Here is a 61762-nt window from a genome sequence, read left to right on the forward strand (position 1 = left end):
GGCTTTCAAAAGAGGTTCAGTGTTGTAGTTTCTTGTTCTTTTGTTTCTTTCCCTATATATCGAAAAAAATGATAAAGAGTAATTCAGTGGATAATAAAAAAAATGGTGTAACATAAAAGAATAGAAATAAAATTTAAAAAATATTAAATCAACATAGAATAAAGGAAATTCTAACCCACCAAAAAAATGAAATCCTAAGATAAATGCAATGTACCAACAATCTTTAAAATGGAAAATAATAAAATTAAGAAGTGTATTACTGGAATAAGAATAAAATGTGAATATTACTGGAACAGGATCATGTGAACACATTAGCTTTGACATATTAACAAAAAATCATTAGATCTTGCAAGAGCGTTGCTATCTAGTATGAAAGACTTCCACACGAATAGCACGAAGAATCACAATAAACCTCTGATTTTCTTTCAAAAACAAATATTAATTGGAAAATGAAAAAATGAAAAATGGAAGTTGACACAATATATATTATTCGTGTGCTTTTCATGAAAACTATTTCGTAACTTTCAGCATTTTCCATCTTAAAATACACCCAATATAATGCAAGAGATTTTTCTCTTTTCCTTGTAAAAAGCAAGTACAAAGAAAAAAAAAATAGAAACACATAAGTCTATAAATTAAATACACAAAGAAGGAGAAAAATATGTGTAAAAAAAACATATATTAGAAACTTACCCTAAAGAAAGAAGATAAAAAAATGAATTCAATAACAACAAAACAATAAAAGAAGAAAATAAGAAAGTCATAAAAACTCATAATATTGATGTTTAGAAAAGAGTAAAAGAAAAAACTCTTATAAGTTTTGACGTTAAGATGTTTAATGTTCACTCTATACATTATTTATAATGTATATTTAATGTTTTCAAAAATTAACAATTGAATCTTCAAATTATGATATTAATCACTTATTTTTTTGTCTTAGGTTAGAAATTATGGGTACTCTTCAACCTATCTGAGCATTATAAGTGACTACTGTTGGCCCAAGAAAATTTTACATAGGTGAAAATGAAACATGAATTCTCCCGTTAAATAGATTACTTACTTGAAAATTAATTACCTTAATAACCTATTTGAATATATTAATTACCTTAATTACTATTTTAATATATCAATTGCTTAAATTAATTAATATATCATTGTATATTTAAGCAAATAAATCATACCAACATTCTTTTTATTTATTTAATTATCAATTTAGTCCTTATAATTTCTAAACTTATCTATTTTAGTCCAAAGTTTACATTTTAATTCCCAAATATTCTTACTGCTAATTTTTTTTCACTAAAAAGGTTAAAAGAATTTAATAGCGGCAACATTTTAAAAATTAATATGTAAACTTCAGGGATTAAAAAATTCAATTATTAAACTTCAGAGACTAAAAAATTCACTTATTAATTATATGAATTAAAATGGATAAATTTGAAAACTATAGAGACTAAACGGGTAATTAAATCTTTTTTAAGTAAATGAGTTTTCCCTTAACACTATTTTTTAAAAAAAAATTAAATAAGATATATTGTTATGGGTTAATATAGATTTTTTTTAAAATCATACTTGAGTTTCTACTAAAAATTTTGGTATAAAAAGATTTTTTTTAAAAAAATATTAAATGAGTTTGTCCATGATTGAGTTTTACATTTTCAAGTTTTTAATCTTGCACTTCATACTAATTTAGGTGTGATTGATTTTAATAGGAAAAATTAAATTAAATGTGATTTCATTATGATTAATGATGATTTTTTTATGTAATTTTATTTGATTTGTTTTAATGGAAAAAGAGAAATTTATTACGCCACATATAATTTCATAATTACTTACCACGTGTGTAAACATATTTATATAATATATAGATATACTTCAATTCAATGGTTAGTTAGTTATGTGGGAGTAGCCATCAACGGAATTCAATGGTTAGTTAGTTATGTAAGAGTAGCCATCAACGGATACTCATATTTCATAAAATGATCCGTCAAATGGGTTTTAGGCAACTAGTACATTGCATGAGTCACATTAAATTTTTCTATATGTATTATGTATCAATGTTTCTCTCGTAAAATTGAGGGATATGGAGATTTTAGATTAATTTAATATATTTGATTTTAGTATTTTTATTAATAAATGTAAGTTGTTAATTTTTATAATATTTTTATTATTTGTTTGTTATTTGGGGTACAAGAATCATGATTTTCTGCTTTATAAGAGAAGATATAATTCCAAAATAATGATACTGTGTGTATGATCATTTGCTAAAATTTGGCATGGATCCGATCTAGGTCATTTGCTCCACCTTGTGGGTGGTGATGTCATTATTGTGTATTTTTTCTATTTCTTTTTATGAAAACTAGAATAGAAGTTCGGTTTAATTTTTTTATAAGACTAATTCTAAAATATTTTATGCATTAATTTTTTCTTCACAAAAATATTCTTAATTATGAATAATTTTTATTAGTTCAGTACTTCCTCTAATCCAAAACAACCAATGTTTTTAAAGTTTCTTTAACATATTAAAATCAACAATAAACGAGATATTTAGTGAAATAACTTTATTAAAATATTTTTACTTTTCATAAATGCATTACTTATAGTTATTGGTTGATTGGTGATGGTAGAGAATTGACTGGTAAATATTTAAAAAATCATTAGATTAATGTAATTTATTTGAGACAAATTTGAAATAAAAGTTATCTCATTAAATCTAAAAATATCAGTCAATATGAACATATTTTTTAGTGTTAAAACATTTGTCTTGTATAAAAGAATATTTTGGAATCTTTCTTTGACCATTCACCTGTATAACCAATAAATAAATAAATAAATATATTAACGGTGAGAGGGATTAAAAGATTAAAATTAAAAAATAAAATAAAAATATGTTTTATTAATATCAAAGAAAATATTTTTTATAAAAATATATAAATTTAAGATAAATTAATATTACTAATTAAATTAAGTAATTTTCATAATCTTAATAATAATTAATTAATTGTTTATTATAAAAAAAAGAAGACAGGAAGTACCTGAATTCACTTTCCATGTCAGATGTCCTCTGACCATAAAGAAACAAAGGGCTAGTGCGTGCAAATTAAAAATGAAAATTGAAACGTGACTATTGAAGTACTTAAAATGTTTGACTTGTAATGTAGCTAGGTAGAACGTTGTTATCATGAATTAGATCAATTTTTTTGCCATCGATTTTTACCAGGAAGGAACATGATTAATCGAGTCTAGCAATCAAGTCAATACAGATCCATAACGATAAGGAAAATACTTATTGTTATGAAAAGTTACGCACGAAATCACATACGAATTATAACCACTACAGTAATTTATGTTTCACTCATCTTTCTTTTTATCCAATCAAACTTGTTTGGGTCTTCTATACCTGTTAGCACTGCTCTAACTATAATTATACACACTCATAGTGTTTGTGGTGTAAGTATACATTGATGATATTGATGGGGGCTAATTTGCATGGTTTTTTCATCCAAAGACCAATTAAGAATTCAGTTATCTCATGCAATCACATTAAGACACGTGTCCACTTTATTCCTACGTCTCATCAAACGGTGGGGTCGTCTTTGAATCCCCTAGACCCGCGAGAGACCCTTGTGGTTGTGGCCATGTCACCATTAATGACGTCATAAACCGAACCCAATCCACAAAAATATTAAACCCTCCTGATGGTAAAAAACTAAAAAATAGTGTGTTGTGTAATAACAAAAAAACAGCGAGGGGCAGAAAAAAAGTAGTAGTAATTTGGTAAATTTATTTATCCAAAAACAGAAAAACGCCAAAACTGATTTAATTACAAAAAATGCTAGTGATACGGGGAAGAAAGAGAAAATGGCAGGTTAAGTAAATAATACCGAAAAGCAGTGGCATTTGCATTAAAGCAAGGCACACAATAAAAGCCTCCAACACACATCACTCACATGTTACTCTACTACTTAATTTTACTAACTCCTGCTCCTGTTCCTAGTGGCTAGTGCTGCTTCATTCCTCTGCCTCTGCCCCCAATTTTTTTATATTCACTCACCATTTTCTCTTTTCTCTTCCTCTGAGAACAAAAAAGGGGAAGAGACACAAAAGAAGAAAGTGTGAGTGAGGGAGGCAGAATCTGAATAATAATAATAATAATAAATAGCTGCGTGTTCAATGAGAGCCACAGAAAATCAATAATGGGAGTAGTTTCTGAAGGAAACGGCGACGTTTTACCATGGCTGAAATCGATGCCGGTGGCGCCGGAGTACCGGCCGAGCGCCGCGGAGTTTCAAGATCCTATAAGTTACATATTCAAGATCGAGAAGGAAGCTTCCAAGTACGGAATCTGCAAAATCATCCCTCCCTTCCCACCTTCTTCCAGGAAGACCGCAATCGCCAACCTCAACCGCTCACTCGCGGAGACCGGCTCCACATTCACCACGCGCCAGCAGCAGATCGGCTTCTGCCCCCGCAGGCCCAGGCCCGTCCAGAGGCCCGTCTGGCAGAGCGGTGATCGCTACACCTTCACCGAGTTCGAGTCCAAGGCCAAGTCCTTTGAGAAGACATACCTCAAACGCCACGCCAAGAAGGCCTCCGGCCTTGGCCCGGGCCCTCTGGAGACTGAAACGCTGTTCTGGAAGGCGACGCTGGACAAACCGTTCTCCGTGGAATACGCGAACGACATGCCGGGGTCAGCCTTTTCCCCGAAATGCAGGCGCGTAGGGGATCCAAGCTCACTGGCTGACACTCAGTGGAACATGAGAGCGGTTTCGAGGGCCAAAGGTTCGCTCTTACAGTTCATGAAAGAGGAGATTCCGGGCGTTACTTCTCCTATGGTCTACGTTGCCATGCTCTTCAGCTGGTTCGCGTGGCATGTTGAGGATCATGACTTGCACAGCCTCAATTACCTCCACATGGGCGCCGGCAAGACCTGGTACGGCGTCCCCCGTGACGCCGCCGTTGCTTTCGAGGAAGTCGTTAGGGTTCACGGCTACGGCGGAGAGATTAACCCGCTCGGTTAGATAGTAGCATGGCATTGTTGAATTTGAGTTGTTTGTGTCTTGGCTTGCTTTTACTTTTAATTTCTGAAATGTTTGACTTTGGGATTGGAAGGTTAGTTGACTGCTAGTGATCATGTGGTCCTGTTGTGTTGTGTGTGTTTAAGTTCTTTGATGCTTCTCTGTGTGAAGTTTCTGAGGTTCTGCTAGTTTATTTGGTGATTGATATGGACTGCTGTTAACTTTACAGAGGATTACAGAGGAAATTTGTATAACATTGTATCTTCTTGTGTGGTTTTTTTACTGAGGCTCTGCTTTGATACACTTTTGAATAGGCACTTATAGGAGAAATGAATAAGAAGGTAAAATGAATTAAACTTTTTCCAAGTTAAAATTAGCTTGTGCATAAGCTTAAGTTAGCTTTTGGAGAAGTCAAATGAGAGGGCTTCTATAAATTAACTTGTACAAATATAGGAAGAACTTAATTCATTTTACCTTCTTATTTTCTTCTCCTATAAGTGTTTATTGTGAAGTTTATCCAAACAGGGACTAAACTTGTAACAGTGTGTTATTGGCCAAAACAATGGACAAATGCTAGTTTGGTTGAAAGGGACAATGGCCAAAACATGCTCTGGGAAGTTTGTTTTCTGTTTGTTTCAGTTTTGAACTTTAAAATAAGCACATGTTAAAGTGTTGTTTGGAATCCATTCTGGAGGGAAAAAGTTGTTTGGAAAATCATTTAGTCCTGGCTCTGATATAGAATGTCTTGCTTTATGATGTTGTCAGCAAGATGGGGAGATATTCATGATCATGGCAATTGGGAACTGTTAACATATGTTCACGTTATCTCTCATTCTTTTACTAATAAATGGGCCATATAGTTTGTTTTGTTCATTTTCTGCATGATATGCATTTTTACCCATAAATTGAAGGATGTGTGCTTGTATTTTGTCCTGCTCTCACAATCATGACTTTCAGATCAAGTCATGATTGTTGAAAACAAGATTGACCACTGAAAACCTAGGAGTTTATGATTTAAGTTCTAGTCCTCTGTTTTAATCTCAGCCAATTAAAAGTGGGTGAAGTTCTGATTGTAACAATGAAAGATGACATTAGGGGGCAATGAATGCGTCTAACGATTGAACAACATTTTAACGCAATGTTCCCATTTGGAATTTAAAAATATACCCCAATTTGAGTAGGCACAGCTGTCTCTTTCTTTCACTTACAGTCTGTCAACACATCTCCTTGACATAACCTTTGTCTTTCTAGATTTCTTGTTTTGTGTAGGGAATGACCGAATGTATGTTGTTTTTTATTTTATCTTCGTTTCTTTCACCTTTGCTATATCATGTTTTATTTTTCAATTAATGAGGAATGATAGATATTGGATGGTCCCATCTGGGACAACTGGGGAATAACAGTGATTTGCATATGTTAAGAGGATGATACTTGATTTTTGTGTTTATATATGGATCCACTTGTTACAAACTTACACGGGTCATGTTTCCTTTCAACAGTTACTTTTGCTACTCTTGGTGAGAAAACCACAGTGATGTCTCCTGAAGTATTAATTAGCGCAGGTGTTCCATGCTGCAGGTACTAATATTTTTGAACGTCATACTATATATTGTATTGTTGTGATGTTAATTGAGGGCAAGCCCTGGCACAGCAGTAAAGTTGTGCCTTGGTGACTAGTGGTCATGGGTTCGAATCCAGAAACTGCCTCTTTCCATATGCAAGGGTAAGGCTGCGTGCAATGACCCTTCTCAATACCTTCGCTTAGCAAGGAGCCTTTGGGCATTGGGGTATGGTAGTTTAAATCTCAAATGTTGATATTACACCACCAGTTTTTCTGTGGCCTGTAAGTGGTACTATACTGCTATTTACTAGGGGATTACTGCTTGATTTTGTCCTACACATACAAATCAATTTGAACTTTAAAGCTGTTGAAGTTCAGTTGCAATTTCAAATACAACCTTGCTGAAATGTATCCCTGGTCAAAACACTAACTTTTAGTATTTTTTTTTCTTACTGTTATTGATTGGAATTCACCATTACAGCATCCATTTCCATTTGGAATAATTTGTTTCTATTTTTTCACTGTTGTATGGCTATTTCCTTTTAAATCATTTCTGTACAAAATGAATATTGAGTGCTCTTTCACTTGGGAGCTTGGAAGCAGTTATTGATGGTTAGTTTTCAAGGTTTTGGTAGAAACAAAGAAACCTCAATGGTGTGGCAGTATTTAGTTTATTTAGTTGTGTGGTGTATATGGTTGGAGTTGAATGCTGTCATCTTTAAGGGGTCTTTTCCTCTAGGCATAGGATTGTTTTCATGTCTTCTCTCTGGTGCTCTGCTATGGCTGTTTCAGGGGAGTCCTCATTTCTGATCATTTGAGAGACTGGAAAGTCTTGCTTCATGCTTGGTTCCCCCTGTTTTTTTTCCTGCTTAAAATAATATCATATCCTCTCCCTAGTTTCTGTTACCCTCTATTATCTCAAATATATATTTTTTTTAAAATTGAATGGATGTTAGTAATAGTCATTGCAATTATTAGATGTTTTTTTCTTTTTCAGTGACCCTGTATGGTCGTTTATGTGCATCTTTAACTTTCATTTTCTTGGAATCAGGTTAGTACAAAATGCTGGGGAATTTGTTGTGACGTTTCCCAGAGCCTATCACACAGGGTTTAGTCATGGTAAGACACCTAAAAGTCTAAGAATGTTACTCATAGGCTCAAGGACTTTTTCTTGGGGGGTTTGGTGGTGGTGGCGGCGGCGATACTTTGTTACTGTTTCAGCCAATAGTTGAATGCTTCTAATGCTTTGACTGTATGCTGTGTAGGTTTTAATTGCGGAGAGGCAGCGAACATTGCAACACCTGAATGGTTGAGGTTTGCTAAAGATGCTGCAATTCGGAGGGCTTCATTAAATTATCCTCCCATGGTTTCACACTTCCAGTTACTTTATGACCTTGCCTTAGCTTTGTGTTCTAGGTTTGCCTTTTTTCTATTTTTGCTTCTTATAATTGGTTATAAGAATGTGCTTCTGACATCTAACTAGAATTGTCTTTTGTTTTGTTTTTGTTAGTAGTTTGATTTAGTTATTAATGATTCAGTTATTAACTAGAAGTGTGGATGAATCATTCTGGTTCTAGATATAAATGTGTTTGTATTTATTTCATGTAATACAATGATTCTGATGACCATATAATCTGTTTTAAAATATACACCCTGTAAAATATCCTCTGTTTTCTCCATACAGAATTCCTGTGAGCATCAGTGCTGAACCTCGTAGTTCTCGTCTTAAAGATAAGAAGGGTGAAGGAGAGACTGTAACTAAAGAACTATTTGTCCAAGATGTGTTACAGAACAATGATCTGCTTCATATACTTGGGAAAGGATCTGATGTAGTACTTCTTCCTCGTAGCTCAGTTGACATTTCTGTTTGCTCAAAATTACGTGTTGGATCCCAACAATCCATCAATGTAAGAAATTCTGAGGGAATGCATTCCTCAAAAGGTTTTGTTTCAGATGATCTGGTATTCAACAGGAGTCCAGGAATCAAGCAAGAAAAAAGTTTCTATTTTGTGAAAGACAAGTTTACTACATTGTGTGAAAGGAACAGGATTTCCACTTTTAATGTAAATGGTAACATAAGCACTGCAAGCTCTAATCCACTTCAAAGAGACAATGATAGAGAAACTAGTCAAGGAGATGGGTTATCAGATCAGAGATTGTTTTCATGTGTAACATGTGGAATATTATGCTTTTCCTGTGTTGCAATTGTACAGCCCAGAGAACCAGCAGCTAGATATCTTATGTCAGCTGATTGCAGCTTCTTTAATGATTGGGTTGTTGGTTCTGGAGTATCTAGCAATAAGCTTACTATTGCCCATGAAGATGCAACTATTACCAAGCCAAATATGTATACAGGCAGGTTTTATAAGTTCTATTTCTAGTCTTTCATACTTTGTTTCATAGTATAAAAAATAGTTTCTTGTTTCTTCAGATCTTATCAATAATGACCTCACATCCTAGGTATTTTCTGGGCCCTGTCTTATGCTCATCAGGAAACATGTCTATTTATTTGGTCAGCGTCTTTTTGTATTTAAGAGCTGAGCTGCATGGCCAACCTATCATGACAATTTCCTACAGTAGAGGCGAACCACAAATGTTGTGCCTGTAGGTTATGATCTGTCTCTGAATTAGCACGGACTAGGGCGATCTTTTTTCTTTCTAAATCTTTCCTTTTGTAAAATATTGATTTTATATAAATTAGCTAATGGCTGTCTGAGCTTTAGCGTACTTTTTTTTTTTTTGATCGGCAAAAATAAATTATATTATATATATAATCAGTACCAGCGGTACTATCAGTACAAGTAGTTAGACTACCAGCCACATGGTTCCAACATCAGACTAAGGTCAGTCCCAAAGGGAACCAATAGCTGGGAACCGATAGCTTTAGCGTACTTATTTACATATATTCTGTTTTAATTTTCTCTTATTGCACTTTTGGTATTATTTGGGTTCCAGAATGCTGATTTGCATCTTGTAGTACTTACTTTAGTATACCAGGGAAATGGTTAAATTGTTTTTATTTGTAATATTCAAATCCTGAATTCAAGAAAACTAGAGTGTCTTGTCTTGTGTTATGGTTGAAGAAGCTTTGAGTTATCCTGCCATCAGTGCCATAAACTTGTCTTTAGTTGCACAATAGCAAATCTCATTATAATAAGTTTTTAGTTGAGGGATAATAGGAGAACAGGAACATGTACTAGTTCCCTATAGGAAGCTTTTATGTTGTGCATATGGTAGCACAACTTAGGTATATAAACAGCCAAATCCTTTTATTTCTCCTTTGCTTTATCCCTCAAAAGTTTGTCATATAATTTCATTTAGTCTTCTTGGCTAGGATTTAGGTAAACTTTAAAGTACTGATCCTTTTTGTCCTGTCATGCAGGATGGATGAAAAATAATGTCCAAGATGGTAAACATGATGTTACTGTTCAATCTTCTCGGGAGGCTTTAAATACTGAAAGTGAAAATGGCAATACAGCTCTTGCATTATTGGCTTCAGCATATGGAAATTCATCTGACTCTGAGGAAGATCATATTACAGATGACAGTCATGAATCAAATGTGATAAACTCTGCTTCAGAATGTTTACTTTCTCATACTCAAAATTCCCATGCTAGTCCCATGACTGCACTTGACAGGGATGACAATATTCCTTCAACAAGTGCCACTTGTGAGAATTTTATGCATCGTAGATTTGAATGTAATTTGAATCATCAGTCTGTAGACCACTCTTTAAAGAAACAGGATTATAATATTACATCAGAGGTTAAATTTGAAAATACAAAGATGGTGCCTAATTTCACCTCTAATTGTTCCCAACACACTCATGATGCTGACAGGTCATTGTCTAACAAGTCTATGGTTCCCTTTGATAATAAAAATACTTCGATGGTGCTACAATCTGATGAAGACTCATCCAGAATGCATGTTTTTTGTCTAGAGCATGCTGCAGAAGCAGAGCAGCAACTTCGCCCAATAGGTGGAGCCCACATGTTGCTCCTATGTCATCCAGGTTTGTGGGTTGATTGAGTAATTATTCATTTTATGCTCAATTGTTTATCTTGTGCCCAATTTCTAGCAAAACAATTCAATTTCACTGTTTGCAACTCTTGTTCTTTGAGAATGAAAACTTAATAGATTCAGAGTTTAAACTGGTTAAGAAACAAGGGAAACATGGTTATAACATGAGTCTTGTGATGGGAGTTATGCCAGTTTATGTTGTGAAGTAAGAAAAAATGTTTTTTTTATCCTCCCAAGAGTTTGAATTTTATTCAATGTCAGTATGAAGCTTTTTACACTCTTTGTAAATAAGATACCAAATCAGTGAAGCAGCCATTGATTTTCACTTCTGGCGAAAGCTTTTGCCTATTTTCTTAAATACAATATCAGACTAAGGTTAATTAATTTGTTTGCTCCTTCAACAAGTGCCACTTGTGAGAATTTTATGCATCGTAGATTTGAATGTAATTTGAATCATCAGTCTGTAGACCACTCTTTAAAGAAACAGGATTATAATATTACATCAGAGGTTAAATTTGAAAATACAAAGATGGTGCCTAATTTCACCTCTAATTGTTCCCAACACACTCATGATGCTGACAGGTCATTGTCTAACAAGTCTATGATTTTCACTTCTGGCATATATAAATCCCAAGGATTATAATATTGTATTTTTTTACATTATTTGTGAATCAAAATTAAATCTTATTTCGTTTTATTGTTTTTTTATGTTTGCTTGTTTTTTGAAGTAATAGATGAGCTATATGTTTGTCATAGAAGGGTTATGTTTGTCCATCTATGATTAGTTATAACAATATTCATTCGCAGGCCAGGATATCTAAAAAGATGTCTATTTCCGATTTGAAGTATTTTTCATATAGTTGTCATGGATCAACAATAGGGTGTATATTACCTCATTTTTACTAATTAATTTATCTTCATTTTCTGTGTCTTGCATGGGATTGTGATTACTCATTAACCTCGTTGTTACTGATTGAAAAAATGTATAGTTACTGTTACCAATTTCCCCCTTGCAAATCACTCATTTATTTTATATATTTCCATAGATTATCCCAAGATAGAGTCTGAAGCAAAAATGGTGGCAGAAGATTTGGGGATTGATTATATGTGGAAGAATATTGCATACAGGCATGCTTCCACGGAGGATGAGGAGAGGATCCAGTCAGCTCTGGACAATGAGGAAGCTATTCCTGGGAATGGTGACTGGGCTGTAAAGCTGGGAATCAATCTCTTTTATAGTGCAAATCTTAGCCGCTCTCCTCTTTATAGTAAGCAGATGCCTTACAATTCTGTTATATACTATTCATTTGGTTGTAGCTCTCTAGCAAGCTCACCCATAGAACCAAAGGTCTACCAAAGAAGGGTCAACAGGCAGAAAAAGGTTGTTGCTGGAAAATGGTGTGGTAAAGTTTGGATGTCCAATCAGGTCCATCCCCTTTTAGCAAAAAGAGACTCTGAAGATGTTGAGGATGAGAAACTCATACTTGGGTGGATATTACCTGATGAGAAATTTGAGAAATCAGGAAGTACCCCCAAAAGAGAAACTACTAGCAGAAAATCAGGTAAGAAAAGGAAAATGACAGCAGAGAATGGACGACCCAGGAAAGGAAGTTATGCTAAGAAAAATTTAGTTGCTGATAATTCCACTGAAGATAAACACAACTCACAGCCAAGGAGGATTCTTAGAAATAAGAAAGCTAGGTGTGTTGAAAGAGACCATGCTGCTTTGAAAGGGGATTATTCTCCTTCATATCATCGGAAACCTATAAGCAAGCAAGCAAACTGCTCTGAAAGTGATGCAGTTTCGGATGATTCGCTTGATGATGATGATCACATGCAGCAAAGCAGAAATGTTAAAGTTGAAAAGGCTAAATTTATGGACAATGATGTGGTTTCAAATGATACGATGGACTATGACTCTGATTGCCAGCAGAGGGAAGAACATAGCAGCAAGCAAGTTGAAGATATGGAGAGAGATGCAAATTCAGAAGATTTTTTGGATGTTGGTTCTCTTCAGCTGCAACGGAAGACTTCCAGAGCCATGCATGCCAAAAGCATCAATGAAGAAGATATAATTTCTGATGACCAAATGGAGAGTCCTTTTCGAAAGAGGCAAAAGAGAATTCCTAAAAACAGGCAGGGCAAATACCTTACTGGAAAAGATATAATATCTGACAACCAACTAGAGCTGAAAATGAAGAAGCAGCAACGGATGAATCCTAAAAGCAGGCAAGCCAAATACCTCAACGAAGAGGATATTGCATCAGATGACCAATTGGAGGACCATTATCGTAGATATCAAAGGAATCCTAAAGGCAGACAGGCCACATGTGTAGCAGGGGAAGATGAAATGTCTGATGACCAATTGGAGAATCATTGTCAGAAGCAGCAAACAAATTTCTCTAGGAAAAGGCAAAACAAAGGCAATGTTAGAGAGGTTAAAAACGAAATGTGTGATGACCAATTGGAGGACCATTTTCTGAAGCAGCATAGAAGATTTCCTAAGAGCAGGCAAAATAAACACACTGAGAAAGAAGTCATGAATGACTTAGCTGAGAATAATTCTCATCTGCTGCATAGAACTCCTAAAAGGAAGCAAGCTAAATGCATGGAAGATGATATGAATTCAGATGATGAAATGGAAGATGATCAGCCGCTGAGGAGAGCACTTCGAAGTAAACAAGCTAAACCAAAGACACTTCTGAAACAAGCTAATTCCTTCCAAGCAAAAAAGCAGGCATCTCGGCCCATCAAACAGGGCTCTCGGTTGCTTGTGAAATCAAAGGCTCCTCAGCAAATAAAACAGCCTGCTCATTTGTGGAATAAGCAATCTAATAACACTCAGGAATTTAGTTTATATATGGAAGAGGAGGAAGATGGTGGACCTAGCACACGCCTTAGGAAGAGAGCCACAAAAGCTCAGGAATCTGAAGGAAAATTGAAAGACAAGCAAACAAAAAGGAAGAAGGTGAAGAATGCTGCAGCTGCAAAGGTTTCGGTTGGCCATGCCAAAATGAAGGATGGGGAAGCAGAATATCGGTGTGATATTGATGGGTGCGCTATGAGTTTTGGGTCGAAACAGGAGCTGATGCATCATAAGAAAAACATCTGCCCTGTAAAAGGGTGTGGGAAGAAGTTTTTCTCACACAAGTATCTGGTGCAGCACCGTCGAGTTCATGAGGATGAGCGCCCGTTGAAGTGCCCTTGGAAGGGATGCAAGATGACTTTCAAGTGGGCATGGGCTCGTACCGAGCACATTCGGGTCCACACTGGTGCAAGACCTTATGTATGTGCCGAGCCAGATTGTGGACAAACATTCAGATTTGTGTCTGATTTCAGTCGTCATAAGCGAAAGACTGGTCATTCAGCAAAGAAGAATTGTCAATAGCAAGTGGAATAGATGTTTAATTGTTATTTAACATGACTTTTTTATGTATTTATGAATCCATTGCTCAATTGACCCTGCTAGGACTAGGGTTTCCTAACAGTTTAGGATGTCCCTGCAATTGCCATTTGTAGCTAACTGTTAATTCTGTTGCCTTACGGGTCTTCAACCCATTTGTTTATTACCATTAAAGCAATTGCTTTGCTTGGATCTAGAATCATGATTCTCATGGAGTTCATATCACTTTCAATTGTTGTTCAAGCCTTATGTCTCTTGAATCGTGATTGTTTTACTGCAATGCAATTCCCCCGATCCCCGCCTAGACTCAACTGCTTGATAATTCGTACGGAAATCATGCAATAAGAATTAAACATGCTTCAAGGTGGTTGGTAAAATAAGGTTATTGTATGGCTAGTTGCAGGAGGTAGCTCTTGTATCGAACTTGCAACTAAAGTCATATTCTTCCATCTTACTATCATCAACATGTTGAGTTTGGGTTTTCAATATTCATAGATGTAAAATTATTTTTAAATGTTGGAATCAATATTCAAGAATATCGATTTACATTATTGTGAAATCATCAAATTTAAGAGAATCAGGGCCTCAAGAACGGAGATAGCTGATGTGAGACTTTAATCCGTCCTCCTCTACATATGTTTGTTAGGACAAACGAGTGTAGAGTAGGCGAATGATTAAGATGAGCTATAAATTTTGATATCATGTTATATTTTAAATTTAAATTAATTAACATTAAGTGAAGTTATCTAATAGATAAGATACATAAATCACATTCTATGGAACTTAGTAGCATAGAAGACTTTAACAAAAAAAACTTGTTTGTTAAATTTATGAGATTTAAATTTAAAAGAGATTTGAATTATTTTAAAAAATGTCTAATGAATTTTTAGAATGAATATTTTCCTTTACAAGTTTGTCACTGCAAAAACAAACACTATTTGATAATGATTTTTTTCCTTGAGAGGAAGCCCATAGTAAGTCATACAAGAAAAAAAGAGGGGAAATTTTGTGGTATGGTAATTCTATGGGACTCACATATACTATATGGGGCATGGAAATAGCTTAGTTATTAACTTGTTATCAAGAAAGAAAGAAAAATAGTTCTTAGAATTATGCTCATTTTTTTTGGTAATAATTATTCTCATTTACGATTGTTAGTAGATGGACCCAAAATCCTTCGGCTTGTGTAAGTCTAGGAGGAAGCACGGATAAAACAGGAATTTGATACGATGTGGAAATGAGCATGACAATTTTTAAAAATAAAGGAAACAATATAAGTATAATCCCGATATAAAAAAATAATCTAAAATTAAAATCTTAAATCGTGAGACTTTTGATTTTAAAATATGCACGAGTCATTGTAGATATAATAAAATTAGTATAAATATTTATCTTAAGTATTATGGTATTTTAATTTGTATTGGAATAAAAGTATAAAAAAAAAGTAAAAATAAATAAAATGTAATTAAATTCATTGTAATAAAATCTAACAAATCGATTCGACTAGTCCGACCAAGAACGGGAATTGATCTATTAACTCAAAAAAAAAAAAATCATGGCATTTCAGAACTGTCAAAGAATCAATCAAACTGGTTTGAAATCGGTATAAAATTTATGCAGAAAAATCAGTTGAACGGATATTTTTCAATCATTTCTTCAGTTTTTAATTTATCCAAAATATTTTTAAGATAAATTTATATTTAATGATTTTGCATAAAAAAATTATTTTGTAAATTATTATTAATTTTTTAATTTTTAAAAAATTAATTATGACTAGTTTGACCATGGTTTTACCACGACTAAACCAATAAATTATGAATTAGTACTCTCACAAGTTCAATTGCTGGATCGACTTTTAAAACATTAATTGAAATTATTTGTAGTGTTTGAGATGGATACATATTTAATAAAACTACAAGACCATGCAAATATTATTTAGAAGTGTTGTTCTCAAGTTATATTAGGAAAAACCATGGCTAGCTGAAAAAAATATTAAGTAAATTATTTAATTAAAATTATTTGGTAAATTAGTTTTGAACAAGCTAATAGATTTAAAATACTGGAAAAGGGGTATTTTTTTATTAGATAAAATATATTTTTGGATAACAATATATAAAGTAAATATTTTATCAAAAATAACATCACAATTAAAATAAATAACATAATATTAAAGAAGAGATTTCACTAAATTAGTGTAACATTAAATAAGATGATAAATAAAAATTTACGTCAAGATATTGAGAGTAAAAATGAATAATTTAATATCTATATACTATTAATATAAAAATCTTTACACTGTCAACCAATAAGAAATCATGATAGATATGATTTTTAAAGTAATTGTGATAAAAATTAATAAACTTAGTTAATTTGTGATGAAATGAAAATGTAAAAACACTTTATACTTTAAATGCATAGACTATTTAGTAAAAAAATTATAATGCAATAACAATGTTGTTCCCTACTAACCCAAAGCTAAGGAACACCTGCATAAGCTTTGAACTAATCTAAACCAAACTAGGTCAAGTTTGGAATAATTGTAAAGATTTGTTAATCGTTTAAGGCAAACTTGTTCAAATCGGGTATGACTACCATGAGTCAGGTAAGAACTGAGTATTTTATTGCAACTGCACGCCCAAGACTCAAACTCGAAATCGCTAGTTAAGTTAGAATAATCTCGTGCCAGTTGATCTATGCACTTTGTATAAAATTGAAACTCAATGAAAATAATATGTTACAAGTTGAGAAATTGTATTCATGTACTACTTTAGTGTAAATGATACAGTCACACATTCATAAATCAGAATTGTTGAATGAATATCAGAAAATTTATATCTTAGATATGTATTTTTAAGAATTACATTTGATGACATAGAATATGAGTAGTCTAGCTTCAAACTAGTTGTTTGTGGAAGTTAGTGACAAGTTCAAACTCAACCAAATGGTCATTAAAAGTTTTATGTGTTGTCCCTTTCATATAGTTGTACTTTGATTATTTTTCTTGTCTTTTGTTCTACTTATTCTTGAATCTTTCCTATGTGACTTTCTTCCTCCCTTCCTCGAAATCAACAGCTACATTTGAATTTAAATACTTAGCAGTTGGTGTGAGTTAGATTTCTAGTGATTCATTCACTATAACTTCTGAAGTCTGATAGGAATGCTGCTTCGGAAGATTGGTTTTTGTAGGATTCTTTTTATAGATGCTTATGGTAATTGCAGTACTTGTATAACAATCTTATCTTTTGATCTCTTTGTTTGCATCAGTACTTGATGGTTCATGAAAGTTCTTGCTTTTGATTGTAGCTTCATATCAGTGTCCCATTCTTTGTTTTATTAAACATCTTCTAATGAATCTTTTGATCATGTGTAGTTTTTGATATTGCTACCCTCGACCAGAATCATCTTCTGATCATGCTTAAGATCATACAGAACATCTAATCTTGCTACACTTTTATCTTCTGAAAGCATGTTCAGTCTAGTATGCTTTTAATCAACTTTCTTTCTGATAAAGCTGCTTCTGATAAAAAATTGTTTCTAGAGGTTGACGTACTTCTGATTGATATTTCTCAAGCTTGATTCATGCTTCTTGTGATATTTTCACCAAGTCCAGATCTCTTATAATCACATCTCAAGGCAAAACATTGGTAACTTAAAGTTTAAAAGACTTAGAATTTGCTTTTTAGTAGTTTATTATCATTAAAATTTCATCACACGAGGGACTTGACCTCAACAAATACTTCATCATTATGGAATAGAAAATGAGGACAAACTGATGTGATTTGAGTTTAGTAAATCCTACAAGAAGGATGTGACAGTAAAAATCAAACATTTTTTTTTTATAATTTTTTAAATTTATTATAGTAAAATACTCTTATTTTACTAACTTTCGTGAGAAGTATGCTTGTTTCTTAATGGACTAAAATTTAATTTTTGTCCTCTTATTTTTACTAATTAGCACTTTTAGTTTTTTAATTTTTTAATTGAGAAATTCTATCCACTTTCTTTTCTTAAAAAAAGTGATCATAGTCTTCCATCTTTTATTTAAGATATTTTATCTTTCACTTTAAAAATTTTGTAATTTTAGTTTCAATAACTATGTTCAAATGTTACTTGTATATTCCATTAACATTGACTTACATGTGTTTATTTCTTAGTCACATGACATTTTTTAATGCTTTAATTGCCAATAAACTTAATTTGTAAAAAAAAAATTAAAAGTACATCATCAATGTTTGAAATTGATTACGAGAACAACAATCACAATTTTTTTAAAAAATAAAGGATGAAATATCTCAATTAAAAAAATTAAAATTATAAATTTTTTAAGAGTAAAACACAAAATGTCTCCATTAAAAATAAAAACTAAAATCATGAACATAAAAAAATATAATAAGGAAAATTATATTTTAGCGTTCCTAATGCATAACTTCCATAATCAATAACTTCCGTAACCAACTATCAAGCAGATGGGGAAGGAATTTGGGGAATTGCATTGCAATAAAATAATCACGATCCACGGACAAACGTTGGAACAACATTTGGAATTTTGCATGTGATATGAACTCGATGAGAATCATGATTCTAGATCCAAGCAAAGCAATTGCTTTAATCGTAATAAACAAACGGGTTGAAGACCCGAAAGGCAACAGAATCAACAGTTAGCTACAAATGGTAATTGCAGGGACATCCTAAACTGTTACAAAACCCTAGTCCTAGCCGGGTCAATTGAGCAATGGATTCATAAATACATCAAATGTCATGTTAAATAACAATTAAACATCTATTCCACTTGCTATTGACAATTCTTCTTTGCTGAATGACCAGTCTTTCGCTTATGACGACTGAAATCAGACACAAATCTGAATGTTTGTCCACAATCTGGCTCGGCACATACATAAGGTCTTGCGCCAGTGTGGACTCGAATGTGCTCGGTACGAGCCCATGCCCACTTGAAAGTCATCTTGCATCCCTTCCAAGGGCACTTCAACGGGCGCTCATCCTCATGAACTCGACGATGCTGCACCAGATACTTGTGTGAGAAAAACTTCTTCCCACACCCTTTTACAGGGCAGATGTTTTTCTTATGATGCATCAGCTCCTGTTTCGACCCAAAACTCATAGTGCACCCATCAATATCACACTGATATTCTGCTTCCCCATCCTTCATTTTGGCATGGCCAACCGAAACCTTTGCAGCCGCAGCATTCTTCACCTTCTTCCTTTTTGTTTGCTTGTCTTTCAATTTTCCTTCAGATTCCTGAGCTTTTGTGGCTCTCTTCCTAAGGCGTGTGCTAGGTCCACCATCTTCCTCCTCTTCCATATATAAACTAAATTCCTGGGTGTTATTAGATTGCTTATTCCGCAAATGAGCAGGCTGTTTTATTTGCTGAGGAGCCTTTGATTTCACAAGCAACCGAGAGCCCTGTTTTATGGGCCGAGATGCCTGCTTTTTCGCTTGGAAGGAATTAGCTTGTTTCAGAAGTGTCTTTGGTTTAGCTTGTTTACTTCGAAGTGCTCTCCTCAGCGGCTGATCATCTTCCATTTCATCATCTGAATTCATATCATCTTCTTCCATGCATTTAGCTTGCTTCCTTTTAGGAGTTCTATGCAGCAGATGAGAATTATTCTCAGCTAAGTCATCCATGATTTCTTTCTCAGTGTGTTTATTTTGCCTGCTCTTAGGAAATCTTCTATGCTGCTTCAGAAAATGGTCCTCCAATTGGTCATCACACATTTCGTTTTTAACCTCTCTAACAACATCTTTGTTTTGCCTTTTCCTAGAGAAATTTGTTTGCTGCTTCTGACAATGATTCTCCAAATGGTCATCAGACATTTCATCTTCCCCTGCTACACATGTGGCCTGTCTGCCTTTAGGATTCCTTTGATATCTACGATAATGGTCCTCCAATTGGTCATCTGATGCAATATCCTCTTTGTTGAGGTATTTGGCTTGCCTGCTTTTAGGATTCGTCTGTTGCCGCTTCTGCATTTTCAGCTCTAGTTGGTCGTCAGATATTATATCTTTTCCAGTAAGGTATTTTCCCTGCCTGCTTTTAGGAATTCTCTTTTGCCTCTTTTGAAAAGGACTCTCCATTTGGTCATCAGAAATTATATCTTCTTCTCTGATGCTTTTAACATGCATGGCTCTGGAAATCTTCCGTTGCAGCTGAAGAGAACCAACATCCAAAAAATCTTCTGAATTTGCATCTCTCTCCATATCTTCAACTTGCTTGCTGCTATGTTCTTCCCTCTGCAGGCAATCAGAGTCATAGTCCATCGTATCATTTGAAACCACATCATTGTCCATAAATTTAGCCTTTTCAACTTTAACATTCCTCCTTTGCCGCATGTGATCATCATCATCAAGTGAATCATCAGAAACTGCATCACTTTCAGTGAAGTTTGTTTGGTGGCTTGTTGGTTTTCTATGATGATATGGAGGAGAATAATCCCGTTTCAAAGCAGCACAGTCTCTCTCAACATGCCTGGCTTTCTTACTTCGAAGAATCCTCCTTGGCTGTGAGTTGGGTTTATCTTCAGTGGAATCATCTGAAAGTATATTTTTCTTAGCATAACTTCCTTTCCTGAATCGTCCATTCTCTGCTGTCTTTTTCCTTTTCTTACCTGATTTTCTGCTAATAGCTTCCCTTTTGGGGGTACTTTCTGATCTTTCGATTTTCTCATCAGGTAATGTCAACCCTTGTAAGAGTTTCTCATCCTCAATATCTTCAGAATCTCTTTTTGCTAAAAGGGGATGGACCTGATTGGACATCCAAACTTTACCACACCATTTCCCAGCAACAATCTTTTTCTGCTTGTTGACCCTTCTTTGGTAGACCTTTGGCTCTACAAGTGAGCTTGCTGGAGAGCTACAACCAAATGCAGAGTATATAACAGAATTGTAAGGCATCTGCTTACTATAAAGAGGAGAGCGGCTAAGATTTGCACTATAAAAGAGATTGATTCCTAGCTTTACAGCCCAGTCACCATTCCCAGGAATAGCTTCCTCATTGTCCAGAGCCGACTGGATCCTCTCCTCATCCTCCGTGGAAGCGTGCCTGTATACAATATTCTTCAATACGTAATCAATCCCCAAATCTTCCGCCACCATTTTTGCTTCAGCCTCTATCTTGGGATAATCTATAGAAATATGTAAAAAAAAACAATGAATGATTTGCAAAGAGGAAAATTAGTAAGAGTAACTATACAATATTTTTCAATCAGTAATCATAATCCCATGCAAGATGAAGATAAACATTAGAAATCATAATCCTATACAAGATGCAGAAAATGAAGATCAAGTTAATTAGTAAAAATGAGTTAATATACACCAACTATTATCGATCCGTGACAACTTATGAAAAATACTTCTTCAAATCAGATAGAAACCATCTTTTAAGATATCCTGGCTTGTGAATGAATTATTGTTATAGCTCATCATAGATGGCAAATATAACCCATCTATGACAAACATATAGCTCATCTACAACTTCAAAAAATAAGAAAACATAAAAAACAGTAAAACAAAACAAAAGTCAGATCCATGATTTTTTATAGAGTGATTTACATTGACACCCCCTGAAGAACGTGTATAGCCTTTCCATTATGGAGGAAAAGAAGAATTTTCTTTGAAACATAAACTGACAACTTCCATCACAAGAAATTCTATATACTCAATCAGTCCACAAACCTGGATGACATAGGAGCAATATGTCGGCTCCACCAATTGAGCGAAGTTGCTGCTCTGCTTCTGCAGCATGCTCTAGACAAAAAACATGCATTCTGGATGAGTCTTCATCAGATTGTAGCACCATCAAAGCTTTTTTATAATCAAAGGGAACCATAGACTTGCTAGACAACGACCTTTTAGCATCATAAGCATCTTGGGAACAATTAGAGGTGGAATTAGGCACCGTCCTTGTATTTTCAAAACACTCTAATCTACGATGTATAAAATCCTCATAACTGGAACTCTTTGAAGGAATATAATCTCCCCTATCAAGTGCAGTCCGACTAGCATGGGAATCTCGAGTATCAGAAAGTAAACTTTCTGAAGCAGAGTTTATCACATTTGATTCATGACTGTCAACCGCAATCTGATCTTCCTCAGAGTCAGAAGAATTTCCATATGCTGAAGCCAATAATGCAAGAGCTGTATTTCCATTTTCACTTACAGTATTTAAAGCCACCTGAGAAGATTGAAAAGGAACATCATGTATACCATCTTGGACATTCTTTTTCATCCATCCTGCATGAAGGAACAAAAAGGATCAGTACTATTAAATTTTACCTAAATCCTAGCCAAGACAGAAACAATGAAATTAGATATTATATTATGCAGGGAAAACATTTAAAAGATAAAGCAAAGGAGATATAATAGGATTTAGCTGCTTAGTTACCAAAGTTGTGCTTTCATATGCACATCATAAAAACATTGTATACTAGTGAATGTTCTTGTTCTCTTGTCCCCCAACTAAAAACTTATCATAAAGAGATTCACTATTATGTAACTAAAAACAAGTTTAAGGTACTGATGGAAGGACAACTAAAAGCTTCTTCAACCATCACATGAGACAAGACACTCTGGTCTTCTGGAGTTCAGGATTTGAATTTTACAACTAAAAACAATTTAACCATTTCCCTGGTATACTAAAGTACTACAGGATCCAAACTGACCTTCTGGGTCCCAAATAAATACAAAAAGGACAATAAGAAAATTAGAACAGAATATAAATAAATATGCTAAAGGTCAGACTCATTAGCTAATTTACAAAACACCAATATTTCACAAAAGAAAAGATTTAGAAAGAAAAAAAGATGCCCTAGTCCATGCCAATGCAGAGGCGGGACATAACCTACAGGCACAACATTCATGGTTCTGCTCTACTGTAGGAAATTGTCATGATTCCAGCCATGCAGCTCAGCTCATACATACAGACAGACACTGAACAAATAAATAGGCATGTTTCCTGATGAGCACAAGATATAGCAAGGAAGATACCTAGGATGCAAAGTCATTATTGATAAGATCTGAAGAAACAGTTAACAGAAACTATTTTTTATACAATATGAAACAAAGTATGGAAGACTAGAAACAGAACTTATAAAACCTGCCTGTATACATATTTGACTCAGGAATAGTTGCTTCTTCACGGGCAATAGTAAATTTATTGTTAGATACTCCAGAACCAACAACCCAATCATTAAAGAAGCTGCAATCAGCTGACATAAGATATCTAGCTGCTGGTTCTCTAGGCTGTACAATAGCAACACAGGAAAAGCATAATATTCCACATGTGACACATGAAAACAGTCTCTGATCTGACAACCCATCTCCTTGACAAGTTTCTCTTTCAGTGTCTCTTTGAAGCGGATTAAAACTTGAAATGCTTATGTTACCATTTACATCAAAAGAGGAAATCATGTTCCTTTCACACAATGTAGTAAACTTGTCTTTCACAAAATAGAAACTTTTTCCTTGCTTGATTCCATGACTTCTGTTGAATGCCAGATCATCAGAAACAAAACCTTTTGAAGAATGCATTCCCTCAGAATTGCTTAAATTAATGGATTGCTGGGATCCAACACGTAATTTTGAGCAGACAGAAATGTCAACTGAGCTATGAGGAAGAAGTACTACAGCAGATCCTTGCCCAAGAAAATGAAGCAGATCATTGTTCTGTAGCACATCCTGGACAAATAGTTCTTTAATTACAGTTTCTCCTTCACCCTTCTTCTTGTCTTTAAGACGAGAACTACGAGGTTCAGCACTGATGCCCGCAGGAATTCTGTATGGAGAAAACAAAGGATATTTACAGGCAGTATATTTTTAAGAGTAGATCATATGGTCATCAGAATCATTGTCTTGGTACCATGATCAAATTGTATTACATGAAATTCTGAATAAGGAAAACCTAAAATGCCAAACATTTATATCTAAAACAGAATGATTCATCCACACTTTCTAAAATTGGAGAATAGAATTTAATCTTGAAACTCCCTGAAGTCAATAAGGTATCATTAATAATCGCATCAACCTACTAACAAAATGAAAACAAAAGATAAATCCAGTAAAATACCGGCAGCACACTCTTATAGCCAATTATAAGAAGCTAAAATAGAAAAGGACAAACCTAGAACACAAAGCTAAGGCAAGGTCATAAAGTAACTGGAAATGTGAAACCATGGGAGGATAATTTAGTGAAGCCCTCCGAATAGCAGCATCTTTAGCAAACCTCAACCACTCAGGTGTTGCAATGTTCGCCGCCTCTCCACAATTAAAACCTACACAGCATGCATTTAAAAGCATTTAGAAATATTCGACTATTGGTTGAAACAATTATCACCACCACCACTCCACCCCATTCCAAGAAGAAGAAAAAAAAGGGAATCCTTGAGCCTATGATTAACATTCTTAGACTTTTAGGTGTCTTACCATGACTAAACCCTGTGTGATAGGCTCTTGGAAAAGTCACAACAAATTCCCCAGCATTTTGTACTAACCTGATTCCAAGAAATTAAAAGTTAAACTTCAAGATGCACATGAATCACCATACATGGTCACTGAAAAAGAAAATTACACATTCGAGATAAACAAGGGTAACAGCAACTAGGGATAGGATATTAAAAGTTAAAGTTCAAGATGCACATAAACCACCATACATGGTCACTGAAAAGGAAAATTACACATTAGAGATAAACAAGGGTAACAGCAACTAGGGATAGGATATTAAAAGTCAAAGTTCAAGATGCACATAAACCACCATACATGGTCACTGAAAAAAAAAATTACACATTTGAGATAAAAAAGGGTAACAGCAACTAGGGATAGGATATGATATTCTTTTAAGTTGAAAAAGAAATTAAAAATTACAAACAAAAAAAAAACAGAGAGAACCAAGCATGGAGCTATTGTGTCTCTCTGCATATCAGAAATGGGTACTCCCCTGAAACAGCCATAGCAGAGCACCAAAGAGAAGGTAAGAAAACAATCCTATAGCAATCAAATATGAGAAAAAAGAAAAGCCTTTAAAGATGAGGGCATTTCACTCCAACCATATATACCACACAACTAATTAAACTAAATACTGCCACACCATTGAGGTTTCATTGTTTCTACCAAAACCTTCAAAACTAACCATCAATAACTGCTTCCAAGCTCCAAGTGAAAGAGCACTCAATGTTCATTTAGTACAGAAATGATTTCAAAAAGAAATAGACACACAACAGTGGAAAAAAAAAAAACAAATTATTCCAAATGGAAATGGATGCTGTAATGACAAACTCCAATTAATGACAGTAAAAATAATAGTTAGTGTTTTGACTAGGGATACATTTCCAGCAAGATTGTATTTGAGATTTAAACTGAACTTCAACAGCTTTAAAGTGCAAATTGTTTTGCGTGTGTAGGACAAAATAAAGCAGTAATTCAAAGTAAATAGCAGTATAGCATCTCCTACGGGCCACAGCAAGTAGGCCTGAAGCATGGAACACCATAAAAATATATAGTATGATGTTCATAAATATTAGTACCTGCAGCATGGAACACCTGCACTAATAAATACTTCAGGCGACATCACTGTGGTTTTCTCACCTAGAATAGCAAAAGTAACTGTTGAAAGGAAACAAGACCCATGTAAGTTTGTAACATGTGGATCAATATATAAACACAAAAATCAAGTATCATCCTATTCACATATGGAAATCACTGTTATTCCCCAGTTGTCCCAGATGGGACCAACCAATTTCTTTCATTCCTCATTAATTGAAAAATAAAACATGATATTTCAAAGGTAAAAGTAATGAAGAAGATGGAAAAAAAAAATATTCCCAACACAAAACAAGAAATCTAGACAGCTGTGCCTACTCAAATTGGGGTAGATTTTTAAATTCCAAATGGGAACATTGCGTTAAAACTTAAAATGTGGTTCAATCATTAGACACATCCATTTCCCCCTAAAGCAATGAATTGGCATCCTAAAATCAACTATGTAATGTCATCTGTCTGAGATTAAAACAGAGGACTAGAACTTAAATCATAAACTACTAGGATTTCAGTGGTGAATCTTGTTTTCAACAATCATGCCTTGATCTGAAAGTTTTGTGAGAGCAGAACACAATACAAGCACACATCCTTCAATTTATGGGTAAAAATGCACATCATGCGGAAAATGAACAAAACAAACTATATGGCACATTTACTGGTAAAAGAGTGAGAGATTACGTGAACATATGTTAACAGTTCCCATGATCATGAATATCTCTCAATCTTGCTGACACAACATCACATAGCAGGACATTCTATACCAGAGCCAGGACTAAATGATTTTTTCCAAAACAACTTTTTCTATCCGGAATGGATTCCAAACAATGGTTTAATGTGTGTTTATTTTAAGATCAAAACTATCACAAGCAGAAAACAAACTTTCCAGTGCATGTTTTATGGAAAGAAAATATTGTTCCCTTTCAACCAAAACTATCATTTGACCAGTGTTTTAGCCTATAAAACACATTGTTACAAGTTTAGGCCTGGCTTGGATAAACTTCTCCATAACACTTATAGGTGAAGAACATATGTGAAATGAATTAAGCTCTTGCTATATATGCATAAGTTAATTTATAGAGGCTCTTTCATTTGACTTCTCCAAAAGCTAACTTAAACTTATGCACAAGCTAATTTTAACTTGGAAAAAGTTTCATTCATTTTCCATTCTTACTCATTTCTCCTATAAGTATCTATTCAAAAGTTTATCCAAACAGAGCCTAAGTTAAAAACCACAAAAGAGACAATGTTATAAAAATTTGCTCTGTAATCCTCTGTAAAGTTAACAGCCGTTCTAATCAATCCCCAAATGGTCCCCAAAAGCTAACTTAAGCTTATGCACAAGCTAATTTAACTTGGAAAAAGTTTAATTCATTTTACCTTCTTATTCATTTCTCCTATAAGTGCCTATTCAAAAGTGTATCAAAGCAGAGCCTCAGTAAAAAAACCACACAAGAAGATACAATGTTATACAAATTTCCTCTGTAATCCTCTGTAAAGTTAACAGCAGTCCATATCAATCACCAAATAAACTAGCAGAACCTCAGAAACTTCACACAGAGAAGCATCAAAGAACTTAAACACACACAACACAACAGGACCACATGATCACTAGCAGTCAACTAACCTTCCAATCCCAAAGTCAAACATTTCAGAAATTAAAAGTAAAAGCAAGCCAAGACACAAACAACTCAAATTCAACAATGCCATGCTACTATCTAACCGAGCGGGTTAATCTCTCCGCCGTAGCCGTGAACCCTAACGACTTCCTCGAAAGCAACGGCGGCGTCACGGGGGACGCCGTACCAGGTCTTGCCGGCGCCCATGTGGAGGTAATTGAGGCTGTGCAAGTCATGATCCTCAACATGCCACGCGAACCAGCTGAAGAGCATGGCAACGTAGACCATAGGAGAAGTAACGCCCGGAATCTCCTCTTTCATGAACTGTAAGAGCGAACCTTTGGCCCTCGAAACCGCTCTCATGTTCCACTGAGTGTCAGCCAGTGAGCTTGGATCCCCTACGCGCCTGCATTTCGGGGAAAAGGCTGACCCCGGCATGTCGTTCGCGTATTCCACGGAGAACGGTTTGTCCAGCGTCGCCTTCCAGAACAGCGTTTCAGTCTCCAGAGGGCCCGGGCCAAGGCCGGAGGCCTTCTTGGCGTGGCGTTTGAGGTATGTCTTCTCAAAGGACTTGGCCTTGGACTCGAACTCGGTGAAGGTGTAGCGATCACCGCTCTGCCAGACGGGCCTCTGGACGGGCCTGGGCCTGCGGGGGCAGAAGCCGATCTGCTGCTGGCGCGTGGTGAATGTGGAGCCGGTCTCCGCGAGTGAGCGGTTGAGGTTGGCGATTGCGGTCTTCCTGGAAGAAGGTGGGAAGGGAGGGATGATTTTGCAGATTCCGTACTTGGAAGCTTCCTTCTCGATCTTGAATATGTAACTTATAGGATCTTGAAACTCCGCGGCGCTCGGCCGGTACTCCGGCGCCACCGGCATCGATTTCAGCCATGGTAAAACGTCGCCGTTTCCTTCAGAAACTACTCCCATTATTGATTTTCTGTGGCTCTCATTGAACACGCAGCTATTTATTATTATTATTATTATTCAGATTCTGCCTCCCTCACTCACACTTTCTTCTTTTGTGTCTCTTCCCCTTTTTTGTTCTCAGAGGAAGAGAAAAGAGAAAATGGTGAGTGAATATAAAAAAATTGGGGGCAGAGGCAGAGGAATGAAGCAGCACTAGCCACTAGGAACAGGAGCAGGAGTTAGTAAAATTAAGTAGTAGAGTAACATGTGAGTGATGTGTGTTGGAGGCTTTTATTGTGTGCCTTGCTTTAATGCAAATGCCACTGCTTTTCGGTATTATTTACTTAACCTGCCATTTTCTCTTTCTTCCCCGTATCACTAGCATTTTTTGTAATTAAATCAGTTTTGGCGTTTTTCTGTTTTTGGATAAATAAATTTACCAAATTACTACTACTTTTGCAGATGTGCCCCTTTTCTGCCCCTCGCTGTTTTTTTGTTATTCTACTTTTACTCCCTCAAAGGTTTAGTATTTTTGGATCGGTTCGGCCGTGAATGGTGATGTCGGGTTAGGCATGATAACGGGTGGGTCAGGTCGTGTTTTGTTTATTTCATCTCCGTTTCTGACTCCTCTTTTTCCTCTCCATACCCATCTATGTCTTCAAGATTCACCGGTGTATATTTATCTCCTATTTCTATCTCTGACAAAGTCAAGTTTTTCCTGTCCCACTCCTGACATGTTTATAAAATTTTATAAAATAATATAATTTTTTACAAAATAAAAAATATAATTTTAAATAGTATTTATAACATATTTTTAGATTATACATGACAATAAAAAATTCAATTCAATACTAATATAAAATTTAATCGAATAATTTCATATTTTAATATATTATATATATATAATGATATAATTCTTAGTGAAATAGGTTTAAAAAGAATATTAATAATCACCCCTAACCCGACTTTAATTATGGGAGAAAATCGAATCTGGCCCGGACCGCCCCGAACCCATCAACTTAGATTTTTGCCCCTGACATGCCTAGTCACGGTTGATGATGGGTCTCTTGCGGCTCAAGTGGAGTCAAAGACGATCCCACCGATTGATGACACGTCAAATGCTGAAGTGGGACACATGTCTTGACGTGATTGGCGGTGTGTGGAGCTACTAGTAGCATGAGATAACTAAATTCTGAATTTGGTCTTTTGATGAAAAAATCATGAAAATTAGCCCCATTATAAGATGCATAATAGTATCACACCAGGGTCAGCAAGACTATTATGAGTGTTTGTATAATTTTAGTTATTGATCTGTTTTGATTTGATTGCTAGACTCGATTAATCATGTTTCTTTATGGTAAAAATCAATAGCAAAAACTTTGAGTCATGACAAGATAACAACTTTCTTGCTAAATTACAAGTCAAACATTTAAGTGTTTCCCTTTTCTTTTTTAATTTGCAGGTACTGGAATCTTCGTTTTTTAATGGTGAGAGCCTGTGACATGGAAAGTGGGTCCAATTTAATAGTTACATTACGTGCACTGAATTTAACTTATTTTGATCTACCTAATATTATATGGGAGGATGATATTTTTTACGGAACATTTATTTCATTTTTATTTTCTTCAATGAAGATTTCCTAAGTACTGCTCAGCTAGTGGTATATTTTCTCATACCCTAACAAGATCTTTAAAAATAAAAAGTAACATCACCCGTACACATTGATGTATATGGATCCTAAACTTCATAGCCATCCTTTTGCAACCATTTCACGTACACCATGATTTTCTTTTTCGTAGGATAAAAAAGGCGAATTTTTTTTATTATTTTGCGTGGCTAAAATCTGTTTAAATAGAATCGTGTTCCTTTTTGTCGGAAGCTTGAACGTAGGCCTCTTATCATCATTTTATAAAGTACATATATTATTCTCTACCATTTGGTCTCACGTGCAATAGTTTAAAAAGGGAATTATCTTGCCATCAGCATTTTGGTTTTTGTCTATTTTCTGTTTTGGGGGCTTAATTATTTTGATGGATTGTTTGTTTGTTTCTTTTTTATCATATATATTTTGATGGTTTGTTAACAAGGAAATCCCTTATTCCGAAAAACTATGTATCTTGCAAGAATCATGCATGTTAGTACTTAATATATTTTTTAGTGAACACAAACGGAAAAGAAAAAAAAAATATTGATGCACTTTTAAAGAAAGCACATCTTTGCTAGTGGTCCAACATCTATTGGAGATTTTAATGTTGTAACCACTATAAATTGTCTAAGTCAGTTATTTATAGTTTTTTTTATGAATCTCACCATGATACATAATTTTTTTTATATAAATATATTTTACAACTTAGCAACTTCCAATGATATAACTCACTATGTGAAACACGGTACCTAAATAAAAAAAAAAATTATAGCATATTTTTCATAAAATTTTGCTTCCCCAAAATTACACCTTGCCTTAAAAGTTCTTTCTAGTTGAAATAATTTATCTTCTTTTGTAAGAAAATTATATTTTCTGAACAAATGCTTATTAGAGTAGGGTTCGATTTTATTTAACTAGTCTAACAATCATTCTAAAACTATGCTGTTATACTTTGATTTAAAAAAACAATTATGTTCCTTTCTTTAAGAAAAAAGAACACTTAAATATATTTGTGATCCCTAACAAATATTTAAATTTTGTATTTGTTCCCTAATAAAATTTAGATAAAATAATAATTTAACTTTTTTTTTGTGTTTGGAACATTTTTTAGTCCCTATAAATTATAAATTTATATTTGCTTCCGGATAAAAAAAATTTAATTTGTTATTAGTCTATTTTAAAAAGACTAATAACAAATGAAAAAAAATACCAAAAACAAATTCAAAATTTGTTAATTTATCAGGGATTAAAAAAACATACAAAGAATAAATAAAATTATTATTTTATTAGAAACTCAATGTAAAACAAAAATTTATCAAAAAATAAATACAAAATTTAAAATTCAGATATTTATTAAAGATTAAAAACATATTTTAACTTTTTTTTATGTGCCCACCAAGAAATTCCTTCTAACGGAAAACAAATCTCTTTCTTGACATAAACATTATCAAAATAGTTTGTCTCTTCCTAACAATTTATGCTTCAGTAATACAATATTAACTCAGCACAATTAAAAAAAAGTTGACTTATGAATCTTTACAATCAATTTGATTATAACTTTGCATACACAAACGTCTCATTAAACACTATTCAAAAATTAGATTGATGAAATAACATTCTATATAAAAATTCATATCAAGATCTCATGCTTTATACTGAGAAAAAGAGAGGTCTCCTTACAAAATAAAAGTAAGTTTGAAAACTCATTTGAAGTCTTGTAAATTAAATTTCTCACTTTTTACACATTCGGACATAATTTACATTTTTTCAACAAAATTATCACTAATTTACACATTTAATAACCAAAATGGTCATTTACAAAAAAAATATTATTTTCACTATTTTCTGTACAAATATTTAAAAGCAGGAAAAAAATTGAAAACAAAAAAGTTTAATTTTATAACTTCTACAAAGTTGTATGTTTAAGTTTAATTTTAATAACATTTTTGTTGGTTACTATTGCATTTCATTGCAGGTTTAATTTTTCTACTCCCCATCAATGCATTTTCATAAATTTGGCTAAAATAGTTATTTAATTCATATAAGTTTTATTTATTAATTTTGGTCCTCTTAAATTTGTCTCTAATTTTTTTAGTTTTGATTCCTGTAATTAGACAAATCGAACAGCATGTATCAAAATAAAAAAAATAGGAAAAAATTATAAAAGATAAAAAGTAAAAACACTTCTATATTATAAGGACTAAAAAATTATTAAACAAAAATAAATATAGATTATATATTAGGACTCATTAAAAAATCCACAAAAGCGAAGAAAAAAAGATTTCTGGATGAAAATTGCCTAAATCCACATGATTTTGGTGTAAAAACATGGATGATATAGAAAGCTACACTTGGCTCAGCATCAAGAGAGTTATAATTTTTTGCAGCCGCCCCCACACATCATTTTAATTTCGATATGACAGCCGAATTGATGAGCCCAACTACTTTATTTTCTTTCTAATGCCAGAGTGGGCACCATTTGCTGCAATGCTACATAGTATTGTTAGTGTTAGTGTTGGAGGTAAGTAAACAGCCAGTTCATGCCAGAGAAACATGGTGAAAAATAACCTTCTCATTAAGGAAACATTCAGCATCCAGACAATAGAGAAAAAAAGTATGACAGTGGCTTTGTAACAAATGGATCCTCATTTTGAGAGTTAGAACTAGGAGAGAGCTCCAAGGTAACTGGACAATGATCACTTCCATAGAAACCTGAGGAGACAAGAACAAGATCATGCTTGTTACAATATATGAAGTTTACGAGTTAGCGCCAATTACCAAAATCTGCAGTTTGGTTTCCCATAGGTTATAGGATGAGTTAGTAATAAGAGACCATATTTATGTCATGAGTTTCACATTTTCTTAAAAGGCTTAAATATGTTTTTTATACCTGTAATATATCTTTTTTTCAGTTTATTACCTAAAAAATAATTTTTTTATTTTACTATTTGACATTTTTAAACTTTTGTTTTTGATATCTGTCGTCAGTATCAGTCCAAGTAATGACGTGACAAGCTAACAAAGTGTCATATTATCGATTAAGTGATGATGTGACATGTTAATAGAATATTTTGTCATTACTTAACGGATTTAGACTAACAGCAATTATCTAAAATAAAAGTTTGAAAATGTGAGATTTTTATGTAGTAAACTGAAAATGAGTATATTACAGGTATCAAAAACAAATTTAAATCTTTCTTTGAATAAGCAATTGAAAAGGAGTATATCAATCGCATGAGTAGAAACTTACCTTCTAACTCTATCCCGTGTCCATGCATTTCACATGCAACAATCCTTTCTTTTAGTGTCTCTGAAACTAAAAAGTAGTCTATTCTCATCCGTTTTCCGCGATACCTTCAAAGAAAACACTCGTGAGAACTAACAGGACAAAATGTAATTAGTCTAGACAATTAGTATAGCTTTAATAGTTAAAAAAAAAAAAAAATCCTTATCACATCACACATTTTAACAGCTATTACCTATGAAGCACGGACACTTCAGCCCTTTGCCGTATCCGGTGTCCGACACGCGTCCGTGTCAGTGTCCGACACCGACACAACACCCGTATTACGTTCTATATTTTGGATATTACAGGTGTCCACGTGTCCGTATTCGTGTCGTGTCCCGTATCCGTGTCGGTGTTTGTTGCCTTCCTTCTGGCACTCACATCATATATTATTAATTATATTTCAAAAATGCAAAAACTATTAAATTAATATAGTTAATACTGAATAACTGATATACTGATATTTGAAATAATGCAGGTAAAATTAAAAAATATTTTTAGGGGTGGTATGGTATGCGAAATGAAGTCAAACTGTCAAACATACATGTTAAAAGTGTTTTTTTTTTAAGTTAGATTGAAAAATACATATACAGTTAATTAAAAAAAATTAAATTTATGATTTAAAATAGATTTGTTTTGAAGAAGTCGTTGATTTATGATTTAAATTCTTCTTTCTTCAAAAAGATTTGTAAAATAGATAATAATTACATGATTCAGTCTCTAAATCAGCAAATTGTTGGCATGAGTATTGAGTAAAATAATTTTTTTTTTGAGTAATATATTTTTTTATTTAAAATAGATAATACTTACATGTATTTATTTTTTAAGGAAAAAGTTAGTTAACAAGTTATAATTACAAATTTCTTAAAATATACTAAAGGCCTAATTTGTTAACTTATTTCTTCTAAAGATCAACTAGATGAAGGTTAGCAAATGCATGTTGGATTAACTTACACTCACTTATTAGGAGTAAGATAGCAAATCATAAAGGCAAATTTCTTAAAATACACCCAATGTTTAACTTGCTACTATAAAAAAAATTGGTATTAAATTAATCAATTTTCATGTTAATTTATTTTTCTCACAATTTTTATAATATTTATGACCTTTTTGGATCGAACTTCAATTAGGAGTTTATAATTTTCATGTACATAAATTTAATGTGACAATTTTGACTCACTTTAAAAATATAAAAGAATAAATTGAAGTTTTAAAAAAATGGAGCAAACTAAATAAATAAAAATAAAGTGTTAACCCTCCAAGTCATGACCTCATTTCATAATGTGAAATCGAATTGATATTGAAATTTGGTCTCAGAATCTAACAACCGTACCCTGAATGTTTTTTAGTTTACAAGAGATTGAAGCTTCGATGTTTCCAGAGTTAATTTAAAATTTTAAGCCTCATTCATTCTATTCTATTTATACGAATACTAAAAAAAAGTACTTGAAAAGAAATTAAGCTTAACAACAAATGAAGATTCTTTATTCAACTCATGGTGATATTTTCATCATTGACTTGAAAGGGTGGGCTTGTACACATAAGTCGAATTGGACACTCATAGGAAATATTGAAGGAGACTTGCATCAAACAAAATCTTAAGAGTGTCACTTAACAAAGAGCTAGCTCACGTATTGCTTCTCAAGAAGGCTTCCGCAGAAAGCCAAATCAAATCTCTCCTCAGGAGGATCACCAATGCAGTCAAAGACTGCATCTGCATTTAAGAAATCTTCATCTGCTGTATAGCTGCATTTGGATGAAAATGTCAGCAGAAAGCTACCTCATGTTCACAATACCAATTTGCATTTAAGAATGTTACTGAGAAAGTAAAGATCATTGCTAGCAAGCTTTAAAGTTTGCACACCTAAAAGGTAAAACAGAAGCCAAAAAAATATTTAAGAAAATATTAAAAACAAATTACACTCATATCCCCTGAGTTTTTCTATAATTTGAAAACACCCTCACGTGTTAATGTAATTTGCTCAAATATTAAAATACACAAACTTTTTCTTTTATCTGATTTTCTTTTTATTTCTCTTTTTTTCCCATCATATATTTGCATCACTTATCACATTTATTACTTTCTCTCTCTTCCTAGTTTTTTCCTATCTCTCTTTTCCTTCCAGCCATACACCTTAAAATTATGGGCTTTAAATATATCCGGGTTCAAAAGTTTATTAGAATTGACATGGTAAGCACCTACGTACTATGGAAAGCAGCCTCACTTGAAAAAGGTGATGCATTATATTATACTGCAGATGTTCAAGCATAGACAAGTTAACCATAAAATTGAAGTAAAGAAACCTGGGGAAGCTCCTATGGTTTGCAGGAAAATTCTACTAAAAATTACCCTAAACCTTATCAGTTAAAAATAAATGTCATCTAGTTATGTTAGGCCCAGATATTAATCATTGTGGAGCAGAAAAGCAAGATGAGACAACCTGTCCCCTGAATCCTGATGCATTTAAACCCAGTCCAAATTCATAGAACTGCCTTGTTGTTAATCTTAATGCTATATTTATCAAAGTATTTAACAATGTTTGTTACATATAGCATCATATACTGTGTCACTGTGTCAATCGGTTGTATTCATTTACTTTGCCAGTATCTGTATCACACTTCAATAATGAAAATTGAGTCCATTTTAAACTTTATGGTGGATAACTACTTCCCAAGAAGGCATATAAGAGCTGTAACATCACATTGCAGCCTTTACATAACAGACAATGATAGTTCCACAAAGATTTTCAGTACAGTCTGGTCAGCTCAGATAATTTTCAAATTATGTGTAGAAGTAATCACCTTGTAAGGTAGGCTAAACATTTTCATGGTATCCCTAAAATAATGTTATTTACTAATGGATAAAAAATGTAAGTATTAGGATTGCTTTTGCCATTATAGCATTTGTCTCATGGAAATTGAATTGTTACTTTGTTAGTATAGACACCATGGATTTGCATTAACTATACAATATGTTATACTAACATTTGATGTTCTGATAATTTATATTAATTTTGCATACCAACAGAATTGTCGTAACATATGATGTTACTATAATGTTACTATAGAGTTTTTGTGTCTACATCATCAATTTAATTTCAATTGGAGAAAGGCTATATCAATGGAGGCTAATCCAAAAATAAGTGTAATCATATTGGCTATTAATTAAGTAGAAATTTATAAAACACAAAGCTGCATAGTAAGTAGAAACATACCCGCTCTTTGTTACTATACACGTCATTCCAGCTGCTTTAGCAGCTGCTAGGCCTATGGCACTGTCCTCCACCACAACACATCTGTAGAAAACAAATAATGACATTTCACATTCAAATGTGACATGTCAATGAATAAAAAGTGAATGTAAAAGCACTTGAGCTAAGCCAAAATACACCTACTGTGTCAAACCTAACCAGCAACTGTAGAATTGTATGACATCTTATTTGAATAATAATTTTAGCACAAGTTATTATCACTTAGGCACTACTATAGTGAGATACCTTGAAGGTTCAACACCCAGAGTGCTGGCTGCTAATAGGTAGATAGCCTGTCAGGAAGAGCAAAATCAATTAGCTGCTTAGATCATGCCATGTTGTGAATTCAATCATTTAGAAAGAAATACCACATAATTCAATTTGATCATAGTATCAAGTAGCTATACCACAGCAAAAGTTTGTAAAGTTAGAGTCACTGGAGATTCCAGGACACTAAAACGGATATACTTGACTTCATACTCGGGCATAAAAGAACTTCTAATCATTGAGTTTCATTTTCAAATTGATTTTTATTGAACGGAATGTTAATATGCAGGGCCGTAAAATAGGACTAACAAATATTTTGATTGTGTGCTGGAAAACTACCAAATTAACATTAGAAGGATGAAATTCTTACTGGATCAGGCTTTTTACGGGGAACCACGTCTCCGGCAAATATCTTGATTTTTTCTGCTCTCTCAGGTCCCAGCAAGAATGATACTATTGCAGAGACCTAAAATGAACTCATAACTTAGGTCTGAATGAAATAACAAATAAATGTTGATCAAATCACCAGTGCAATATGATTCATTAAGTGATAATTAATCTAATAAGTAATAACGATTTGAAGTTTGATCCATTAACAACTCAAATTGCCCAGATTGTATTCATGAAAAATCATACTGCAATGTCAATACATAACTATGAGACTATAACTATTAGGAATTGAAACTCTAAACTATCATGAAACAAGGATCAGTGAGCCAATTTTCCCTTAAGTCAGAAAAGATTCATTTAAGGAATTGGATAGCTGATTATGCATACCGCCTTCTCATTGGAAGTGCTGCAAACTGCAACTTGGACTCCTTGAGCAAAAGCCTGGTCGATAATCCTATATGTTTGATAAAAACGAAACATGCAATAAGATAAAGGCACAGAATTTATCTTTCTTGATAATAAACCATACAGTTTTTAATCTTGAAACACATAACATGAAAACTATGAAAGTTAGATCAAAATTGAAGAGGATGGCATGAACAAAATTAGGTTAAAGTTTAAGGAAGAAACAAGATCATGAATTCCTGATATAGGATGTTTAACATGTTCTAAATAAACTGTTTCACAGGTAATTAACTTCTCAAGTTTCAAGTTTGAACAAAGTTGTGGAGAACTAACTACCCCAATTCCCAAGTTATTCTATACTTAATTCAACGATGAAGAATGGAAACTGAAAAGGTGGAACTCCAGCCAAATCACTTGGTCAACAAGTTTCAATATCAAGTCAAGAAACAAACCAATCCAACGCACAAGCCATCATTAGGTGGAGGCTAAGGAATGTTTTATTCATATGATATGGAGCAAAGCTGAAGGATCCACGTGTCCTGCAGTGAAGGACACGTGTCTTTGAAGGAGCCTTGGATTAGTTAGTTAGTTAGTACCGTTTTCTGTTGAGAAAAAGCTGTTAGGATTGGTTGTTAGTAACAGCTTTGTATAGCCCATTTGTTTTCCATTCATTCCATTACTTGTAAAATATTCTTCCCTGTATCTTTGATCTATTCAATAAAACTTCTCGAAACCTTTTCTCTTTCAAGGTTTCCTGTTCCTCTTAGTTCTTTGGTTAATCTTCTTCCCCTAGAACTATTTTTTCTCTTATCATCATCATACGCCTAACAAAAACCATTATAGATAAACAAATTGGATAAAAGATAAAGAACAGATAGTAACCAACTTTGCAACACCTGGACGAAGAGGCAACAGTTTTTTCTCAATAAGGGCCATAAATAGTTCTGTCTTTTGTTTGTGGAGTGAAGCTATGAATTCTTTTCTTTCTTGTTCATCTGTTGGGGCATTCGCAGGCCAACCGACCTTGTTAAAGTACGCTGTCATCCTAGTCATAAAAAAAAGGTACATCAAGTGTAACTTCAAAGTCATTCAAATGATGAATTCAACAATAGCATTAGCACCAAGGTATGTTCAGAAGAGAGTAATCCAAGTCCATTTTCTTTTTTCTTTTTAGGATAAGTTTTTAATATGGCTTTAAATTACAGTCATGATTTAAATTGCAGCCATGATTGCAATTGTCATTTTTTCACAATCCTTGATATTGCAACAAACTATGTTATGAGGCTGATGCAGACACAATTGCGGCTGTCACGAGACTCAAAAACCTTGATGTTGTCATTGCAACTGTTGTCATGGACTGTTCATTAATACTTTGGTTTTGGAAGGAGAGAAAAAAGTGGCAAACCTTTCTTTTCCGCCTCCAATTTTGAGCAATTCCCCGTACAAGTCCACATCCCATGTAACGCCTAGTTCTCTCTGCATGGTAAAAACCAAGACAAAGCAACAACACAATCGTTAAAGTCAAACGTGAACCAAAAAGAAAGGCTTAAGAACTAGTTCAGCATCTCCAAATGAGAGTTGTTTATAGGATTCTTAAGCTTAAGAACCAGTTCTTAAGTAGTTCTATTATTAAGAGTAATTGACGTGACAGTTCTTAAGAATAGTTTAAGGTTTTAAATATCAGTCGTGATCGCGTTTGTTGATATCGCGGACAAATGCAACAGATGTCATCCCAATTGCGGTCATGGACAATTAAAAAATCTTGATGTTGTGGCCCAAATCAAATCACAGTTGCGGACCATTTTTTAAAGCCTTTACTTAAATTTATAAGTATTGTAAAACCCATATTAAGTTCTTAAGTTCCATATAGCATTGTAATTTGTAAAGTCTACAAAATGAGTTAAGAAACTTCAACAAGGTTATGAGTGTAGGTAGGTACATATTTACCTCTTGGAAGGTTTGGTTGAAAGATATGCGGTGACCATCTTTCTCAGTATCCACAAGGACTCCATCACAGTCAAATAGAAGAGCTGAGGGAAGAGTGGAAGAGGAAGAAGATGACGATGCTGAACAACTAAACCTACGAGGAGGAACATTATTAACCCTGGTGGTTGTTGTGGTGATTCCAAACGTTGTTGTTGTTGGTCTTGATATCTTGAGAGCAGCGTGTGTTGTGAAGTATGATGATGATGATGATGGAACATGAACATGATCATGGTCCTTGTAATTGTGTTTGAGGAGGCATTGGGTTGTTGTTGGAGTAAAGAGTGAAGCAGAGGAGATGGAGATGATGCTACTTGCAGCTGCCATTAATTACAACACTTCTCCTTTCTTTCTTTCTTTCTTCTTCTTCAACTTATATATTATCTGCTTCTGTGGGACCGTTGAGTCCAATGGTGTGTGGTTCCAACTTCCAACGTCCTACACAGGTTTCGATTAGGCTCAGCCTTCTCTACACTCTCCACGTGGAAAAGTGATCTTTCTATTTTTATTTTAGTTTTTTTACTAAAGAAAGAATTTAACATGCAAAATAATTTTAGGCCCTATCAATGAATTATTATAAAGTGAATATACTTATCATATATATAAATTATTACTAAATAATAATATAAAATTATTTTACATTGTGTATAATTTATTTTTTTCTAATAAATAACATACTATTTTTTTTGTCCATAGAAAAAAGTGACTCTTCAAACATTAATTTTTTTTTCCTTTTCATAAATTTGTGTACCTCAAAATTAAAACAACAATAATCGAGGCTGTAGATTGAATTGCACTTGCACCCCAGCCAGAACCTAATCTCTGGTTGAGAGAGCTCGTAAGATATGAGTTTCGTGAGCATTGTTTGATCTTAAAAGTCTCACAACCCCTGCTTCTGCTGCATTCAAAATTTTGGACTATTCATTACATTCTCACTCTTCCTACTATACACTAATCAATCAATAGGTTGAGGTTTCGCTGCATACACTGTGAAGAAGAAAAAATAACTCTTATGAGGTAAAATTAAAAGAGAAATAATTACAAAATGTTCTCAATAGTTATTTGTATGATATGTGATACTCATATCCATCGAATATATCATTCTCTTATCACATCACATTTCACATTATTTATCATATTTATATATTTTTTTTCTCTAGATATCAATTAATTTTTAAGTGACCATAGATTATTATTCTATTTTTCTAATGCCATGTCACTGTCGTAGATAACTTTACATTTGTACAGGTGAGTCAGGTGACATGACAGGTGTGGTAGTTTTACATTTGCACAAACTCAAAAATTGTCCACTGGTATCGGTATTATTAAAACAGGATTGATCAAGTATTCGATTCAAAATACTAGATCAATATGTCATTGATTTTGGTTGAACAACTAAGTCATTTATTAATTGCATAAACTGATATATTAAATTTATGATTTTTTTGTCTTAAAGATATACATATATAATATATTATGTACATATATACTATAGAAATGTTCGTTTAGTGAGACATTCTCTTGAAAAAGTTTTGGAACTTGGGTTCTAGTCTTGCAAACTATGTAAATAGAAGAGCTTTGAAGTTAACTACTAAGTTGAACAACCAAGTCAACATGAGGTCTTACCAGTTCAAAACCAAGTTCATCAATTCTTTCTTGGTAAACTAAAAAGTAATCCAAATGTTTAACAAGACTATGACTCTGGCTTTTTATCGAATTAGTTGACTCAATCCGATTAAGATAACACTAATCATGCTACGATAAGTTAATGTATTTATTTAGTAGATTTACATAATTACATTATTCTTAGTGGCAGTAGTAGACCCATGTAGAGTTGAGAGGGTGCAGATGCACCCCCTCCTCAATTTTATCATATGGAATTAAGGAGGACCCATGTATAATTGTCATCTTTTTACCCTCCTACATTCATAATTTGAACCCTCTATTTTTCACCCGTTGTCCCCACTAATTCAAGGTCCTGGATACGCCAGCCTAATGTACCATATAATCATATATAGCTTGAAGAAAATGAACTTGAAATGAAAAAGAAAAATCTATATACTCAATTGCTCATTTTGAAAGCACGTAATGATACAAGTACATTCCTCTTTTATCCATTTTTATAAATGAAATTGGATGTACAACAAAAGATAAAGGTAAAAGAAAAATAAAAAAACTACCTATCCTTGACGAACTCCGATATCATTCTTTAAGACCGCATGAGGAGAGGCCTTTGCATAACTTAGACATGGCAACAACCTTAATCAAATTAGACTTAGCTGCATCCAACAATGGATCTGATTGGAGGGCTTTGTCAAAACAATACTTGGCCTCCTCCAAAAGACCCTCAGCAACAAACACAAGACCCAGATTGTTGAATGCTGGAGCATACCCAGGCTGTAGTTCAAGTGACTTTGTAAACATAGCCTTCGCACGTTGATATTGTTTCTGATGCCGATAGAGAATTCCCAAGTTGGATAATATAACATGCGCTTGTTTAGTTGTTGCCAACGACAATGCTTGCTTGTATACTTCTTCAGCTTGTGATGGTTCTTCTGATAGTTGAAGTGAGACACCTATACATGCATTATCAACCCATATGAACATCTATATTATCAAAAAATCCTTCTATGGGAAAGGGATCGACTGAGGGAGCTAAAGTGCCAGACCACAGTATGCAATACCAAAGGCAATATTGAATTTGAAGATGATAACATGCACATTCCTATTACAGTCGAGGGAGAGAGAGAGCATACCAAGGGTAGCCCATGCATAGCTGCAATCCTTGTCACAGGCAACAGCAGCTTTAAGGTACTTTTGTGATGTTTTGAATTGCCGAGCACAGAGACTATGAATACCGAGTTGGTGCCACTGCACAGCATCATTTGGATCTTCTGCTATAGCCTAGTAGAAAAAGAATGACATGCCAAACATGTCACAAACTATATCCATTGTAGAAACACCAAAAGACATTTTGAGTTGTGACATTTAAGCTGAAATAATTAAGCAGATAAAGACCTAACCAGCATAAACAACACAATCTGCAAGATATAACCTAATTTAGCAAGTGGATAATTAAGATAAAGCTAGGTCATCCTAGGATGATAACTAAAAGAAAGCAATAAATTACCTGCTTTAAACTGCAAACAGCACGCTCTTCAACTTCTCTTAGCCCATTCTGTTCACTTTCATATGCTGCCGCTATCTCATGCTGAGCCTTATGAACCATGGCAAGCCCAGACCAAGCTATTGGAATCTCAACCAGGGATGAATCACCGTCTCTTATTATAGAAGCCATCTCATTTCCAGCACACGAAAGCAGTTCACTAGGATCTTGAGATCTTTCTGCCTCCTTTATTCGATGGAAAGCAACAGCATATCGAGTAGACATGCAATTGGGTTCCAGTTTGGCTGCCTACAAAGAAATGGCAACAGAAGGGAAAATTTAGCAAATGTCAATGCAGAGCACAGAATTTCCACATGCTGATTTTCATTTGGTGGGGTGGAAACTTTAAAAGTGCCACTATCAATATGCAATACATACACGCATTATTGATGAGAGTAATTCCTGCCATTTTAATTATGAAAAAAAATACATGTAAAAGGATCCACACAAATATTTCCACCAATAACAAGAACCAGGAAACCAATGAACAACCTCAATAAATACGCTATAAATGACTGTAGCAAGGAGCCATGAGCACCTTCTCCAAGCACTTGCTGGAACTTCGATGATCACCACTAATAGAAAATGCACAGGCAAGATTTGCCCAGACATGGGCTGATTTGCTATCTGCTTTAACTGCAGCCAGCAAACATTCCTTAGCAACATTAGCAGACATGATCTGATCAGTCATGGCACCTTCAGCAGCACTTGCACCAGGACCTGGAATTAATGAAGAATCATACAATAAAGAGTAAGAACCATACTACCAAAAATTCTTCATCCATTTAAGCATAAACGACAAATAAAGGTAATATCCCACAAAAATAGAGTGCAGAGTCAAAGAGCAATAAAGTACCTGCTACAACCGAAGCATATTTACACAAAAGAAGAGCAGCATAATTGACCAAGGCTGCAGGATGGTTTTGATCTTTTAAAATCAATTCTTGAAAACACTTTGCAGATAATTCCAAATTCCCACTGCAAGGCAAGATAGTAACAATATTGAGTATTGACCATTGAGGAAAACTATGAATGGAATAAAAATTCATTCCCTTTCCTTTTAAATTAAAGCCACAAAAGTATTAGTATTTCCCAAATAATTCAATGTAATATTCCATACAGAAGTTAGAGTACAATCCGAAAAAGGATAGCAGCAGTTTTATGTTCTAATAGCAACAGCCACTATTGCATCGACGAGCAAGCTAAAAAGCAGACACTTCTAAATAGTGGTTGTCATGTCATAACCGTGACAAATATGTATCCATGATGGATACTGCAGGGACACTTCAAATACTTTTAATAGCATTTTTATATAGTTTTCAAAAAACTTTTATACTAATACAGATTAGAATACAACAATAATTAGATAATCTAGCATTTGTTAAAAGGCACTACTTCATATAGAAAAATAAAAAATAACACCCCAAACTATAAAGAGACAATTACCATTCATACTTACATTTTAAGATAAGCTATCCCAAGATTTCCTAGGCAATCATAGTTCTCTGGAGCAATGGACAACAATGATGACAAAACTGAGACAGCACTCTACACCAGCATTGGAAGTCACATTGGTTCAAGCAAAGGGAAAAAGGTAGTCACATCAAATACTGACGCTGAAGCATATGCCTTAAGAACATTAAAGCATAAGAAAAAGAGCAAACAAGATAATTGTACCTTCACACGACCAGTTTTAAGAAGGATAAAACCCAGTGTGTTCCATACAGCTGTCTGTCTGATATCTGACTTCACTGACTCTTTCAGCTTAGAAAGAATCTCTTCAAGTTCATCAGGTTCAAGTTCTTTATCTGAACTATTTTCAGATGAACTTTCTAGTATCAGGCACTAAAAGGATTATAAAATATGTTAATGAACCGAGAGATTAGAATCATTAATCTATCAAATTAAGATCATCGCACCTGTGCATGGTGAATCTGAACTAAAGAAAGCAATTCAGGCCTGTCAATCTCAGCCTCAGGCCTCAGCAAGATCTCTTCTGCCTTCTCATATGCTAACACAGCCTGAAAATATTTCAATGAACAATGAGCAGACTATATGTATCAAACATAACAGGTAAATTTAAAAGCAGTGATTATTAATAGTACCTTTTGAGGTTGGCTTAATCTTTGGTACATCAAGCCGAGTATAAAATGAGCGTGAGCATTTTTGGGCATCTTCCTTGCAACATGAACCAAGCCCTATAACATATTAGCATGGACTTATTTTGTTGGTAATACCAATAAAGCCAATAATAGTAACAGTAACACCAACAATGACCATGACCATAACAAATTACTACAGTGTCAACATTACAGTTTTGGCTTTTCAATGTTCCACTTTGCTATAAAAACAAGTGAGGATGGAAAGACAGTAATCAGAAGAAAGCAATCTAAAATCAATCATGGTAAGTTAACTGATGAGTGAACAGCTTGCATTAAACATGATTCACGGTAAAAAGTCCATATAAAATAAACCCCATTATAAGCTACAAATAAGCAAAACAAAAAACAACCAATTAAGAGACATTAGTTAATCATAAATCATCTGAATTGAGGAGATATTTAAATCATGTGGCTATTCTGCAAATAGAAAGGAAGGACGGGAAAATAATGTTAGAATACTGGTGTATCACCAGGTCACCTTGTCCCAAGAAATACAGCATGTTAAACTCAGTACAATTCATAACAGCTACAGCATTTTCACAACTTGAAAGAAACATATTGAGAATTTTTTTCCTCCGTGATAACATAGGAACAAGAAAAATGTCTCCATCTTCAACAAGTATCCCGTATCTATCACAATCTCAAATTGGATGGCCAGAAATATTTCAATGAATCAAGAAAAAAAATGAGATTAAAAAAATCTCCATCTGCATGCCTAGACATGGGATGATTTGAATAAAATAAAAAAATGTTTAATGACTTTAAAGTAAACTCACAGTCTTCACACTGCTAACTTTTTCCTCCCGAGATGAAGGAGGCCCTTGAACATGTTGATCACCATCCACATCAGCTACAAAATCAAGAGAAGAATCTGTCTTTCTTGAGCGGGATTTGCTCAGTTTGTTCAACTTTTTACTTTCAGCTTCAATGCTATCAGTGTCTTTGGACAACGAACTTTTATCTTGACTGTTTTCGTCATTTGCCAAACTATACATTAATTAAAAAATAAATAAATTAAATGACAAGAAGAAAAAAAATGATAATAAGTAATACTCTAAAATATTCATTTTGTAGTTATAGGTCCCACCATCAAATCAATTCTTTTAGAAAATATCAGTCACAATTGAATGAATAATAATCAAGAAAACAGATTTTCTTCTATAAAACAAAATAGAAAACTGCTGATAAAACCTCTTCAGACTACAATCCTGCATAATTTTTTTCAAATTGAATAAAATGTCATATTATAACACATTTGCAAAGAAGCAATTCAGCTTTTTATACTTTTTTTTGAGTAAATGCCGAACCTGAAGTTTGTTCTCAAAAGTTACACATTTCACTACATTAATCCTCCAAAACTTTTGGTAATTAAACTAATCCCTCAAAGACATAAAACGCCACCATATTTTAGCCCTCCAAAGAACCTGTCACCAAATTAGCCTCTCAAAAATCTAAATTATCACCATATATATAGTTTTCCCAGCAATTATACAATATCTCTTGGCTGTTATGAAAGCCATTAGCTTCAATAAAATTACAATTTACAAATCAAAGGCCCTTTCTTCATCCTCCTAGACTTTCTAGATACACACACATCCTAACCACAAACAAAAAGGCATTGTGACAGTCTCAAAACACACTTGAATTATACAGCCAAAAACCAGATAACTGTTTGAGTAAACCATAAATTTAGTTCCTCAAGTATTACCCTCTCTCCTAAACAGCCTTTAAAGTAATGAAATTATACAAGCAGCCTTACAGTAATAAATTTAATCCCTCGGTTTATATATTTTACTAATTTGAAGGATTTTTCAATACTCGGGGGACTATTCAGTATGATTTCTAATACTTAAGTTAACGAAACCTCAAACATAGGGTTCAGTAAGTTCGAGATTTCAATTGGTTCTCTAATAGTGAAGAATTAGAAACGAAAAAGGAAAATTGAAGTGAATGTGAGAAAGTGGAAGAAAGTCTCACATGGTAATTAGTGGAGGAGGGACGAGAGAAGAATCGTCTTCTTCGGCTTCGGCTTCGGCTTCGACGTTAAGGTCTGCCAAAACGACAAGCTTCGTCGTCGTATGGTGAAAAGCCATCGGATTAGAGCTCTCTTCTGCTGCTCCCGACTTCTCCGCCATTTCTTCTGTTTTAGTTAGGTTTCGCACTCCGCATTTTGCTCTACGTAGTTTTTGGTCAAGGTTTAGGGTTTTCTTTTTCTTTCTTTGGATTTTTTAGATTAGGATTTCATTTTGATTAGATATAATATTTTTTTCTTTAAAATAAAATACTATTACTCTTGGCGAATTCTAGAGTGGACTTGCAAATAAGTGGTTCACAGGAGAACCAATTATCTTTGTTTTTTATTGTCAAAAGTCAGTTTTACCCTCATCCTTAAAGCAAGACATTAACGAGATTCGTAATCACCACCTCGTTTCTCGTGCCCGCTGTGTCCTTGAAGAATCGAAACCAAAATCCAACAATTACGCCAATAAAAGTAATTTAATAATAAATCCAAGAGCTAATAAAAATGCTCTGCCCATGTGTACCATTTGTTGTACTTTTTCACCTTAGAATTTGCCTATTACTTAAAGTAGGGGAAGTTTTTATAAATTTCATTCAAAAGTTGTACAACTTGCAAAAATATTAAAAAAAAATGAAGTTAAAAGTATTTTGACATGAAGTGTGATGAAATTATATTTAAAATTATTTAACTTCTTAAAAAGTTATAATTATTAATATTTTTTTTCTGAAAACATGGTATTCTTATAATTAAAAGTCATGTAACTAATCTTTCAAGGTATAAAAATTACTAAAGTGGATTTTTATCTTTCATAACAAAATTCTCTACGTATGCACAATTAGATAATTGATTAATTGTGTTACATTTTATTGGTTTTTAGTTTCAGGTTATTGACATTTATATGTTTTTATTTAGACCACAAGTATCCTCCTCCACAATAGAAAAACTTGTTTGAGGCTTTCATGGTATATTGGATTTTCAATCCTCTTATGAAAAAGTTTTAGTGAAAACAAATTTTTTAATGTCAACACATTCCTGAAAACTCAACACTTGAGATTTTTAAATAAATTAGAACAATCTCATACCAACTTTTTTAAGGTTCAATCTCATCCTAATAACTATTTTTATGTTTGTATAATAATTGCACTGAAATTCAAACCTATAATCTTATGTATATTACAACAATCCTCTCATCACCCGGACTTGTAGGCCAACCCTAACTAATTTATACACTCATTAGTATTGTTGCATTGAATAAACAAGTGTTTTATAATTCAATTAAATTTTATCCATGAAATAATTGTTTCCCTAAAATTTAATATTAGAACTAAAAATATTACTAAGAAAACAAATAATATTTCTATCCTATTTCTCTCATTCCCATTTGCTTCCTTCCGGTCAAAGATGAATATAATAAAAGGATATGTGTGGACTCTAGTATTTTTTCTCTCAGCAATACAATCTTTTTAATTAATTTTAATTTATATATAAGTTAATTTTAACTTATAAAAAAAAAGTTCAATTCATTTTCTTCTTAAATAAAGAAACTTATCTAAACGGATGGGGCCTAAATGTTAGTCACGAGTGTTAAATGGATAGTTGTTAGTTTCACCTATTCTGCAGTTATATTTGCTTCTCTACAAAAATAAAAATAAAAATGGTTAGGAGTTAGTTGAATATTGATTAGATTAGATAGCTACAGAAATTCTGATAAAAAAAATAAAATAAAAAAAAGAAGAAGAAGATAGCTACAGCAATCAGCACAGAAGGCTAATTTATGTTACTGCAGGATGCAGACCAGCTTTAATGCTATCAAATAAATCCAACGCCTAACCAAGAAGGGGAAAATAATCCCAATGTCACTCGAGTATTTACTCATCGATTTGAGGCTTTTTTTACCGAAAGTGCTTGGCCAGATGGGTAAAGTGCTTCTACATTCGCAGCTTCTTGATATGCGATTGTGTGTAGGTGTAGCTTTACTTTATTTTTGTAAAAGTATTCACTGATTTCCATTTTTTTACACTTTCGTTTTATTGTTCAATTATGGGATAATATTCGAAGAACACATGAACAAAATGAAACTGGAAAAGTTAAGGGGCGTTTCTTTCGGGAATATTTAATTATTTCCAAAACCTCAGGACTAAAAAAAATTATTTCACGTTCTACTAACATCTCACAAGTCGACCATTCACATTTAAAAAGTATCTTTAAAATATTAATTTTAGAACTTTCAAATAACAATTTTCCCTTTAATATACCTTTCGCGTTACATATTTTACTTTGCCGTATTTTAGGGGCTATTAATAATTTATAATATTTCAAAACTACAAATTAATTCTTCTTTTTACTATTTCACAATTTGTAATATTCAGTATTCACAGGCAAAACAACGCACCTAGTCCTACGTATCAAAATACCCAAGATTTTCTATATTGTATGCATTTTCTAAACCGAGATATTAGCATCATAACATTTAGTGTAGTGTTTGTTCTGCAATCTTCACATCACTATAGCCTAAAAGAAAAAATATTATACCAATAAATCTGGTTTTCAAATTGGCTCAAGTTTCAAATTTATAGTTATGCTTCTAAGATTGTTGGGCCCGGCTCACAGATATGGGCAGCTTTAGATCTCTTAGTACCATGTGTATCGGATAACTTGAAAAAGTATCTCACAAAATTTCAGTTAATCCTATCTTTCCCCAAATTTGAAACATCTTTTGCGCAAGATTTAGCCCTAGAGACTCCACACGGAAGATTTCAGGTCACAGGATGAATCTTGGTTATAATCACAGGATGCCAATTACTAAACATCAATAACTCAAAAGTGAGGCAACGAATTGAAAATTTACTCTAGTATTGCAAGAAATTGGTATAATTGGGAGTTCTCTTTTCATTAGAAGCTAGGCCTCAAACCATGTGGGGCCTCTGAGGCAGCAGCAGATTATAAAACTTATCATGCAAGAAGAAATTCTTTCCCTTGCTATCAACAGCCTTTTTCCACCCACACCATCCTCCATTGACTATTTTCTTTAGGTCATCCGAACCTGTATAGTGGGGATCGAGTATTAAAAATGCACAATCTCCACTTGCTTCATTGTAATCCACTCCCAAGAGTGTATATGCAAGTACACCACCACCTGCATTTAGAAACCAAATCATTATGAGAGATATCATTACTCCTACCGTCCCTACCAAAAATTTCTGAGCAATACAGACAAACATAACACAACTCATATTGAAGTGAATATGCAAATGAAAAATATACTGTAGAGTCTAGAATTTCAAGCCACCCTACAAGGTAGGCCTGGTAAGATTCGGGTGAGCATAGAAAACCAAAACTTGAACCGAATCAAACTAATTGTATTTCATAAGAACTGAAGTGAACTAGTTTTTGGTTCAGTGAACTGGTGCATGGAAGTGCTAACCAGAGAGATTCTCTGTACTAAGAGGTAATTGCTTCAAACCTTGATACATGCTCACCATTCCTGTCGATCCACCCTGACTCCTTTCTCTACCCCTCAATTGATATTAGTGAGCTACTGAGCTCGTCAAAGACCACTTCCCTGACAACACCAATCCCTCTGCCACCACTGAAAAGGTCCTCATCAAGTTCCCTGTGGCCATTCTCCAGCTCATCGACAACAAGTACAGGGATGAGCCTGCCTACAGGCTGCAGCACCTCCTTGTCATTTGTCTCTGCGAGAGCCAAAATTTTGTCATGTATACACCTGCATATTCACTGGCACAATCCAATGAGTACACAGCTGCAGTCAAAGTCAACTCCTCGCATGCACTACTGCTACTACTACTACTACTTTTGTGTCCCAAAGAAAGATTCTAACTTGACAAACAAGGAACGATGAGAGTAGTGCCATGACCAAAAAGGGAGACAAGGATGATTTTGCAGAACACAGCAGCTTCTTGGTGCAGGAAGTGTTAGGGTTCTGATTAATTTTGAGGATATTCAGTGATTTGCTTATAATGTTAACCAAATTGGATTACCGATTAACTGTTTTAAAAAACTAATCCAGGTTCTTGAACTGTTTCAAAAGGTTTAGTTCAGTTTAGTTCACAGTCTGGTTTGGTTCTTTGCACAAGCCTACACCATACAGGGAGATGCTATAGATAAATGACAGATAAAAGCAAAAATACATAAATTACTAACCAATCATAACAGGTGTACTTTGGTTTTCAAAGTGCAACGCTAGCTCTCGACATCTTTCCGGAAGCTCAGCTCCAGATCTAACATTGATGACTTTGCACGTAACCTGTTAAAAAAAGTACACCACCCAATCAAATCATTAAGAACTCAATTAGGTTCACAAGCAATGCATACTTCATGGACTGTGTACAGTAATGGATCAAGAATTTAGACTCAAGCCTTTTTTGGGGTGAGAGGCTCAACATATCTTGTCATGATTCTAGCCAGAGAACACAAGCAAGATGTCTAGTTGGGCCCAAAAGCCCAACTGCATCTACAATATACAGTTTAGTAATAAATCTACAGTTGGACATTAAGAAATGCTAAGAGGAGCGACTACTTACACCCAGAAGTTTGTCCAAAACAAAGCTCAATTCAATGGCACCGATCCAATCTCGTGATCCAACAAAAGAAGGGTCTTTATCACCAATTTCAACAAGAGTCTGCTGTATTTCCCTGAGAAGGTTGTAGTTTGTCAGGCCAAATAATGATCATATGCATGAATATGACAAAACAAGAAGATTTTGACAAGAGTGAACTTCAGCCAGACAAACTGATTCATTAAATTTCCTTAAATGAAAAACAAGAAACTCTTTAAAAGACCAATCTAATAATCCATTACACAAGAAAAATAAAAACGTGACCCAATTTAAACCTGAAGGGACAATAAGAAAATAACGGAAGGAATGGTATCTGCCCTCGAAAGAAAATTCACAATCGCAGGAGAGTGAAATGTAAATACCTATGAGAAGGAACTTCTATGGATGTGTAGTTTTGAAGTCTGAACCACGAAATGATAGTCTGGAGAGAGCGGTAAGCACAACCCCACCCCTAGAAAAATTAAATTAATTTAGTTTCTGATACTAAAAGAAAATTGAGAGATTTAGTTTTAGTGATATCTGTACTCTGCAGGTATGTAAATATAATTATTCTTTTATCAGTAAAAAAAAAAAAAATATATATATATATATATATATATATATATATAAAATCAGTACAGGTAGTACTAATAGCTGTACATCCCAATGTGCATGTTATCTATATAAGATTATGGTATTGAAATATGCATGAGATATTAGAATACCATAACCCCCATCTCTGGGCACACTGGACTATCCATTGCAAATATCTAAGCCACATTCAGCAGAAGAAAATTGCATCCTCCATCAATTTCTGTCCATTAAAATTGTCATTGAGAATGCAATTCTGTTTCTATGATTCCAAATGCACCATGTGAGGGCAGCCCACCAAATCCACCATCTGTTTTGGACTATTCCTGATGCCTTACAGTATGAATGTTGTAGAAAGTGTTCCCTAGGTGATGCAGGGAACACAGTTACAACCTCTGTACATGCAAGGCTCTCCCACCATAAAGGCATTATATTCTTTGGCAACCAAAAAATATGTGGGATGCTTCCTCCTCATGACTTGAACAAAACGGGCAGTGGTAGTCATCTAGCTGCACATTCCTTCTCCTTAGGTTTGCTCTTGTTGATAGTCTATCCCTAACCAACCTCCAAACAAAGTGTGCTACCTTGCTTGGAATTTTCATTTTCAAATTAGTGCCTCCAGCACTGTTCACTGCTGGATTGGCTGCCCATTTCACCTTGGAATCCCCCCACAAAGCTTGACACACAGTTCTATCCACCATTTCCTTCTTAGTTTCCTGTAGACATAACATATCCACTTGCTCTTTCACCTCCAATTTCTTTACTGCTCCCCATTTAATACCCCTCCCCCAAACCTCTAATATTATAGGTAACTATCTTCATTGATCACCCACCCTTCTTCCCAGCTTCTCAAGTTCAGATTTGTCTCTTCCATCTAGAACAACCATTCTGGACAGCAATTCATTTACTTTCTTCCCAAAACCAGTTCCCGTGTTTTTAGCCAATTCCAATGTACTTGTAGCCTCCATCTTTGCTTCACAGCTTCTCGGGCTCTTGTATATTAGCTTGAAGTTGAACCTTCAGCATTCGCCCCTTTGGCGTAAGCATCCCACGTAGCAACTTCTTTTAGACCACTTCCTCCATCCAAAGTAAGAGAATCAGGCCTTGTTGGTCCAGCATCAGCACTTCCAATGTCTTTACGAAGGCTGGTGTCTTCATTAGTTTCTTTTTCTCCTCCTATCACACCAAGCCCATTTCCCCCTTTGTATTTTCTTGTCCTCTTGTAAACTTGCCATACTGATTGAGGCCCATTATATTTTAGGCCCAAGTTCAGTTCTTCCATTTGGTCTTGATCAATCACGTCCTCTACTGAGAAACATGTTCTGAGTTGTTGTCTTTTCCTGAAGTAGGTAACTGTACACCCCCCTCAACCCCCTTTAATTCAAATTAGTCTGACTTTTGTGGGTCCCCCTTGCTTTTATTAATTATTACCTGCTTCCATTTCCTTTCCATCACTTTGTTTACGAAAAAGGGCTTCATCTTCCACCCTCTCTTTTTGTAAACTGCTATCTCTGTCAACCCTTCTTTTCTTTTCCATACGTGAGAGCTCTTGTCCATGGCCGAAAGCATGACTTACGTCTGCCAGGCTTCCTTCCTTTTGTACATGCCCACGTGTTTCAGTGGGCCCTTCCAAGAATGAATCCTGGAGCGTGGTGCCTTAGTTGACCGAGGTCAACATGTTGGTTGGGCCACCACCAACAGTCAAAGGGATCTCTGTCTCCACCCTCCCTGCTGTTCGTACTGACCTCACCTTCTTCCTCCGCCGCCACCCCCACCATGGTTTTTCGCCATCAAACTGCGAGCAGACAGATGCTGCATCTGGCACAATCTCGCTTTCCCCGGAAGAGATCTCCTCCGATGAGTCCAAGAAGTTCAGTCTTCTACATGTGCACTTCCAAGAACTATAGCAAGTTTCCTCCACAATCTTCACTACAAACTCTTCTCCATTGATATTCGCCGTAACCAAATGGTTGATTAGCGGAGACCAAAGTGTCTTGACAAGGACTCTTGCCCAATCAAGTCTTTGTTGATCTTCCACCTCTTCGTCTACCTCGACTACCTCTCCTACGCTTTCTGCAATTTTCTTGACACTTTCCATGTCCCAGGCGTGTATTGGAATGCCCCAACACATTATCCAGACCAGTCTAAAGCCAGTGCGCATTTCCGGACTCCGTTACTGCAACGAGTGGAACATAGATAATCCACTCTGAACTCCATTTCCGGACTCCATTAGTGCAATTTTCTTGACACTTTCCATCCCCCATCTCTGACGTCTTTTGTTGTCCCTTGTTAGGTTGACAGTGGGGTTGCGCCATGACTGCCTTACCCTTGTCTCGTCCACCAGATGTAGCCCTGTCAATCTCCCTATCTTGTAGATGCGTCTTGTCTTCCCTTTCATGTTTTGGTAGATTCATGTGTAGTTTAAGGCCCCCTACGATCAGATTATCCAACTGTCCCTCAAGTTGCTTGACATTGGATACACCCTTGAGTCTAACAAAACCATATCTCCAACCACTTCTATTCTTGTCCTTAGCTATATAAACCTCCCTGACATCGCCTCATTTCTTGGAAGTAAACCACAATTCTTTTTCTCGAATGTCTTCAGGGAAACGCGTAAAGCAGAAAGACGAGATATCTGAAGCGTCTCTTGAGTTTCTCGTGCTGTCTCTCCACCGCCACTCCGACAAGTCCACTGTGTCGTAGATGTCATGCCCTCTTCTTGCGAAGTGGACACAGAACCGATCACCCACATGCTCTCTGTTTCTCACTCACCCACTCTCTGTCTCTCTGTCTCTCTGTCTCTCTTCCTCTCATTCTCTCTCTTTTGGCTTTTATTTGACGTAATTTCTCATGATTAATACTCAAATTCTAACCAACATGTAAATATAATTATATTTTGTTTTAAGACGTTCTTTGACTAGACAAGAAGTCACACACACTAACTCACTCACCACACACTTAGCCAATGACTGAGTTTGGCAAGGACCCCCTCCACCACCTATCCTTACTAAGGTAGAGAACCTTCGTAATGAATGGAAATTAGTTTTATACCACAAATAAAAACTGGCTTAGATACGGAACTAAAAAATTCTTCAACATCACAACTCAAGTCTTGTTATTTTAAGTGCTAACTGCCAACATCCTTACATTTAAATGGCATATTAGGCCCGTCAAATGGATAGACTGGATAATGTTTTATTATTCAGATTAATAGATGAACTAAAAACAATCCATTAAAAATTATTAAAAAAATCCAATCCATCCATTAACATTTTTTATGGATATTTATCCATCCCTAAAATTATTTTTTTAAAATAAAATATTTTTGTTAGTACTCATTAGTGTGGCAGTTGCCTGTCGGATAGTCTTAAAAAGGGATTAAAATGATTGCTGAGGGAAAATCTCAAGAACCTAACAGATGAAAAGGAGCTTAAAAGCAAAATAAAATGGAAAGAAGTGAGACTTGTTGAGTGACAGAAGGTCAAAAAGCAAAAATCTTGCTCCCAAATAATATCCATAAGATTAACAACTCGTCCCAGAGGTAATGGTGAGGACAACAAATAAAGAAAGCTAATAAAAATTGATTCGCCAGCATTTAATGCCCTTAAACTAGTTTTTAATGGAAATAAAGTCATCGGTCAATGATAAATAAAAACTGATAATGCATTTGCAAAAGCTCAAATGGAAACTTGATAAAGCGGCAATGTGTGCAGCTTCTGCAAAATGCCAACTTAAGTGACCCTCTATTTAATAGAGAGATCAGGTGCTACATATCAAAAGGTAGGATGGTAGCCAGACTCTACAGGGCATTGAAACACTACACTCTAAGAGGCATACAAAAAGTGATCCTATTCCAGAACTCATCCAGGCAATAGAAGCCAAGCTATGCCTATATAACATTATTTTTTATTTCGAAATAGTGGAAAGGATTTGGCAACTCAAGAAAAGACCAAAAATGCCAAGTCCATTTTTCCACAAGCTGCATTCCTTGTGAAGCTACACATCAGATGACCTTCTCTTACATTTATTCTCATTACCTTCCACGGGTGATCATCATTTCTAATTTCATATATAATACTTTTGTCATTCATAGTTTCATACAGCATTATACACAAAAACCACACTAGTAATAGATTATTCCAATTTTATCTTTTTTATCATCATTTTTACATACAAATAATTTTGAATATATTTAACAGATTACTTACAAAGAACAACTTCCATTATCGTAATTTTCATCATTTTAAACTTCAAATGATTTTTCCCATATCCAAACCATAATTTGCAACTGCCTAAACAAGATTATGTTAATCAGTTAATCTTAAACCACTCAGCAACAACAACCGAGGTTTGTCTGTTATGTGTAATTTCAATTGAGCACAAGAAAATGAAGATGAGATGTAATTTAATGAACATGTTACAACCATTAGTGAGCAGAAGAATTGAAATTACCGAATCATTATAACCATCGTGAAGATAATGGAAGTATTCATAAGAACCTTGAACAAGGGAAACAGTTCCCCCAGTAACTGCATTAACCACAACCATTACAAATGAGACAAAAAACAATTATATTTAGAATGAGGGACACAGACCATAATAGCAACTTACCCCCACTACTTGGAATCCCAATGTGTACATCTCTGAGCAAAGTTGAACCTAATATTACCAACAAATATTAAGAAACTTAGAGCACATGATATATGTTAAGGAGTTAGTATTAGAAAATACAACCTGAAAAGAGGCAAATGCAATCATAATCCTGACACCTATAGAGCATAAACTACCCATTCAAATGTATATATTACCTTTCTGTAGAGAGACCATATCATTGTTATTCAATTTTGAAAAATCCAAGGCATTAGAAATTCTTAGAAGGGGACGATCATACGGCAATCCCAACCTTGAGTGCAAGGATCTCCTAACTTCAACTGCAGAAAGCATGAATAATTCATAAATCACTAAATACTAACACATGCTGAGATCATAAATGATAAAGTAGATTGGAAAAGCCCAAAGATTCAACAGATATATTCTTCTCTGAAATTTATCAACAGCATATAATATAGCTTTATTCTATATTTTCTAATGACAAGTACATCGTAAAAGAATTATCCTATCCATGTCATAATTCAACAACATACCTTGCTTCATTTCTGTCTCCCCAAAACTCAGTTCATAGAAAACAGTTATTGGATGTAGAATCCCAGGAGGACTAAAGTGATAAGATTTTAGCTGACAAATAAATAAATTGCTAGTCAATCAAAAGAACAATAAGTATTTAACAAATAAGTGAAAAGAAAACTTTACTATGAAACAATATAACTAAATTAAATAATAGAGTAAAAAATATCTTAAACACAATTTCATGAATCTGACCTGACTGATCACTAATAATCATTAGGGTGTTTTGTAAAAGTTTTTTTTTCCAATACCATAATTTCATTAATGAGAGAATATGAAGCAGGATAGGTTCAGTCCAAATTCATACATTAGTACCTTACATCATTATATACTAATTACTAATTTTGTCATCCACACACTACCTATCAAAGTTGAAACAGGTCTGGTTCTTGTAACCATTTAAACTAGAAATATTCCATAGTTATAAAACAGATCTTCATATATTTGAAAGTTCAGATGAAAACCATTATATGTAGTCATCCTGATGCATTACAGCCCATATGAAATTGAAATTGTCACTTTCATTGGCGAGTTGTATTATAGAAAGAAATAATGTACATATTTGCGAGACAAAAGCCAAAAATTCATTTGAAATTCTAATGATAGGATAGAGGAATGACAATGAGTCATTGCACATCCATTGACTATAGAAGGATGATTTTCTTGTGAATCGGAATCATGGTGAAATAGTAGAACCATAGTAGGTAACTGGAAAGATGAATCTATTGCCTCACCCAAGGATGTTGTGCCAAAAGGTTAGGCAACATCAACTTCTGCACTACATTTAATTGGTCAACTAAGCCAGGTATGATTAAACTTGAAATTGCATATTTCAGTGGAAGCTTCCTGGAAGAATAGCAGAGTACATCTAACTTAATATCCACAATAAGGAGTCTAGTTTCTTCCTGGACTGAAAGCAATAATTCAACTTCGATTAAAATAAGCTAAAAATAAAAGGAAAATAAAAAATTTCAATGAGCAAATATTGGACATCAAATACAATCCACAAATTTTGACCTGGAAAGTATTCTGCAACAGGGACAGTAGAAGCTGATGATGACCCTAAGCTATTAAAGAGAACACTAACTTGGATAATATCTGCATTCTAAGAAGAAGAAAATTTCACAAAATGGACGATGGTAGTCATTTGAATATTCATGAAGTACATGCAGAAAGGAGAAAATAAAGACAAGATAAAAAAACAAAATCACAAATACTATCAGAAAATCTAAGAAAAAACCAAACAATTGAAAAGAAAAGGGGAGAAAGATCACAAAGAATATCGTAATCTTTTATGTTACCTCTGCAGAAAAAACTGGTGAGCCTGCTTTACTGCTGATGGGAAAGTATGAACATGATAGTGAGCTTGCATCAAAGCCATCATCATCATCAGCCAAAGCCTTGATCTTGGAGAGGTCTGTGCTAAAGTCTAATTGTAGACCTCGAATTATGACAGGAGGAGATATATCCTGAGAGGCTTTGTTTGACGTTTCTAACAAGTACACAGCCTGAGGGTCTCTTAACTTGGCAATAACGGCTTCGGTAGCCTGTACATATGATTTCTCAACATCTGCAAAACAAAATTGTCTAGAATTTATTCCCATTTAGAACAGAGTGATAGTGATAGATGCATCTTAGATAATTCACTGCAGTCCAGATATTATCCTGTGAATCTGTACACTAAAACGTACACAACTTCTATTACAATAAAATAGGGTAAACCATGGGACTACTCCCCAAGGATGTGGAGTACGAATCAAGGAACAACTCCTTTACCTATATATGTTCCTCTATTCACATAGTCAGCGATCGAACCCTTCATATGCTTAAAGGGCTCGAGCTACTCCTTGTGGGTAAACCCTACTTTGTTTAATAATAAGCCAATGAAAAATTGTATGTAAACATAAGAACATCTAAGTAGACGTCTAGAAGAACTCCTAAGGACCCTATGTAGACTTATCCAACTAGATAAATCACTCAAGCAAGTGTTTCGTTAATTATACTTATAAAAGTGGCATATGATCTTCCCATTAGCTCCTTTTAAGTTTTAACCCCACATGCAAACCTAAATTGAAATGTCTAACCAACCAAGTACAATAGTGTCAATCTAATTAATAATAACACAAATGGATTTCCCAATTGCAGCACATGTTATGTTTCTGAGAGAAACCAATCATCAACAACTTCACTGAACCACATAGAGAGAGCGAGAATAAGCAAAACATACCAGTTGGATTCTTGAGACTATAATAGAGTGGCAACTTAATTGGAAGCTCACAGTGAAGCAAGCAACCATTCTCCCACACAAACTTCTTCGAATCCCGTTCCTCTATTACCGACGAAATGGATTCAAGTCCCGTCGCATTTTCACTCTCTGACACAAAAAACCGCAGCTCGCCGGAATCAAAGCCGCAAACCGCTCCGATCACCGGCCGATCCGTTCCCTCGCCGTAGAGAAGGTTCCTCAACGTACGCGCGGCGTCAACGGCCGCGCGAGCGTGGGCGTCATCGCCGGAAGCTAGGGCACCGACGACTTCGAAGCCTCTCGGGATGAGAGTGCGAAGGTCCTCCGATTCCTTGGGCAAATCGGGGGAAGCAGCGGAGGGGAGGGCGTGGATGCGGCGGAGGAAGGAGGCGACGGTGAGTGGCGGGAAGAATGGGGATCCGATAAGCCAGAAATGGATTCCCGGGTCGGATCCTTTGGTGTTGAGTGGCTTCGGGCGGCATAGCAGCCTCACGAGGCGGTTACTATCATCCGCCATTGAAATTCTCTTTTGTTTTGTTTTTCAAATTTTAGTTCAATGAAACAATGGAATCACGGGAAACGGTTTCTTCTTTGGCTCGAAATAATATGAACCGGTGTGCAATCTTTGCTCAGTCGCAAGTACGGGTGTTCCCGATGTGATTTCGTGCCCTTTTAACTTAAAATTATCCTCAGCCGAACAAAAATTTAAATAATAATTAATTTAACAATTAATGGTATGAATAACCAACAAAAGTTTTAATAATTGAAGTTAAAGTAGAATAGAAATTAATTTTAAATTGAATAATACTTTAATAATAATCTTTCAACTTATAAGTAGTACAGAGTATTTGCTTCTAAGTTAATGAACTTAAAAAAAAAATAACATTCATAATACTTGTTTTCGACTGTCCAAACTTAGAAAATAGATATTCAACAATAAAACATTAATTACAATAATAATTTCTAAGGGTGTGTGATGTGAGATTTGATTTTATTTTATTTCCGCGTGTCAAACTGAGAATAGAATCAAATTATATGATGTAAAAATAAAAATAAAAAACTAAATCAAATCAATGACCATTGATTTTTTATGTGATTTTCAATTTTTTGGGTTGGTTTTCAGTTTTATGCTCAACTTAGTTTGGTTCCAAATACCCCTAGTTGTAAGAGTGTTTTTTATCCATGGGAATTAAAGATTGTTAAACTCGAGAATTTACATAAATTTATATCGTTTCTTTAAAATCAACTTATAGAGTTGAATCGTAAACTAGTCAGGATTTACATAATAGAAAAAAAATATTAACAAACATATTAATGACATATACACTTAACAAAATACTCTTAATACAACAATAATTTAATATTTCAACTTCATAATAAAGTCAAATAGAAAATCACAATAATAAAGTGTAAAAGTACATTAATATTAAATAAATGACCAAATATAAATAAATTCGTAAAAACATAAGTCATTAAAGTGAAAACAATTTAAAAAGGAGGCAATTTCTTCATAAGAATTATAGTTGATTTAAAACTCATTGACTCGCTACCTCACTCTGAGAATTTATGCGAGTTTACACAAGTTCATCGAGTTTACCCAAAAACTTGAGAGTTAACTCATTTTGTCTACGTAGATCTGTAAAATCGTAAGAGTTTAAAAGTTAACTCTAGAGTTTGATAATCACGATTAAGGGATTTACAACACTCATACACATTATTCAACCAATTGAGCTAGATTCATTTGATAGTTGTAAGAGTGTTTGGTTGTGGAGCGAGAAATATAATGAATGAAAATAAAAGAGAGGAGATTTGAAGAAGAAGAAAAAGAAATAGAGTGAAAATAAAGTTGAATGTTAAGTTGGTTAAAAAAATTGTCACCATGATATTGACATAGAGTATTAATCAATTTTGATGATGGCTAATCTACATCAAGAAACCTAGTTGGACACCTTTGGTGGGTTTTTCATTTCAATCACGTTTTATTTATTCACAATACTCGAACCCGAGACATTGTTTAAGGTAATCAAGTCCAATATCACTCGAACTAACAACTTGTTGATTAAACTAGTTAATTTCATAGAAATAAATGAGTAATAAAGTGAAAATAAAATGATAAAATTGTCTCGTTTGAATGAAATGAGAGAAGAGAATTTAACAAACCTATGAAAACTACTCTTTTAGACCTTTGCGACCAAGTACCACTAATTATAAACAAATTAAATCCCACAAGGAAATTTTTGTCATAAAATCAATCACTATCAAAACCTATATGACAAAAAAGTTTCCACAACTTGTCACATGTTTAGTTAACTCCTTCACCTCGAAAAGATAAATTGTTTTGTGGGACCCATGCATGCTTAACTTATTTCCTCCTCCAACCACCTCAATCAAACCACCGCCCATATTTTTCGCCCATTAACTCCAAATCAGCACCGCTAAACTATGCGTTAGACACAACCATAAATGGGTGTGTGGAACACACTTTTGTCTTTCCTAGATCTAACTTCTCCCCGAAAACTTCGTCCATTACCACAGAGATCCA

At 34.4% G+C, this 61762-nt stretch overlaps 5 protein-coding genes and 1 non-coding gene across 11 annotated transcripts; 1 reads left to right on the forward strand and 5 right to left on the reverse strand.

The window, feature by feature from the left end:
* Window positions 1-1241: 1241 nt before the first annotated feature.
* MIR10186E (microRNA MIR10186e) lies at window positions 1242-1370 on the reverse strand. Its single transcript, NR_161691.1, has one exon. It is a non-coding gene; the product is annotated as a microRNA MIR10186e (primary transcript).
* A 2577-nt stretch (window positions 1371-3947) lies between these two features.
* Window positions 3948-14245, forward strand: LOC100810437 (lysine-specific demethylase REF6). Its single transcript, XM_041016565.1, has 7 exons — window positions 3948-5016; window positions 6518-6596; window positions 7631-7698; window positions 7845-7995; window positions 8264-8934; window positions 9962-10591; window positions 11646-14245. The coding sequence occupies exons 1-7, from the start codon at window positions 4197-4199 to the stop codon at window positions 13985-13987; spliced, it is 4761 nt and encodes a 1586-aa protein (XP_040872499.1). The 5' UTR covers window positions 3948-4196; the 3' UTR covers window positions 13988-14245.
* A 4339-nt stretch (window positions 14246-18584) lies between these two features.
* LOC100810972 (lysine-specific demethylase REF6) lies at window positions 18585-28332 on the reverse strand. Its single transcript, XM_003528077.5, has 7 exons — window positions 27268-28332; window positions 25535-25613; window positions 24438-24505; window positions 24136-24286; window positions 23117-23790; window positions 21693-22250; window positions 18585-21142 (listed from the first exon to the last, which is right to left on the reverse strand). Exons 1-7 carry the CDS (start codon window positions 28085-28087, stop codon window positions 18795-18797), a joined length of 4698 nt encoding a protein of 1565 aa, XP_003528125.1. The 5' UTR covers window positions 28088-28332; the 3' UTR covers window positions 18585-18794.
* A 6128-nt stretch (window positions 28333-34460) lies between these two features.
* On the reverse strand, window positions 34461-39713 carry LOC100786021 (CBBY-like protein). Its single transcript, XM_003526931.5, has 8 exons — window positions 39258-39713; window positions 38716-38786; window positions 38197-38355; window positions 37293-37359; window positions 36886-36981; window positions 36495-36541; window positions 36213-36293; window positions 34461-34743 (listed from the first exon to the last, which is right to left on the reverse strand). The coding sequence occupies exons 1-8, from the start codon at window positions 39618-39620 to the stop codon at window positions 34620-34622; spliced, it is 1008 nt and encodes a 335-aa protein (XP_003526979.1). The 5' UTR covers window positions 39621-39713; the 3' UTR covers window positions 34461-34619.
* Window positions 39714-41382: 1669 nt separating this feature from the next.
* On the reverse strand, window positions 41383-46862 carry LOC100786537 (probable UDP-N-acetylglucosamine--peptide N-acetylglucosaminyltransferase SPINDLY). Of its 2 annotated transcripts, none has more exons than XM_003526932.5 (11): window positions 46599-46862; window positions 45398-45608; window positions 44565-44657; window positions 44379-44480; window positions 44137-44304; window positions 43919-44007; window positions 43316-43437; window positions 42998-43179; window positions 42424-42708; window positions 42050-42197; window positions 41383-41869 (listed from the first exon to the last, which is right to left on the reverse strand). In XM_003526932.5, exons 1-11 carry the CDS (start codon window positions 46754-46756, stop codon window positions 41496-41498), a joined length of 1932 nt encoding a protein of 643 aa, XP_003526980.2. In that variant the 5' UTR covers window positions 46757-46862; the 3' UTR covers window positions 41383-41495. The 2 variants fall into 2 exon arrangements, with proteins under 2 accessions (XP_003526980.2, XP_006581892.1); XM_006581829.4 differs by having other exon boundaries at window positions 45398-45587; window positions 46599-46858.
* Window positions 46863-49148: 2286 nt separating this feature from the next.
* On the reverse strand, window positions 49149-59881 carry LOC100811510 (probable Ufm1-specific protease). Of its 5 annotated transcripts, none has more exons than XM_014776530.2 (13): window positions 59203-59881; window positions 58277-58545; window positions 57993-58080; window positions 57710-57885; window positions 56936-57026; window positions 56600-56722; window positions 56403-56450; window positions 56244-56320; window positions 51584-51672; window positions 51186-51297; window positions 50806-50908; window positions 50121-50336; window positions 49635-49777 (listed from the first exon to the last, which is right to left on the reverse strand). In XM_014776530.2, the coding sequence occupies exons 1-12, from the start codon at window positions 59735-59737 to the stop codon at window positions 50152-50154; spliced, it is 1896 nt and encodes a 631-aa protein (XP_014632016.1). In that variant the 5' UTR covers window positions 59738-59881; the 3' UTR covers window positions 49635-49777; window positions 50121-50151. The 5 variants fall into 5 exon arrangements, 4 of the variants coding, with proteins under 4 accessions (XP_003528126.1, XP_014632016.1, XP_014632017.1 ...); XR_001388655.3 differs by having other exon boundaries at window positions 49640-49777; window positions 50066-50336; XM_003528078.5 differs by lacking the exon at window positions 50121-50336 and having other exon boundaries at window positions 49149-49777; window positions 59203-59880.
* Between the last annotated feature and the right edge of the window lie 1881 nt (window positions 59882-61762).

The sequence above is a fragment of the Glycine max genome, chromosome 6, assembly GCF_000004515.6.
Source record: "Glycine max cultivar Williams 82 chromosome 6, Glycine_max_v4.0, whole genome shotgun sequence".
Lineage (NCBI taxonomy): Eukaryota > Viridiplantae > Streptophyta > Magnoliopsida > Fabales > Fabaceae > Glycine > Glycine max.

Excerpts from the sequence above, each read along its gene's own strand:
- LOC100786537 (XM_003526932.5), bottom strand. The coding sequence starts at position 46,756 with ATGGCGGAGAAGTCGGGAGCAGCAGAAGAGAGCTCTAATCCGATGGCT. Across the intron at positions 44,658-45,397 it reads AAGTTAGCAGTGTGAAGACT|GGCTTGGTTCATGTTGCAAG; the intron begins GTGAGTTTACTT and ends AATATGTTATAG. Across the intron at positions 44,481-44,564 it reads GATTAAGCCAACCTCAAAAG|GCTGTGTTAGCATATGAGAA; the intron begins GTACTATTAATA and ends AAATATTTTCAG.
- LOC100811510 (XM_003528078.5), bottom strand. The coding sequence starts at position 59,737 with ATGGCGGATGATAGTAACCGCCTCGTGAGGCTGCTATGCCGCCCGAAG. Across the intron at positions 58,546-59,202 it reads TAGTCTCAAGAATCCAACTG|ATGTTGAGAAATCATATGTA; the intron begins GTATGTTTTGCT and ends TTTGTTTTGCAG. Across the intron at positions 56,723-56,935 it reads GGAGACAGAAATGAAGCAAG|TTGAAGTTAGGAGATCCTTG; the intron begins GTATGTTGTTGA and ends TGCTTTCTGCAG.
- LOC100786021 (XM_003526931.5), bottom strand. The coding sequence starts at position 39,620 with ATGGCAGCTGCAAGTAGCATCATCTCCATCTCCTCTGCTTCACTCTTT. Across the intron at positions 38,787-39,257 it reads TCAACCAAACCTTCCAAGAG|AGAGAACTAGGCGTTACATG; the intron begins GTAAATATGTAC and ends TTTACCATGCAG. Across the intron at positions 36,542-36,885 it reads CCCGTAAAAAGCCTGATCCA|GCTATCTACCTATTAGCAGC; the intron begins GTAAGAATTTCA and ends TCTTCCTGACAG.
- LOC100810437 (XM_041016565.1), top strand. The coding sequence starts at position 4,197 with ATGGGAGTAGTTTCTGAAGGAAACGGCGACGTTTTACCATGGCTGAAA. Across the intron at positions 6,597-7,630 it reads GCAGGTGTTCCATGCTGCAG|GTTAGTACAAAATGCTGGGG; the intron begins GTACTAATATTT and ends TCTTGGAATCAG. Across the intron at positions 10,592-11,645 it reads GTTGCTCCTATGTCATCCAG|ATTATCCCAAGATAGAGTCT; the intron begins GTTTGTGGGTTG and ends ATATTTCCATAG.
- LOC100810972 (XM_003528077.5), bottom strand. The coding sequence starts at position 28,087 with ATGGGAGTAGTTTCTGAAGGAAACGGCGACGTTTTACCATGGCTGAAA. Across the intron at positions 25,614-27,267 it reads CGGAGAGATTAACCCGCTCG|TTACTTTTGCTATTCTAGGT; the intron begins GTTAGATAGTAG and ends TCCTTTCAACAG. Across the intron at positions 24,506-25,534 it reads GCAGGTGTTCCATGCTGCAG|GTTAGTACAAAATGCTGGGG; the intron begins GTACTAATATTT and ends TCTTGGAATCAG.